The 72089-nt window shown below is 45.8% G+C and overlaps 1 protein-coding gene across 1 annotated transcript; it reads right to left on the minus strand.

The window, feature by feature from the left end:
- Positions 1–15328: 15328 nt before the first annotated feature.
- On the minus strand, positions 15329–52488 carry LOC309555063 (beta-1,3-galactosyltransferase 2-like). The gene is made up of 2 exons (XM_082256886.1): positions 52397–52488; positions 15329–16304 (listed from the first exon to the last, which is right to left on the minus strand). Exon 2 carries the CDS (start codon positions 16290–16292, stop codon positions 15342–15344), a length of 951 nt encoding a protein of 316 aa, XP_082113012.1. The 5' UTR covers positions 16293–16304; positions 52397–52488; the 3' UTR covers positions 15329–15341.
- Positions 52489–72089: the final 19601 nt, after the last annotated feature.

Here is a 72089-nt window from a genome sequence, read left to right on the forward strand (position 1 = left end):
GTGACAGGTGCACTTTAGGCTACGTTCACATGTGGGCGTAGCGGATCAGGGCAGAATCACTGTGATTCTGCCTGCATTCCGGAAATCATTGCAAATCGCGGGGCGCCTGTGCGTTGCCCGTGATTTGCAATAGCACCCCAAACGCTGTGCGATGTTGCCGCGATTTCCGCCTGCCGAATCGAGGTAACATCACGCAAACAACGCATGATGCCCCAAAGAGCTCTTGTACCTTTTTTGGGCGTCATGCGTTGTTTGCGTGATGTTACCGCGATTCGGCAGGCGGAAATTGCGGCAACATCGCACAGCGTTTGGGGGGCTATTGCAAATCACGGGCAACGCACAGGCGCCCCGCGATTTGCAATGATTTCCGGATCGCAGGCAGAATCGCGGTGATTCTGCCCGCGATCGCTACGCTCACATGTGAACGTTATGGGTGTCAATTTCTGGGCACTGATGAGGTGACTGTTGGGTGACAGGTGCAATTGGGGGGGGGGGGCTAAGGACTGTGTGGGGACCTTTGTTTTTGTGATTTTACATTGTGACATGTGTACAGAGCAGTAACTCACTGTTTCTGGCTCTGCTCTCCTCACACTGGAAACTGTGTGAGGGGAGAAGAACTAGTAACAGTGAGTTACTGCTCTGTGTTTACATTTTGTGATCGGCTGTGAATGGATTCACAGCCGATCACATAGTAAACAGTCACTGTCAGTGACTGTTTACTACTGCCGGTGACTAGCTGTATTCCTAGGGAACACAGAGCCACCGACATGACCGCGCTCCCGATCGCGCATGCGCGGTCTTCTTCCGGGCTCCTCTATTGTGATCGGCTGTGTCATTGGAACACAGCCGATCACGTGGGAAACAGCCACGCCCATTGGCTTTTTCCCCCCTGCCGGTGACGGGCTGTGTCCCAGGGACACGCCAACACTGGCAGTGCAGGGCGGTGCGCACACAATCGCGCGCCTGCCCTGCTTGAATGACGTCCGCCCAGAACAATGGCCGCACCGTCCCGCCGTCATTTGACGGTGGACGGGCGGCAAGTGGTTAAAATGCTCAAATGTCGTTTTAGGGTCTATTACAGTCTCTTTACTAAAGGGCCAGGTATCCTGTGGTTGCTTTAGGGGCAGTTAAGAGATCGGCTGCAGTCACACAGAAATCGCTTTGTCAATGTCCACAAAAGTCATTTAAAATGCTCCAATGTTGTTATAGGGTCTATTACAGTCTCTTTACTATAGGACCAGGTATCCTGTGGTTGCTTTAGGGGCAGTTAGAGATCGGCTGCAGTCACACAGAAATCGCTTTGTCAATGTCCACAAAAGTCATTTAAAATGCTCCAATGTCATTTTAGGGTCTATTACAGTCTCTTTACTATAGGGCCAGGTATCCTGTGGTTGCTTTAGGGGCAGTTAGAGATCGGCTGCAGTCACACACAAATTGCTCTATTAATGTCCACAAAAGTCATGTAAAGGGCTGCAAATTTTTTGGTATTGCTGTGCAGAGCACTAAAAAGGGTGGGGGGTAATCCACAGTATAATATACTTTGTAGAAAGCATATTATAGTGGATTAGTACTATTATTGTGCACTGTGCAGCATTGTGACAGGTGTGGTGGTGAGACTAAGCGTTTCTGCAGCAACACTACACACAGTGACAAAAGCACTTATAATGTATTATAACTGGTGTGATAGACCAATTGCCCCCCCCCCCCCCCCAATGCCACATATTGAAGTGGGGTGTGATCTGAGTAAACTTTTTCAAGTGTATTTGTGTCATGCAACAATATTGCCTAGTTTGCTGAGTGAAGTCTGGTACACACAGCGCCAAACTCACTGGCCAATTTTTTGAACTGGTGTGCTACACCAATGCCACATATTGAAGTGGGGTGTTATTTAACAGTATAATTTTCTAAGAGTGTATTTTAGTCCTGCAAAAATTTGGCCTCTCGCTGTGTAAACAGTGCTACACACAGTGACAACAGTTACTGGCCAATTATTTGTAGAACTGGCGGACTGACAGACTATTTTTTGGTGCCTTTTATGGCCGACACTTACTTCTGTTACCTGTGAATGCCTAATGTACCTTCAGCCACAGAATACTATGTACTTAGCTGTCAGGTAAACCCATGTGGGCTAATGTTTGGGGCCTGGAATGGGCGACACTTACTTCTGTATCCTGTGAATGCCTAATGTACCTTTAGCCACAGAATACTACATTCTTAGCTGTCAGGTAAACCCACGTGGGCTATTTTTTGGTGCCTTTTATGGCCGACACTTACTTCTGTTACCTGTGAATGCCTAATGTACCTTCAGCCACAGAATACTATGTTCTTAGCTGTCAGGTAAATGCATGTGGGTTCATTTTTGGGGTCCGGAATGGCTGACACTTACTTCTTTATGCTGTGAATGCCTATTTTTTCAGACTGGAAATGAAAAACAATGGGTCTGTAAAGGTTCTGCCAAATTGTGGAATGGATGCGGACCCATTTTACAGATGTGTGAATGGACCCTATATGTATTAGACAATGTATTTACTGGCTACTGTCAGTTCTGGCTGATGTAAAAAAAAAAAAATAAATAAAAAAATTTAGAGCACCTTTTTCAATTGTAATACTTCTGTTATGACATTGTCCATGTGCTGGGACTATTTGTGTCGCGGTTCGCGGACTTTTGAGAAAATTCACGGCTGGCGTTCGCGAACCGCCCCGGCCGATGTTCGTCCATCACTACAAGAATCGCATGAACTTGTCTTAGGACCACTTATCACTGGAGACATATATCTGCTTATATGGACACCTGATATCTTTGGGACTATGTACAGTACTCTTCTATCTGGCTAGTTTGCTTAACTCAGAGGAGCCGAGTTATATCAAGGCGGATGTCACCTTAGGTGGGCCATTGTACTTTTCTCTATACGCTTTTAATACGGACTTACATTTAATGGCTACCTTCTGAACTGTTTCCCTAATGTTATTAAACTGGTTAGTGTCTTAGCTGCCTTGGTGGTCGGCCATTGTTTTTGCGCTCCATGCCTAGTTTATTTGGTTGTATTAACAGAGATTTATGTTTTGTTTTTTGTAACCTGTGTTGTTTGTCTTTATGAAGAAAAAGAAGGAAAATAAAGAATATAAAAAAAAAAGAAAGCTACCTCAGTCAGTGAAGACTACAGGGAGCACTTTAAAGGACTTTTGAGCTGAGAGGAAGTGTCAGAAGTCAGATTCAAGTTCACATACAGAAAGTCAGTTTTCCAAGCGCCAGCGGGCGTTGATCGGCATTCTGCCAGCGTCAATGCAGCGCTTGCAGGCATTTTTCACAGATTGTCCCAAGTTGTACCTAGTTTAGCCAGAGGAGTATCCCACTCATTCCCTTCTCTAATCCCTATACAAAATAAACAAAACAAACAAAAGATCCCAGACTGTTCATTGCCTCAGATCTCACACTTGGGGAATCAGCTCAAAGAGGCTGTTGGTGTTAATGGTAACCCTGGCAGACCCATATCAGGCCAAATGCCTGGAAATCCTGCTACATACCTTTGGGGGTGTGCTGCTGTAAATACCCCATACCACCACTGTTTACATAATATTGTTAATACCACTGAGCACCCATCCACCTCTATAACCTTGGCTACTCTCCTAAAGCACCCACACTTCCAGCTATGGGACAAATGTGCAGGTCCCTTTTCAGCCCCACAAGGCAGTGCTCAGTGCCTTAGCAATCCATTACTGGGCCCAAGCATGTTTCTGACAATGTGCAATATGCACCAGGCTGGTGCTCAGAGTTAGCTCTGTATGATGTAGAAGAGGGGGAAGACAGAACAAGAAGAGCTATAGACTGTGTACATGCCCACTTAGGGACCGCTCTGCTCCAACAAGTGACTACAGTGGTCACAACCACTGGCACCCTGGGGACTCCCCCCATGGGTGCCAGTGTAAAACAGACTTGGGGCCCTCCTATTCTCCTTCCAACATTCACACATCTGACCCTTCATGCTATGCCATCCTTCAGTCATCTACAATGAGCCCTGCCACAGAGGAATCCTCATTGGTGGTCACCCCAGAACGTATTGACCTGCTTATTGCACATTCAAAGTTCTACGGCTTTGGCACACCTTGGTGACGATTCAGACCATATTTCTGTGTGGGCCAGCAACAGGACTCTCACCTTCTCTTTTTGTCTACCAGTGCCAGTCTGCTACAATGATCTGATTCCGGTCCGCTGTGGAGGAGACACAGCACGGCATGCAGCAAGGCGGGATTCCAGGAGCAGGCATCTCTACAGGTGCAGACCATGATCACCACCCACAGGCCAGCCCCACCTCCGCACATGACAAGATCAGCCGGGCCAATCGCAGGATGCCTATGTACGGCCCTGTTCAGCCAATCACAGGGTGCCCTCCGCCCATCTCTGAGCTCGGACAGCTGGGCAGGCTGAGAGAGTGGCCGTCGGCCTCGGAACGCAGCGTGAAAGTGTAAATAATTATGGATGCGACGGACTAACATTGTAGATTGGGAGCACAGGATGCGCGCCTCTACATGTTACCCCTGGGGCCCCCGTCCTGACAGCCAACGCTACGCCACTGCCCAGAGGTTCAGTGCAGAGACATCCTCAGCTTGTTGGAGGGGATGCGGAGCTCCTGGGACCTTTGCACATCTGTGGTGGGAGTGCACAAAGATTCACGTTTCTTTTTGGAAAGGGATTGTTAGGCTACTTCAGCAGATTACAGAAGACTGTATCCAGGTTGAACCTTGGAGTTGGCTGTTTCACCAAACAGAGAAAAAGGCAAGGATATATAAGAACACGTTCGTGCCTCAGCTCCTGAACACAGCTAAAAGCCTGATTCCGGCACTTTGGCGGTCGCTGGAAGTTCAGAATATGAGGGATTAGGCTGTAAGGGTGGATTGGGTGAGATCTATGGAGGAAACAATGTCTACAACCGAGGATATGTAAAGTTGCTGGGTGTTTGAGATTGAAATGGAGACAGTTGGGGAGCGTAACCACCGGGGCATGGATGATCAGGGTCAGGAATTACGATGTCTGAGAGAGAAGGAGCTTGGTAGAGTGTGTAGGTAGCAGAGGACACAACAGGAGGGAACTGGATATTTATTTGTCCTTTTTTTTCCCTGGGGGGGGTCTTCGGGATGCATGGTTCATGAATGTGTAACACACCAAGGACTCAGGAGTTCATAACGTACAGGGCTCGGGAGTGTGTATTGCGCAGTTGTGAGTGTGTATTACACAGGGTGCAGAAAAACAAATCAGCAAAGGGGATAATACTTACATTCAACGTGAAGCGTCACTTGTGCAACATACAGCCCTTTGTACAGAGTGCAGGGGTCAGGAATAAATATGTAACATAGAGGCCATCGTGCAGTGGTAAAGTGTATGTAAAATGGAGACCAGCATACAGAATGAAGATATCAGGAGTATGTAACGCAAATACCCCCCAGTTCTCCTTTCTGCACAAAAAACCTCAGCTCTCCTTTCTGCACAAATCCCCCCAGCTATCCTCTCTGCACAAATCCCCCCAGCTATCCTCTCTGCACAACTACACCCCAGTTATCCTCTCTGCACAAATTCCCCCAGCTCTCCTTTCTGCACAAATCCCTCCCCCAGCTCGCCTCTCTGCTAAAACCCCCCCTTTTCACAGTTCTCTCTGCACAAACCCCCCCCCCCCAGCTCCCCTCTCTGTTAAAATACCCCCTAGTTCTCCTCTCTGCACAAATCCCCCCAGCTCTCCTCTCTGCTAAACCCCCCCTTTTCACAGTTCTCTCTGCATGATCCCCCCCCAGCTCTCCTCTTTGCACAATCCCCCTCTCAGCTCTCTTCTCTGCACAAAACCCTCCAGCTCTCCTCTCGGGCACAACCCCCCCCCCCCCAGCTCTCCTCTCTGTACATATTGCACCCTACCCCTGCACAAATTCAGTCTGAAAGCTCTCCCCCTTTTCATTCACCAATTCCTCACCTCTTCCGCCGCCGGCACCACTCTCTATGGTATGCACAGGCATTTTTTTTTTTTGCGAATTCAGCATAGTACAGTGGGTCGAAGAGCTCCACCAACTGTAGCACAAAGCTGAGGAGGAGTTTCAGGGCTCCACGGTGACGGAGGTAGGGAAATCTGATAGGGTAGCGTATTCTGACAGAACAGGTGCTATAATGTCTAAGTAGTGGCAGCAAGCGGGACAGAAACTTCCTCCTGAATTACTGCAGAAGGCTGCAGTGCTGGGACCTGAAACACTCCCCAGGGCTCGAGCAGCAGCCCTGGGCGCCCAGCGTTAACACAAAGAAGCCAGTAGAGGAAGTGAGCTGTGCAGAGAACTTCATCAACTTCATCTAACTTCAGTGTTACATGACAAGGTTAGAGATAAGAGGGCTGCCAGAGGTTCCGGAACGCAGTACCACCCGAAAAAAAATCCCTGGGTAGTGCTACACACTTTTCATATTAGCGCATAGGGGTATTTTCTCTATCGCTCATTGACAGACGTAGTCCTCGGTGATACAGCACCTTCGGGTTATGTTGCCTCCACAGGAGCAGGACTAGACAGGAAATAAAAATGCTCTGGCCACACCCCAGGGGCGGTCCCCGAGGGTATATCCTCTCTCTCTCCGCCACAGCAAATCAGTTTTTTTCTGTCTAGTCAGGAGTAAGGACCTAGATACCTTGCTGGGATCTTCGGTCCTGGCAAGATTTTTTTCTTAAAAAGATTTTTTAGACAGCTTTTTTCTCCAGTGTTCCTGTGAGATCTTCAAGCAAGAAAGCTGAACTGGGCGACGGGCTGGATGTTGAGATCCGGTGGTCACCCCAGTTCAGCTTACGAGCGCGTGCAGGCCATAGTTCCGCGCTGGGTCGGCCGCGACATAGTCCCACTGGGGGACTGACCCCGCGAGTTAAACGTCTCGCTGAAACGTCAAGGACCATGAGTCACGGCGTCCGTATTGGTCGACAGCCCTCCCGCCCCGGTGGAGAGGGGTACTGTCAGGAGTTGGTGCCCGCCTGGTTCCGGTATGGTGAGTAGTATGTTCCCCCTTTTTCCCCTGACGGGTCTTGTGGTGAACGCGGGCCCCTCTCTGTATGGTAAGATAGAGTCCCCCTCTATCCTATAACATGGCACAGATCCCCCTACTTTGAGTGTGATTTTATGTGCAAAAAGCCAGGAGGCTTGGTTTGGGAGCTAACAATCTAATTGTATACATGTTAAAAAGATTGTAATCAGTGGCAGTCTGGGAATCTTACTATGATAATAATAAAGTACCTACCAGTCAGAAGCCACGGACATGTAGACTGCCTTCCTAGTCAAATCTCCAGCTATAGCAGGCCTTCCGAACGGCCATGCGGTCCGCCAGGGCCGGTACCGCCAACCACGCCAAATCCCCATGCAGAGAAGGTGTTGTGTGCTCTGCAGCACACCGCTATTCGGTACAGGCCGCCGCCATTTTTTTTGCTGGATCGCACGAGCCGCCATTTTGGCGTAGCCTCGTGTCTCCAGCATGGGGGCGGCCATGTTTGAGGTGATCCAAACACCTCGTGGAGCTAGGGGAGGCGCCGGAAGGCGTGCAGAGGGGCGGAGCCGCCTCCTTTCTTCCTGGGCAGCCAGCCAAAAGACTTCCTGTTTGTGAAGACAGCGCTGTAACCTGTTGCAGTTAAACTCTGAGCATCAAGTGGTGAGCCTGGGGGTCTATCTCTCTCTCTCGATCAATAGGGATCCCTAGCAGGTAACACTAAGGGGCTTTTGTGGCGCTGGGGGTCTGAAAAAAAAAAAAAAAAAAAAGTTTTTTTATTTAATTGAATTGTATTATCCGGGAAGTTACTGGAATAATCATGGACCCTGCCACACAAATTCCCCCACCTGTTTCCCTCGAGGGGGCCACGGGACCCGCCGGTGCACAGAGTATGGATGCATTTACAGCAGTTTTGGAGTCTTTGGTGGCTCGGGTGGAGGCAGCCTGTCAGGGACGGGGGTCAAGGAAGCGACCCCCGCCTACCCCTATATTATCTGACACCTCTGACTCAGATTCAGAGATGGTCACTGCAGCTGCAGGTCCCTCTGCAAGGGCTGTTACCTCAGGTAAAGCTCCCTCAGACAGTGAGGAGGACGTTCCTTCTCCCGCTATAATTCAGGAAGAAGCATTGGTGGACGCACTAGTTGTGGCAGTGCGGGAAACCTTAAGACTTGAGGTTTTACCGGCAGAGGCAACTGAAACAGAGATTCCCTTTGGTACTAACAAGCCCATCAAAAAGGTGAAGGTTTTTCCTGTACCCAAGTGTTTTGGTCATAAAATTAAAGGAGAATGGGAGCATTCTAAGCGTACCTTTACGATTTCCAAGCGTATTGCTAGACGCTATCCATTTGAGGAATCCTTCATTAAGAAATGGACGGTACCACCAGTAGTGGATCCACCTATTTCCAGGCTGAATAAAGCCACGGTTATCCCAGTGGAGGACACTTCGTCCTTTAAGGATCCGGTGGATCGGAAGATGGAAGCAGAGTCCCGCACTATCTTCTCTCTGATAGGGTCAGCATTTAGACCAGTAATTGTTATTGGTCTAGTTTCCCAGACACTTACGGAATGGGCGAGATTGGTACGCAAAGACCTTAGGGGAAAAGATATTCCCCACAAAACATCTGATTTGATGGAACAGATTATACAAGGGCTACAGTTTATCTGTGACGCAGCCTTGGACACTACTCCCCTATTAGGGCATGCATCTATGTCAGCGGTAATCCTCAGACGTGTGCTGTGGTTAAAATGCTGGTCAGCTGACCTAGGTTCCAAAAAGACCTTGACGAATCTCCCCTTTCAGGGGAATCGTCTATTTGGGGCCACCCTAGATGAAATTATTAAGGATGCCACTGGGGGCAAGAGCACTTTTTTGCCACAGGCTGCTAAAGCTAAGGGACCTCGCAACAAGCGAGGACCTTTCTTTACCGCCCATAAAGGGTACGTACGCCCGGCTGGAACAAGCGGGAAAGGCAAGACTCCTCCAGGAGGGTTCAAGAAAGGCTGGTCGGACAAACAGAGGACCGACTCAGCCAAACCCGAAGCAAAGGATTACACAGCCTGAAGGTGCGCCCCCACCCGGGTTGAGGATGGGGGGACGTTTTCACCGGTATTCAGGATATTAGATCGAGCATCGACTACCACTACCAGTGCGATTCTTCCCTTCCAACATTTAAGTACTACAGGGAGCGGTAGTCACCGTTCCCTGAATAGATCTTTTCCTTTACCTTTTCCTAAGATTAGTCTCTATTCTCCACAGGAATCGGATCTGGTTGACCAGACAGACCAAGAAGCCTCTAGCCGGGTGACTTCGGTCCCTGAGGTTCAACCAGAAAAGATCACCCTTCCTGATAGGAATCAGGTATCTGATAAATGTGTGGGAACAGAAAACGACCAGACTTTCTCGGATGGTCGGGGCCAGATAGCTCTAGGGACGCCTGGTTCAGATCCAGTCAGCGCCAGTGGTCCTAGAAATTCTAGGCTGGCCTCGTCAAGCCGGCCTGGCCGACTTGGACATGCTAGTCGCAGACGTCCCGTGGGAACTTCGTCTCAGGGAATGTCTGTGGTCTCAAGGACCAATTTACCATTGTGCTTTACAGTCGCTGGTTTTAATGGCCTGGCCATTGAGACCCAAGTACTGAAGGACAGAGGGTTGTCAGCTTCAGTCATTCCTACCCTTATTAAAGCAAGGAAAGCGACTTCCAGCAAGGTCTATTATCACACATGGAAGACTTATATTGCGTGGTGCGAATCTTTAGGATTTCCTCCACGTACCTATTCGGTGACTCGAATATTGGCTTTTTTGCAAAAAGGGGTTGAGCAGAAACTAGCCTTGAGCACCATCAAGGGTCAAGTTTCAGCATTAGCAATCTTCTTTCAGAAACCTTTAGCTACCAAGTCCTTGGTGCGGAATTTCATCCAGGGGGTGCGGCACCTGGCTCCACCAGTCCGCGCGCCCTTACTGCCCTGGGATCTTAATTTAGTTTTGTCGGTTCTACAGAAACCTCCCTTTGAAAACATCAGGGAGATTCCCTTGCTTACTTTATCCCAGAAGGTGGCCTTCTTGGTGGCTATCACTTCTGCTCGCAGGGTGTCAGAACTGGCTGCATTATCATGCCAGTCCCCATACCTAGTGATTCATAGGGATAAGGTAGTACTTCATCCTAAGCCATCCTTTCTTCCTAAGGTGGTTTCAGATTTTCATCTGAATGAAGATATCGTACTACCTTCCTTGTGTCCTCAGCCCAATCATCATCGGGAACATGCGTTGCATTCCTTGGATGTGGTTCGGGCAATCAGGGTATACCTGAAAGCTACGGAATCATTCCGTAAGACGGATTCACTTTTTGTGATCACGGATGGCCCCAGAAAGGGGTTGCCTGCATCTGCCGCGACCATTGCCAAATGGATTAGACAGACGGTGGTACAGGCTTATTCTATTAAGGGTCAGAGTCCTCCGTTCCCTGTTAGGGCGCATTCCACTCGAGCGCTCAGTACTTCCTGGGCCTTTCGCCATCAGGCGTCAGTGGTCCAGGTATGTAAGGCGGCCACCTGGTCGTCGGTACATACCTTTACAAAATTCTATAAAATTGATGTGATGGCATCGGCGGATGCCTCATTTGGCCGCAAGGTTTTGCAGGCCGCAATTTGAGGAGACCGGCGGTCTACCTCGAGGGTTTTTTTCTGTTTGAAAAATTTATTTTTGTTGAGTCTCATCATTAAGGATGAGCATTGTAAACTTCTAGTTGGCATCGGTTGGGCCTTCTAGATTGGGATTTGATTTCCATTTTCCCACCCCTCATTTGTGATACTGCTCTGGGACTTCCCGAAGGTGCTGTATCACCGAGGACTACGTCTGTCAATGAGCGATAGAGAAAAATGGATTTTTGTAAAATCTTACCGTAAAATCCTTTTCTCTTAGCTCATTGACAGACGTAGTCCCCGCCCCTCTGTTTTTGAGTTGGGTTGGGTTAAATTCTCTAAGCACTGCTTTTGTGACATAACTGATTTGCTGTGGCGGAGAGAGAGAGAATATACCCTCGGGGACCGCCCCTGGGGTGTGGCCAGAGCATTTTTATTTCCTGTCTAGTCCTGCTCCTGTGGAGGCAACATAACCCGAAGGTGCTGTATCACCGAGGACTACGTCTGTCAATGAGCTAAGAGAAAAGGATTTTATGGTAAGATTTTACAAAAATCCATTTATTACTACAGACTACCATATGTCAGACCAGTTTATCTACATGGATTATATACAGTATGCCGAAAATACATTTGCATTGACCTACATTAAACTGCTGTAGTGGTATATGGATCTCTATCTATGCATTTATGCAGTAAGGCTTGTAGATAGGTCCTTTGTAGGGCTTTATATGTATGACACTTGTTTCATGTATTTTTAATAGATCAATAGGAATTTGGGATATAAATTAACCATATGTGATCTAATTTGAAATTCCCATAATGGACTGCTGTACCTTTCCTGTGAGTATCTTCTTTTGCATGCCAGGCCCGGGCAGAGGACTAGAGCATTTAAAAATAAACTTTATTTGGCCCGCTGCAGTTATGTTCTTTCACAGATCTTCACAAAATTCCCTCAAAAGGAACAAAAGTCTATACATCTCCCAAAATTACACACAAATTGCATCAGCAAGCTACATTAAATCCAGATTGCAGGTAAGCAGGTTAATACAAGTTTCTCTCTCCATAACACTTCAGCCGAATACATTGTATAATATGGAGAAAAGACACTAAAAAGGTAATTTTCCTATATTGCCACTCATCCTCAGAAAAACTGTATATTCAACCTATCACTACACTTTAAATGGCAATAAAAAAATAAAAAATGGGGAGGGGATTGATGATACACATATGAAAATATTATCTATTAGAGCTTGGCCCAAATCAGCTAGTTTGTAAACCCTGTGCCAAGTACTACTGCTTCCAGCTATATAACATTTTCCAAGACTTCTGTAGACAAATTTTTATGAGCTTTGACATCAACCTTAAAGTGATATTATAGGTTCATATGGCCATATATGCAATCATGTTATACTTACAGTATATCACAAAAGTGAGTACACCCCTCACGTTTTTGTAAATATTTTATAATATCTTTTCATGTGACAACACTGAAGAAATGACACTTTGCTACAATGTAAAGTAGTGAGTGTACAGCTTGTATAACAGTGTAAATTTGATGTCCCCTTAAAATAACTCAACACACAGCCATTAATGTCTAAACCACTGGCAACAAACGTGAGTACACCCCTAAGTGAAAAGTGTCCAAATTGGGCCCAATTAGCCATTTTTCCTCCCCGGTGTCATGTGACTCATTAGTGTTACAAGGTCTCAGGTGTGAATGGGGAGCAGTTGTGATAAATTTGGTGTTATCGCTCTCGCTTTCTCATATTGGTCACTGGAAGTTCAACATGGCACCTCATGGCAAAAAACTCTCTGAGGATTTGAAAAAAATAATTGTTGCTCTACATAAAGATGACCTAGACTATATGAAGATTGCCAAGACCCTGAAACTGAGCTGCGGCACGGTGGCCAAGACCATACTGCGGTTTAACAGGATAGGTTCCACTCAGAACAGGCCTCGCCATGGTCGACCAATGAAGTTGAGTGCATGTGCTCAGTGCCATATCCAGAGGTTGTGTTTGGAAAATAGACGTATGAGTGCTGCCAATATTGTTGCAGAGGTTGAAGGGGTGGGGGGTCAGCCTGTGAGGGCTCAGGCCATACGCCACACACTGCATCAAATTGGTCTGCATGGCTGTCCTTCCAGAAGGAAGCCTCTTCTAAAGATGATATAGAAGAAAGCCCACAAACAGTTTGCTGAATACAAGCAGACTAAGGACATGGATTACTGGAACCATGTCCTGCGGTCTGATGAGACCAAGATAAACTTATTTGGTACAGATGGTGTCAAGCGTGTGTGGTGGCAACTAGGTGAGGAATATAAAGACAAGTGTGTCTTGCCTACAGTCAAGCATGATGGTGGGAGTGTCACTGTCTGGAGCTGCATACGTGCTGCTGGCACTGGGGAGCTACAGTTCATTGAGGGAACCATGAATGCCAACATGTACTGTGACATACTGAAGCAGAGGATTAGGCTCGGTTCACATATATGCGATGCGGGAAGGCTGCGAATTCGCAGCCTGTTCCCGCATCGCACACGCACCCCCAGCAGTTCACACTGCCATATGCGATACGCTGGGGGTGTCAATGTAATCTTAACGACACCCCCAGTTTGATCGCATATCGCAGTGCGATCGTGCAGTTCGCACAGGATCGGATCGCACAAGTGTGAACCGCTGTGCGATCCGATCCTGATGTGGCTGCAAAAATGCCTCCTGTGCGTGTTTGCTGCGGGAGCGATGCAAATTTAGCCAAACTCGCACCGCACAGCTGATCGCATGTAATGTCGGAGCAGTGCGCTCCGACATTACATGCGAACCCCGCACACGCACAAGTGTGAACCGGGGCTTATCCCCCTCCCTTCAGAGACTGGGCCGCAGGGCAGGACCCAGCATGATAACGACCCAAAACACAGCTTCAAGATGATCACTGCCTTGCTAAAGAAGCTGAGGGTAAAGGTGATGGACTGGCCAAGCATGTCTCCAGACCTAAACGATATTGAGCATCTGTGGGCCATCCTCAAATGGAAGGTGAAGGAGCACAAGGTCTCTAACATCCACCAGCTCCATGATGTTGTCATAGAGGAGTGGAAGAGAACTCCAGTGGCAACCTGTGAAGCTCTGGTGAACTCCATGTCCAAGAGGGTTAAGGCAGTGCTGGTAAATAATGGTGGTCACACTAAATATTGATACTTTGGGCCCAATTTGGACGTTTTCATTCAGGGGTATACTCACTTTTGTTGCCAGCGGTTTAGACATTAATGGCTGTGTGTTGAGTTATTTTGAGGGGACAGCAATTTTTCACTATTATACAAGCTGTACACTCACTACTTTACATTGTAGAGAAGTGTAATTTCTTCAGTGTTGTCACAATAAAAGATATAATAAAATATTTAAAAAAATGTGAGGGGTGTACTCATTTTTGGGAGATACTATACCTGCTCTGTGCAATGGTTTTGCACAGAGCGGCCAGATCCTCCTCTTCTGGGGTCTTCCCATAGCTCCTTCTCTTATCCGTGGGCCACCATAGGAAGCCGATTCCTATGGAGGCACATGTGTGGGTCTCGATCCCAAGCTGGGCTATGTGCGTCTATTGACAAACACAGTGTGGCTCAGCCCTGCCCCCTCCCATTGAGGAGGGAAAGAGCAGCACTGCTGCTCTCAGGCACAGCACTGGATTGTTTGGAGCTAAGTATTTAGGGGGGCTGGGGGGGAACTAATCACATAAGGTTTTTTACCTTAATGCTTTAAGGTAAAAACCACTTTAGCCTTTACAATCACTTTAAAGGAGCATTTAAAGCAGGACTTTACCCTCCAAGGCATGTTGCCTCCCATCCATCCCCTTTTGTTTTTTGTCTTTTTTTTTTGTTGGTAGAAAAGGCCTGGTCTGCCCCTCCCCCTTCACCCCACCATGATGCACGAAATTTTTCTAGGCGAATGACGTGCACTTTGCCCACATCTCCTCCTGGGATTTGTACATCTCATGTATAAGGAGGCATGGTTCTTCAATGGGAAAGGAGGATTGGATGGGGCCAGGCGACATGATATCAATGAAGCCATCAGCTTAACCTGGAAGAACTGACAGCTTAGCGAGGAGGTCACAGAATAAGATGGCGGCGCGGGAGCGACAGGGGTGCAGAGAAGAAGCGGATCTCAGCAGGACAACACTTGTTGGGTGGGCAAGTACCTTAAATGTGCAGCACCTGCAACCAGGTAAGTGGGGGTTAAAATAAAGGGGTATAGGGAGTGTAAAGTTCCGCTTTAAGGCATCATTAGGAGGGCTAAAGTGGTCCCTCAGTCAATATTATCATATATCATTGCAGAATGACTTAGACAGTTCGAATCTCGGCTGGTTGAGCAGGAACAGGCCAAGATTTGAACCCTGTGTGGGCAGGTCTAATGTACCAAGTTGATCAACTGCTATAGCCGCTAGCAAAAATCACTGTGTTCTCCTGGCGGGGAGGGAATTTCCGTGGTTGCAGCGTCTATGGTCTGCCTTAACAGTTATCTAGCACTTCCTAAGTACCATTGTAGCTTGTTGAATAAGGGGCTTTATCTCCATTAATAGACAAAGTTGAAGAGGCGTTTATCTTGAAAAGGGCCTTACTAACTGGTGAATTGTGACAATAGAGGTAAGCAGCATTTTCCTATATTTTCTATTTCACTTTCAGCCAAATCATAGGAGTTCAGATTGTTTTTTTACAACTCCATTAGGTCCCCTGCCTGTTGCAAGTCTCCAGAGAGCTGGTGAAATCAGGCCAGAGCTCCAGCAACTCTTGTGGCATAAAATGGTGGACTGTGACAATACTGGAAAACTGGCACCTGTCATATTTCATTTTTTCTCCTATGAACCAATTTCCTGCTGGTTTGGAGATTTTAATTCCAATGCTTTCCAAGCACATTCCTATAAAAACATCCTCAAATGGGAATATGTTGAGACTACTGGCTTTCTTGTATATCCTTGCTGCCAGGTCCCCAGAGAAGATGTAGCCAGTGCCAGAGCAATATGGTGGATAGACATTTTTGGAGTACTGTGACAATGGCATATACCACTTACTGCTTTTGTCTCTTTGGGGTAAAGCATTAAGCATCAGCAGTCCAGTATAGAAATTCACTTTGGCAGGACTAGAAGGCTGCAAGACCTTCTCCATTAGAAACCAAGGGTTTAAGAACACGTCAGAGTCGATTTTCATAACGTAGCTCACATTTGGGCATAGACGACTGACCCATTCAATGGCCATCAATGTCTTGAGAGTGAGATTGTTGTAGGAGTCAATAAAGTCTTGCTGTATTATGTCATGGAAATTGGATCCCTCCAATATGATGCTCTCCTGAATTTCTGGACTAGATGGTCTCCCTAAGAGAAAAAGTCTTGCTACATTAACACCATTGACTAAGGTCTCATTTGCCCACGTCCTCCTCAGGACATCTCTATTTAGGGTCTCATTTGGTATAGAAGAGATAACTAGCAGCAGGAATGGAGATCCACTTGCACATTTCTGGTCCTCTTCTATAAGGTAGGGGTACATAGGTTTGAGAGGGACATGCGTGGTGACAACTTTGAGTTTTTGACTAGTGTGGACATTGTAACTAATAATTATGATAATAAAGATGAGAACAAGGAAGATAGCTTTGATAACTTTCTTCAGCGATGGCCCCATCCAAATGCCTTCCTGTGTACAGAAATAGATATTTTAGTATGTATTTTTTTTTCTTACTACAAAATTGCACTATTTGTGAAACAACATAACACAGTACAGTCCCAATATAATTTTTGAAAAGCTACAATGTTTTCTGGTATAAAAATCACATTCACATACATACAGCATATGAAAAATAAAGTGAGCCTGTCAGTGTATAAACAAAAAAAATAAAAGAACTAACCTGTGGAAAAAACAGCTTTACTGTATACATACCTGTCTGTTGCTGTTTGCTAAACTTTACTTTATAGAAATGCTTTCACCACCGATCTAATTTGACTCCTTGTGCTGGTTGAATAGCGGGTCTCCCCACCGGCAGTGGTGGGTTCCTCCTGCTGACCCCTGGTCACTGCAAGATGTGAGATTTGTCAGTTCAAGAGGGTAGCGATCACAGGATGATCACATTTAGTATAAATAACAATATAACAAGGCAAGTGGGGAACATAAGAACCCTAAACTTCAGAAGGGCAAACTTTCCAAAATTGTACTCATTGATGGAAAGGGTAAACTGGGACCAAACCCTGGGATCCCTGACCACAGAGGAAAAATGGGAATGCTTTAGGAACATATTAGGCAAAGGCATCTTGCAGTGCATTCCTATGGGAAATAAATTTAGAAGAGACAAAGCCAAACCTGGCTGGCTAAACCGTAGCGTCAAAAAACTTATTAGGGGAAAAAAATTGGCCTTCAAGAAGTATAAATCAGAGGGCACAGTATCGGCTTTCGAGCAATACAAGGAGGCAAATAAGAAAAGTAAACAAGAAATCAAGATGGCTAAAATCAACTTTGAGAGACAAATAGCGGAGGATAGTAAAAAAAACCCAAAGAAATTCTTTAAATATATCAACAGCAAAAAAACTAGGGCAGAGCATATTGCACACATAATTAACAATGATGGGAGGATGGTTACAGAGGACACTGAAAAAGCAACCGTGCTGAATGCTTTTTTCTCGTCAGTCTTTACACAGGAAACGGAGGGGTACACTGACCATGACTGTTTGGTTAGTAGTAGGGTTGAGCGGACACCTAGATGTCCGTGTTCGACGGGTTCGGCCGAACTTTAAAAAAAAGTCCGGGTCCGTGTCCCGGACTTTTACCGAACTTTTCCCGGACACCGAACCCCATTGAAGTCAATGGGGACCCGAACTTTAAGGCACTAAAATGGCTCTAAAACACCAAAGGAAAGGGCTAGAGTGCTGCAAATGGCAGCAAAACGTAATTAAGAGCATGGCAAGTGCTCTGCAAACAAATGTGGATAGGGAAATAACTTAAAACAACAAAAAAAAACAGAAAAATAAAACAATGTTCTTCTTCATCTCTGAAGGACGAGGCCCATATGGAGTAGGAGGGAGGTTGAGGTGGTGGTGGATGTGGCGGTGACATAGGCGTGCGCACAGGGTGTGCTGGGTGTGCCTGGGCACACCCTAATCACCTAGGGCACATAGCATTGCCAGTGAGGAGATGGGAAAGATCTCCCTGGGACCTGCTCTGCTCTATTTCTCCTTGCCTACAGGTACATGGCCCCGATACATTACTCTCCCTGCTGGCAAACACATGCATGTGTATTTCAACTTTGGGGTGCACACCTTAATGCAATAGGCTGCGCACACCTATGGGCGGTGTAGGTGGAAGCGGCGGTGGAGGAGGACCAGGGCCGGATTAACAGCATCATGGGCTTGGTGCTGAGGATTTTGAAGGGCCTTAGGGCCGTGCCTTGCCATGCACCCAGAGGAGGAAGGGTGCAGCCATGCATGCCTAATTCAACATGGGATGCTGTCTCTGAAGCCCATAAACACATCCATGCATCGCCAACTGTCCCTCCTTGTCCGGCCTTCACGCTGTGTGGGGAGGTTCTGAGGGTGCTGCCTGGGGAAGCGAGCATAGAAGCCAGACTTCTGTGTTTACAAGTGACAGAAGAGCGGTAACAGTGAATATGGCCAACCCGGGGCCTATATAAAAGGTAGGGGCCTGGAGCTGCAGCTCCAATAGCCCCTACATTAATCTGGCCCTGAGGAGGAGGACGAGGTAGCCAACACTGCTTCTTTTCACAAATTTTAAATGAGGGTACACCCCAAAAGAGTGAGAAAGAGCAAAAATGGAACAATGGGTGGGTAAGGTCGGTATCCATTGCTATTCTGCATAAGGTACGGAAAAGTCCCGTGGGATCCATGCCTGGTTCATTTTAATGAACGTGAGCTTGTCCACATTGTCTCTGGACAGGCGGCTGCGCTTGTCTGTTATAACGCCCCCAGCCGTGCTAAATACCCGTTCAGATAATACACTGGCTGCAGGGCACGCCAGCACCTCCAAGGCGTAAAGGGCAAGCTCAGGCCATGTGCCCAATTTGGAGACCCAGAAGTTGAAGGGGGCAGACCCGTCATTCACTACATGTAGGCGTGTGCACACATACTGCTCCACCATGTTGGTAAAATGCTGCCTCCTGCTAAGACGTTCCATCTGAGCTGCTGGTGCTGCTGTTTGTTGTGGCGTGCTGACAAAGCTTTTCCACATTTCGGCCATGCTAACCCTGCCTTCTGAGGTGCTGGCGGTGCCCTGGTTGCGTTGGCGACCTCCTCCTCCTCCTCCTCTGCCTTGTGCTTCCACTGTGGCCCCGCTGTCAGATGGGAATGCCAGCAGCATGGCGTCTACCAGCGTGCGCTTGTACTCGCGCATCTTGCGATCGCGCTCCAGTGAGTGAATTAAGGACGGTACGTTGTCCTTGTAACGGGGATCCAGCAGCGTGGCCACCCAGTAATCAGCACAAGTTAGAATGTGGGCAACTCGGCGGTCGTTGTGGAGACACTGCAGCATGTAATCGCTCATGTGTGCCAGGCTGCCCAGAGGCAACGAAAGGCTGTCCTCTGTGGGAGGTGTATGGTCCGTGTCCTCTGTATCCCCCCAGCCACGCACCAGTGATGGCCATGAGCTGGCCTGGGTGCCACCCTGCTGTGAACATGGTTCCATCTCCTCCTCCAGCTCCTCCTCCTCCTCATCCTCCTCATCCTCCAGAACTGTGCCCCTGCTGGACAATTGCGTCCCTGGCGTTTGCGTGTGCAGGAACCCACCCTCGGAGCCCCTTGCGAATGACTGCCCTGAAAGCCTTGGAAATGTTACCTCTTCATCCTCCTCCTCCTCCTCATCCTGTGCCACATCCTCTTCCATCATCGCCCGAATTGTTTTTTCAAGGAGGCATAGAAGTGGGATAGTTAAGCTGAGAACGGCGTCATTGCCACTGGCCATGTTGGTGGAGTACTCAAAACAGCGCAACAAGGCACACAGGTCTCGCATGGAGGCCCAGTTATTGGTGGTGAAGTGGTGCTGTTCCGCAGAGCGACTCACGCGTGCGTGCTGCAGCTGAAACTCCACTATGGCCTGCTGCTGCTCGCACAGTCTTTCCAGCATGTGCAAGGTGGAGTTCCACCTTGTGGGCACGTCACATATGAGGCGGTGAGCGGGAAGGCCGAAGTTACGCTGCAGCGCTGCCAGGCGAGCAGCAGCAGGGTGAGAACGCCGAAAGTGCGCACAAACGGCCCGCACTTTCTGCAGCAGCTCTGACATATCGGGGTAGTTTTTAAGGAACCTCTGCACCACCAAATTCAGCACATGCGCCAGGCAAGGGATGTGCGTCAAACCGGCTAGGCCCAGAGCTGCTATGAGATTTCGCCCGTTATCGCACACCACCAGGCCGGGCTTGAGGCTCGCTGGCAGCAACCACTCATTTGTCTGCTGTTCCATGCTCCTCCACAACTCCTGCGCGGTGTGTGGTTTGTCCCCCAAACAGGCAAGTTGTAAAACTGCCTGCTGTCGTTTACCCCTGGCCGTGCTGAAGTTGGTGGTGAAGGTGTTACGCTGTCCGGATGAGGAGGCGGTAGAGGATGAGGAAGCGGAGTAGGAGGAGTTAGGAACAGGAGGCAAACTGAAGCGCCCTGCAATCCTCGGTGGTGGAAGGACATGCGCCAAATTGCTATCCGCCTCAGGCCCATCCGCCACTGCATTTACCCAGTGTGCCGTTAGGGAGATATAACGCCCCTGACCGTGCTTACTGGTCCACGTATCCGTAGTTAGGTGGACCTTGGCACAGATGGCGTTGCGCAGTGCACACCTGATTTTTTCCCCCACTTGGTTGTGCAGGGAAGGGATGGCTTGCCTGGAAAAGTAGTGGCGGCTGGGCACGACGTACTGTGGGACAGCCACCGACATAAGGTTTTTAAAACTGTGCGTCTCCACCAGACGGAATGACAGCATTTCAAAGGCCAATAATTTTGAAATGCTGGCATTCAGGGCCAGGGATCGCGGGTGGGTAGGGGGGTACTTCCTCTTCCTCTCAAGTGTTTGGGAGATGGAAAGCTGAACGCTTCCACGGGACATTGTGGAGATGGTTGTTGGTGACCCAGGTGGTGGTGTTGCTGACAGATCGTCTGTTTGCGGGGTGGCAGGTGCCGGTATCACTACAGATGTGGCTGGAGCGGCCGAGACTGCAGCAGAAGAGGAAGCAGGATGAGCCAGAGACGTTTCTTGGTTTTGAAGGTGTGTACTCCACTGCAGCTCGTGCTTTGCACTTAGATGCCTGATCATGCAGGTTGTGCTCAGGTTGAGAAGGTTCATGCCTCGCTTCAAGCTCTGATTGCACAGGGTGCAAACCACTCGTGTCCTGTCATCAGCACATTTTCTAAAGAACTTCCACGCTAGAGAACTCCTTTGAGCTGACTTTGGTGCGCTCGTTCCCTTGCTGCGTTGGGCAGTAGCGGGCGTAGTGTCTAGGGCACGGCCGCTCCGCTTCTGCACCCTGCTCCCTCTTCTGCTGTGCTGGTGGCTCTGTGCGACCACCGCCTCTTCCTCCAAACTACTCAGTTCACCTGCATGACGTTCATTCCATGTGGGGTCGAGGACCTCATCGTCCTCCACATCATCTTCCACCCAGTCTTCACCCCTGCCCTCCTTGTCGGTCTCCACAATGCTGAACGCCGCAGCAGTTGGCACCTGCGTTTCGTCATCATCGGAGACGTGCTGCGATGATCCTTGCATGTACTCATCTTGAGAAATAAGTGGTTGGGCATCGCTGCACTCAATCTCTTCCACTTCTGGGGCAGGGCTAGGTGGATGGCCCTGGGAAACCCTGCTGACAGAGTCCTCAAAAAGAATAAGAGACTGCTGTATGGCTTGGGGCTCAGACTGCTGGCCTGATTTGCAAGGGGGTGAGGTGAAAGACGGTTGGACATTGGCTGCAGGTGCCAACTCTGACCTTTCTGCAGTAGACTGGGTGGGAGACAATGTGAAGGAACTGGAGGCACTGTCAGCAGCAAACCAATCTACTATCGCCTCAACTTGTTCTGGCCTCATCACTTCTAGGGGCGTTTGATGCCCTACCAAATACTGATGCAGGTTCTGTCGCCTACTCACACTTGAGGAAGGTGTTTCACTTGTGCGTGTAGCTGGCACAGATCGACCATGTCCTCTCCTTGCAACAGGAGCTCTACCAGCAGCACCACGACCCAGGCCACGGCCCTTATTTGACGGTCTCCTCATATTTCTGTAATTTAAGATCTTGCCCTAGAAAGGTTTTTATTGAATAGCGGAATAGAAAATATGATCCAAAAAAAGTGTATGTATATCACACGTACACAACCACACTAGGCCCCAATTACTATTGTTTGTACCCCTAAAAGGCTAGATGAGGAGTAGGGGGAGTATGGAACAGGCAGCACCCTCAAACCTTCAGAAGTATGAGATGAACCCCAACAACTTGGAAAGGTGGATCTCTCTCACACGTACCGACACAGACTATCCCGCAATTCAATTGATCCTCAAAGGTTTTTATTGAATAGCGGAATAGGAAATATGATCAAAAAAAGTGTATGTATCTCGCACGTACACAACCACACTAGGCCCCAATTACTATTGTTTGTACCCCTAAAAGGCTAGATGAGGAGTAGGGGGGGTATGGAACAGGCAGCACCCTCAAACCTTCAGAAGTATGAGATGAACCCCAACAACTTGGAAAGGTGGATCTCTCTCACACGTACCGACACAGACTATCCCGCAATTCAATTGATCCTCAAAGGTTTTTATTGAATAGCGGAATAGGAAATATGATCAAAAAAAGTGTATGTATCTCGCACGTACACAACCACACTAGGCCCCAATTACTATTGTTTGTACCCCTAAAAGGCTAGATGAGGAGTAGGGGGGGTATGGAACAGGCAGCACCCTCAAACCTTCAGAAGTATGAGATGAACCCCAACAACTTGGAAAGGTGGATCTCTCTCACACGTACCGACACAGACTATCCCGCAATTCAATTGATCCTCAAAGGTTTTTATTGAATAGCGGAATAGGAAATATGATCAAAAAAAGTGTATGTATCTCGCACGTACACAACCACACTAGGCCCCAATTACTATTGTTTGTACCCCTAAAAGGCTAGATGAGGAGTAGGGGGGGTATGGAACAGGCAGCACCCTCAAACCTTCAGAAGTATGAGATGAACCCCAACAACTTGGAAAGGTGGATCTCTCTCACACGTACCGACACAGACTATCCCGCAATTCAATTGATCCTCAAAGGTTTTTATTGAATAGCGGAATAGGAAATATGATCAAAAAAAGTGTATGTATCTCGCACGTACACAACCACACTAGGCCCCAATTACTATTGTTTGTACCCCTAAAAGGCTAGATGAGGAGTAGGGGGGGTATGGAACAGGCAGCACCCTCAAACCTTCAGAAGTATGAGATGAACCCCAACAACTTGGAAAGGTGGATCTCTCTCACACGTACCGACACAGACTATCCCGCAATTCAATTGATCCTCAAAGGTTTTTATTGAATAGCGGAATAGGAAATATGATCAAAAAAAGTGTATGTATCTCGCACGTACACAACCACACTAGGCCCCAATTACTATTGTTTGTACCCCTAAAAGGCTAGATGAGGAGTAGGGGGGGTATGGAACAGGCAGCACCCTCAAACCTTCAGAAGTATGAGATGAACCCCAACAACTTGGAAAGGTGGATCTCTCTCACACGTACCGACACAGACTATCCCGCAATTCAATTGATCCTCAAAGGTTTTTATTGAATAGCGGAATAGGAAATATGATCAAAAAAAGTGTATGTATCTCGCACGTACACAACCACACTAGGCCCCAATTACTATTGTTTGTACCCCTAAAAGGCTAGATGAGGAGTAGGGGGGGTATGGAACAGGCAGCACCCTCAAACCTTCAGAAGTATGAGATGAACCTCAACAACTTGGAAAGGTGGATCTCTCTCACACGTACCGACACAGACTATCCCCCAATTTAACTGATCCCCAAAGGTTTTTGATTAAATAGCGGAATAGAAAATATGATCCCAAAAAAGTGTATGTATATCACACGTACACAACCACACTAGGCCCCAATTACTATTGTTTGTACCCCTAAAAGGCTAGGAGTAGGGGGAGTATGGAACAGGCAGCACCCTCAAACCTTCAGAAGTATGAGATGAACCTCAACAACTTGGAAAGGTGGATCTCTCTCACACGTACCAACACAGACTATCCCCCAATTTAACTGATCCCCAAAGGTTTTTGATTAAATAGCGGAATAGAAAATATGATCCCAAAAAAGTGTATGTATATCACACGTACACAACCACACTAGGCCCCAATTACTATTGTTTGTACCCCTAAAAGGCTAGGAGTAGGGGGAGTATGGAACAGGCAGCACCCTCAAACCTTCAGAAGTATGAGATGAACCCCAACAACTTGGAAAGGTGGATCTCTCTCACACGTACCAACACAGACTATCCCCCAATTTAACTGATCCCCAAAGGTTTTTGATTAAATAGCGGAATAGAAAATATGATCCCAAAAAAGTGTATGTATATCACACGTACACAACCACACTAGGCCCCAATTACTATTGTTTGTACCCCTAAAAGGCTAGGAGTAGGGGGAGTATGGAACAGGCAGCACCCTCAAACCTTCAGAAGTATGAGATGAACCCCAACAACTTGGAAAGGTGGATCTCTCTCACACGTACCAACACAGACTATCCCCCAATTTAACTGATCCCCAAAGGTTTTTGATTAAATAGCGGAATAGAAAATATGATCCCAAAAAAGTGTATGTATATCACACGTACACAACCACACTAGGCCCCAATTACTATTGTTTGTACCCCTAAAAGGCTAGGAGTAGGGGGAGTATGGAACAGGCAGCACCCTCAAACCTTCAGAAGTATGAGATGAACCTCAACAACTTGGAAAGGTGGATCTCTCTCACACGTACCAACACAGACTATCCCCCAATTTAACTGATCCCCAAAGGTTTTTGATTAAATAGCGGAATAGAAAATATGATCCCAAAAAAGTGTATGTATATCACACGTACACAACCACACTAGGCCCCAATTACTATTGTTTGTACCCCTAAAAGGCTAGGAGTAGGGGGAGTATGGAACAGGCAGCACCCTCAAACCTTCAGAAGTATGAGATGAACCCCAACAACTTGGAAAGGTGGATCTCTCTCACACGTACCAACACAGACTATCCCCCAATTTAACTGATCCCCAGAGGTTTTTGATTAAATAGCGGAATAGAAAATATGATCCCAAAAAAGTGTATGTATATCACACGTACACAACCACACTAGGCCCCAATTACTATTGTTTGTACCCCTAAAAGGCTAGGAGTAGGGGGAGTATGGAACAGGCAGCACCCTCAAACCTTCAGAAGTATGAGATGAACCCCAACAACTTGGAAAGGTGGATCTCTCTCACACGTACCAACACAGACTATCCCCCAATTTAACTGATCCCCAAAGGTTTTTGATTAAATAGCGGAATAGAAAATATGATCCCAAAAAAGTGTATGTATATCACACGTACACAACCACACTAGGCCCCAATTACTATTGTTTGTACCCCTAAAAGGCTAGGAGTAGGGGGAGTATGGAACAGGCAGCACCCTCAAACCTTCAGAAGTATGAGATGAACCCCAACAACTTGGAAAGGTGGATCTCTCTCACACGTACCAACACAGACTATCCCCCAATTTAACTGATCCCCAAAGGTTTTTGATTAAATAGCGGAATAGAAAATATGATCCCAAAAAAGTGTATGTATATCACACGTACACAACCACACTAGGCCCCAATTACTATTGTTTGTACCCCTAAAAGGCTAGGAGTAGGGGGAGTATGGAACAGGCAGCACCCTCAAACCTTCAGAAGTATGAGATGAACCTCAACAACTTGGAAAGGTGGATCTCTCTCACACGTACCAACACAGACTATCCCCCAATTTAACTGATCCCCAAAGGTTTTTGATTAAATAGCGGAATAGAAAATATGATCCCAAAAAAGTGTATGTATATCACACGTACACAACCACACTAGGCCCCAATTACTATTGTTTGTACCCCTAAAAGGCTAGGAGTAGGGGGAGTATGGAACAGGCAGCACCCTCAAACCTTCAGAAGTATGAGATGAACCTCAACAACTTGGAAAGGTGGATCTCTCTCACACGTACCAACACAGACTATCCCCCAATTTAACTGATCCCCAAAGGTTTTTGATTAAATAGCGGAATAGAAAATATGATCCCAAAAAAGTGTATGTATATCACACGTACACAACCACACTAGGCCCCAATTACTATTGTTTGTACCCCTAAAAGGCTAGGAGTAGGGGGAGTATGGAACAGGCAGCACCCTCAAACCTTCAGAAGTATGAGATGAACCCCAACAACTTGGAAAGGTGGATCTCTCTCACACGTACCAACACAGACTATCCCCCAATTTAACTGATCCCCAAAGGTTTTTGATTAAATAGCGGAATAGAAAATATGATCCCAAAAAAGTGTATGTATATCACACGTACACAACCACACTAGGCCCCAATTACTATTGTTTGTACCCCTAAAAGGCTAGGAGTAGGGGGAGTATGGAACAGGCAGCACCCTCAAACCTTCAGAAGTATGAGATGAACCTCAACAACTTGGAAAGGTGGATCTCTCTCACACGTACCAACACAGACTATCCCCCAATTTAACTGATCCCCAAAGGTTTTTGATTAAATAGCGGAATAGAAAATATGATCCCAAAAAAGTGTATGTATATCACACGTACACAACCACACTAGGCCCCAATTACTATTGTTTGTACCCCTAAAAGGCTAGGAGTAGGGGGAGTATGGAACAGGCAGCACCCTCAAACCTTCAGAAGTATGAGATGAACCTCAACAACTTGGAAAGGTGGATCTCTCTCACACGTACCAACACAGACTATCCCCCAATTTAACTGATCCCCAAAGGTTTTTGATTAAATAGCGGAATAGAAAATATGATCCCAAAAAAGTGTATGTATATCACACGTACACAACCACACTAGGCCCCAATTACTATTGTTTGTACCCCTAAAAGGCTAGGAGTAGGGGGAGTATGGAACAGGCAGCACCCTCAAACCTTCAGAAGTATGAGATGAACCCCAACAACTTGGAAAGGTGGATCTCTCTCACACGTACCAACACAGACTATCCCCCAATTTAACTGATCCCCAAAGGTTTTTGATTAAATAGCGGAATAGAAAATATGATCCCAAAAAAGTGTATGTATATCACACGTACACAACCACACTAGGCCCCAATTACTATTGTTTGTACCCCTAAAAGGCTAGGAGTAGGGGGAGTATGGAACAGGCAGCACCCTCAAACCTTCAGAAGTATGAGATGAACCCCAACAACTTGGAAAGGTGGATCTCTCTCACACGTACCAACACAGACTATCCCCCAATTTAACTGATCCCCAAAGGTTTTTGATTAAATAGCGGAATAGAAAATATGATCCCAAAAAAGTGTATGTATATCACACGTACACAACCACACTAGGCCCCAATTACTATTGTTTGTACCCCTAAAAGGCTAGGAGTAGGGGGAGTATGGAACAGGCAGCACCCTCAAACCTTCAGAAGTATGAGATGAACCCCAACAACTTGGAAAGGTGGATCTCTCTCACACGTACCAACACAGACTATCCCCCAATTTAACTGATCCCCAAAGGTTTTTGATTAAATAGCGGAATAGAAAATATGATCCCAAAAAAGTGTATGTATATCACACGTACACAACCACACTAGGCCCCAATTACTATTGTTTGTACCCCTAAAAGGCTAGGAGTAGGGGGAGTATGGAACAGGCAGCACCCTCAAACCTTCAGAAGTATGAGATGAACCTCAACAACTTGGAAAGGTGGATCTCTCTCACACGTACCAACACAGACTATCCCCCAATTTAACTGATCCCCAAAGGTTTTTGATTAAATAGCGGAATAGAAAATATGATCCCAAAAAAGTGTATGTATATCACACGTACACAACCACACTAGGCCCCAATTACTATTGTTTGTACCCCTAAAAGGCTAGGAGTAGGGGGAGTATGGAACAGGCAGCACCCTCAAACCTTCAGAAGTATGAGATGAACCCCAACAACTTGGAAAGGTGGATCTCTCTCACACGTACCAACACAGACTATCCCCCAATTTAACTGATCCCCAAAGGTTTTTGATTAAATAGCGGAATAGAAAATATGATCCCAAAAAAGTGTATGTATATCACACGTACACAACCACACTAGGCCCCAATTACTATTGTTTGTACCCCTAAAAGGCTAGGAGTAGGGGGAGTATGGAACAGGCAGCACCCTCAAACCTTCAGAAGTATGAGATGAACCCCAACAACTTGGAAAGGTGGATCTCTCTCACACGTACCAACACAGACTATCCCCCAATTTAACTGATCCCCAAAGGTTTTTGATTAAATAGCGGAATAGAAAATATGATCCCAAAAAAGTGTATGTATATCACACGTACACAACCACACTAGGCCCCAATTACTATTGTTTGTACCCCTAAAAGGCTAGGAGTAGGGGGAGTATGGAACAGGCAGCACCCTCAAACCTTCAGAAGTATGAGATGAACCCCAACAACTTGGAAAGGTGGATCTCTCTCACACGTACCAACACAGACTATCCCCCAATTTAACTGATCCCCAAAGGTTTTTGATTAAATAGCGGAATAGAAAATATGATCCCAAAAAAGTGTATGTATATCACACGTACACAACCACACTAGGCCCCAATTACTATTGTTTGTACCCCTAAAAGGCTAGATGAGGAGTAGGGGGAGTATGGAACAGGCAGCACCCTCAAACCTTCAGTATGAGATTGTGTTCACTGTACCCCACAAAGATTGAGTTCACTGCACCCCACAATGATTGTGTTCACTGCACCCCACAAAGATTGTGTTCACTGCACCTCACAAAGATTGTGTTCACTGTACCCCCCAAAGATTGTGTTCACTGCACCCCACAAAGATTCTGTTCACTGTACCCCACAAAGATTGTGTTCACTGCACCCCAAAAAGATTGTGTTCACTGCACCCCAAAAAGGATGTTGTTCACTGCACCCCAAAAAGGATGTTGTTCACTCCACCCCAAAAAGATTGTGTTCACTGCACCCCACAAAGATTGTGTTCACTGCACCCCAAAAAGATTGTGTTCACTGCACCCCAAAAATGATTTTGTTCACTGCACCCCAAAAAGGATTTTGTTCACTGCACCCCAAAAAGGATGTTGTTCACTCCACCCCAAAAAGATTGTGTTCACTGCACCCCAAAAAGATTGTGTTCACTGCACCCCACAAAGGATTTTGTTCACTGCACCCCAAAAAGATTGTGTTCACTGCACCCCAAAAAGGATGTTGTTCACTGCACCCCAAAAAGGATTTTGTTCACTGCACCCCAAAAAGATTGTGTTCACTGCACCCCACAAAGGATTTTGTTCACTGCACCCCACAAAGATTGTGTTCACTGCACACCAAAAAGGATTGTGTTCACTGCACCCCAAAAAGATTTTGTTCACTGCACCCCAAAAAGATTGTGTTCACTGCAGCCCAAAAAGATTGTGTTCACTGCAGCCCAAAAAGATTGTGTTCACTGCAGCCCAAAAAGATTGTGTTCACTGCAGCCCAAAAAGATTGTGTTCACTGCAGCTCACACACAGAAAAATGGATGTGGATCACTGACACCTGCCTATCTCCAATCCCACACCACACAGCAATATCGATTGTAGTTTGTAGAACACAGTTTCCCTAAAATTCAGCAGACTCTGTCCCTAACAGGATTGAGAAGAGATCGTAGATCAGGATTGAGTGCAGACCCCACCCCCCACACAGCAATATCGATTGTAGTTTGTAGAAGACACTGACCCTATATAATTCAGCAGACTCTATCCCTAAAATGCCTACAACTCGCCCTGCCTAAACACTCCGACCTGTCCCTCAATTCTATCCGGACACAAATGGTTTTTTCCTGCCTATCTTTCCCTAATCAGCAGCCAGCACGTTGATGTGTGCTCTGTCCCTGAATCTAAGCAGCATAATGACGCCGCTGCGGCTGCCTCGAACTTATAAAGACTTGGTCACATGCTTCAGACGGCCAATCACAGCTACTGAGACATTTGCAGGCATGGCTGGGATGGCTTAAGGCACACCAGTTAAACGATTGTTGATTGGCTGTTGAAAGCCCGCCATGAAAAGAGCGCCAAAGCATGCAAAACCCGGAAATAAAACGACCGAACACGGATTTTTACCCGAACATACAGTAAAGTGTCCGTGTCCGTGTTCGGGTACAAAAAATCCAATTATTCGGTACGAACACGAATAATACAGTCCGTGTTCGCTCAACACTAGTTAGTAGTAATACACAGGACTTGCCACTATGGCTAACAGAGGGTGAAATCAGGGAAAGGCTGGATAAACTCAACACAAACAAATCACCAGGCCCGGATGGCGTACATCCGAGAGTACTCAAGGAACTCAGTAAGGTTATATCCAGACCACTGTTCCTGATCTTTGCTGACAGTATTAGGACAGGAGATGTACCAGGGGATTGGAAAAAAGCTAACGTGATTCCGATATTCAAAAAGGGCCAGAGGCATATCCCGGGAAATTATAGGCCTGTCAGTTTGACATCAATAGTATGTAAACTTCTGGAGGGGATGATAAGGGACTATATAGTAGAGTTTGCTAAAGACAACAACATCATCAGCAGTAATCAGCACGGGTTTACAAATGGGCGTTCTTGTCAAACCAATCTATTAACATTTTACGAGGAGGTGAGCTGTGAGCTAGATAGGGGGAGACCAGTGGATGTGGTGTACTTGGATTTCGCTAAGGCGTTTGATACAGTTCCCCACAAGCGCTTAATTTATAAAATAAGATCTGCAGGTATCGACAGCAGGGTTTGCTCTTGGATACGGAATTGGCTTAAAGGGCGTGTCCAAAGAGTGGTAATAAACAGCGCATACTCAGACTGGTCTGACGTAGTAAGCGGGGTGCCCCAGGGCTCAGTCCTGGGACCAACCTTGTTCAATTTATTCATAAACAACATTGAGGTCGGGATCAGTAGTTCGATATCAGTTTTTGCAGATGACACAAAATTGGCCAGAGCAATAACTGCACAGCATGAAGCAGATATCCTACAGAATGACCTGGACAAAATTACAGAGTGGGCAACGACATGGCAAATGAGGTTTAACGTGGAGAAGTGTAAGGTTTTGCACTTGGGGACTAAAAACATAAAAGCACAATACACGTTAGGAGGGGAACCCTTGGGGGAATCAAAAATGGAGAAGGATCTGGGAGTCTTGGTTGATGATAGATTAGGCAACAGCATGCAATGTCAAGCGGCAGCTGCCAAAGCCAGCAGAATATTGGCATGCATAAAGAAAGGGATGTATTCCAGAGATAAGACTATAATCCTTCCACTTTATAAAACTCTGGTCCGACCGCATCTGGAGTATTCTGTCCAGTTCTGGTCGCCAGTCCTCAGGAGGGATGTGTTGGAGCTGGAGAGAGTCCAGAGAAGGGCAACTAAACTAATTAGGGGATTGGAGGACCTTGACTATGAAGAGCGTCTACAATCGCTCGATTTATTCTCCCTGGAGAAGAGACGTCTGAGGGGGGACATGATAGCAATTTATAAATATCTTAATGGGGATCCCAGCTTAGAAAAAAAGCTGTTCATTCGAAGGGATTGCATGAGGACTCGAGGGCATACAATGTGATTAGAGGAGAAGCGTTTTAACCTCAGGCAACGTGGGGGGTTCTTTACTGTTAGGGCTACAAGATTGTGGAATTCTCTACCACAAGAGGTGGTTTCTGCGGGTAGTATGGTGGCTTTCAAAAGACTCTTAGACTTACATCTCAAGGATCAGAACATTCAGGGGTATGTGAGATGATTACAGCCACACACACCTACACAGGTTGAACTGGATGGACTATTGTCTTTATTCAACCTCACCTACTATGTAACTATGTAACTATGTAACTACAAACCTGGAACTGTGGAATCAGATCACACCAGGTGCTCTTTTACATTGTGAAGTTTTAGCAAACAGGTTTGTGCAGTGCACTTCTGTCTCATTTAGATAGCGTAAATAGACTGCTGGACATTAGGCCTGTGTGGAATTAATAGGTTAGTCTCTTTGCTTATGTGCTGGATGCAGTCTTGTCTAACTCCAAATTCTCCTGGTTTGGATTTTCCATTGAATTGTTTGTATTCATCTTAAAGCGGAGTTCCGGTCACGAAAATGTTTTTTCAATAAAAATACTCCCGGGACAGTCCGGGCTAGTACATTCCACAATGGATAGCCTCTTTACTATCCCTGGTCGCACTTACCTTTTAGAAGAAATACTTACCTTGAAAATTTCTTCTCCAGCGCTGCCATCTTGGATGTGGGCAGCTGAAGCCAGCGCGTCCTCTTCTGCGTCCTCTTCCGTGTCCTCTTCTCCCAGAATGCGCCTGCACCAGCCCCGCTCATCACTTCCGGTGCAGGCGCGTCATCCCTCCACAGCTTCTGGGCATGCCCAGAAGCTGTTTAGCAGGAAATGAGCGCCCGCACCGGAAGTGACGAGCAGGGCCGGTGCAGGGGCATTGATTCCTGGGAGCGATGACGTTTAGCTCCCAGGAATCAATGCAAAGAGGAAGTGACGGTGCGGGCCGCAGCCACAGAGGGAGGAAGTGGAAGAAAGGTGAGTATATTTTTCTTCAATAACAAGGTAAGTAAACAAAAAAAAAAAATCGTAACTATCCATTTCTTTTTCAGGTGACCAAAAGCAAGCGGATGGCCCAAAATCGATTATGTAGATTTTGTGGCCGGAACTCCGCTTTAACTGTACCTATACTGATTTTCAGCCTACCACTATTGTCTCTCATTCCTCTGTTTGCCTATCTAAACTTGAAATCTATTTACAGTGCCTTGAAAAAGTATTCATACCCCTTGAAATTTTCCACATTTTTTTATGTTACAACCAAACACATGAATGTATTTTATTGGGATTTTATGTGATAGACCAACACAAAGTGGCACATAATTGTGAAGTGGAAGGAAAATGATAAATGTTTTTCAGAACTTTTTACAAATAAATAAACAATGTCGCAGTCCCGCAAAAAATCGCAGATCGCTGTCATTGCTAGTAAAAAAAAAAAAAAACAATAAAAATGACATAAATCTTTCCCGTAGTTAGTAAACGTGATAACTTTTTTGCAAACCAATCAAAATACACTTATTTTTTTACCAAAAATATGTAGCAGAAAACAAATTGGCCTAAAATGTTAAAAAATTTTGATCTTAACATTTTTTTTTGGGAATGTTATATAGCAGAATGTGAAAAATATTGTTTTTTTTTTCAAAATTGTCGCTCTTTTTTTGATTATAGCGCAAAAAAAAAAAAGTTGCCCAGGTGATCAAACACCACCAAAAGAAAGCTCTATTTGTGGGAAAAAAAGGACATCAATTTTATTTGGGTACAGCGTCGCACAACCGCGCAATTATCTGTTAAAATAACACAGTGCCGAATCGCAAAATAGGGCCTGGTAATGAAGGGGGTCAAATCTTCCGGTCTTAAAATGGTTAAACCCTTCCATTGTAACTCTGGCTATATGATTGTTGTTCTGTTGGAAGGTAAACCTCTTCCCCATTCTCAAGTCTTTAGCAGACTCTAACAGGTTTTCTTCTAAGATTGCCCTATATTTGGCTCAATCCATCCAGGGCGGTCTTACTGCATGAGCACGCTGGGCAGTTGCCTGGGGGCCCCACCTGCCCAGCAACCCAGCCCCAGCCCCAGCCAAGCATTAGCAGACATCCCAATTCTCCCGTGATGTGCGGGAGTCTTCCATATGCGGCTTATGACTCAATGACACCCGCAAGTGCCGCATGATATCCCAGCTGTCTGTGTCAGCTGAGCTGTCAGAATGGAGCCAATGCTTTCTGTATAGTTCCGGCTCCGACCTGACAGTCACAGGCAGAGTGATATCAAATGCACTCCACCTATTAGGAGACCGAGAGATACAGGAAGCGTCGGCTCTGCATGCTTCCTCCAGCGCGGCGCCACTCCTCCCACTCGCTATATTGATGTCATGTGTCTCGAGCCAGCATTTCCCGCCAGCAGTACCCACCAGCAGTACCAGCCAGCTGTACCCACCAGCAGTACCAGCCAGCAGTAACCACCAGCAGTAACCACCAGAAGTACCCACCAGCAGTAACCACCAGCGCTAACCACTAGCAGTACCAGCCAGCTGTACTCACCAGCAGTAAACGCCAACAGTACCCACCAGCAGTAACCACGAGCAGTACCAGCATGTGCAGTGTTTCTGACTCCTACCACCATAACCACTTCAAATCCCTGAAGTGGTCATTAGGGATGAGCTTCGAGTCGAGGCTAAGTTTGACCCGAACAACGGTTATTCGATTGTTCGTCAAATGACGAACAAAATGTGCTTCTTCGTGGGAAATTCGAGATTTCCAAAATGCACTGCCCGCGTGCCGCGAGTGCAGCACGTTATGTGATTGGCCAAAGCATGCACCCTGACCTCATGCTTTGGACAGTCAAATGATCTCTGCTATGATTGGACTAAAGGCAGGCTGCCTTTAGCCAATCATGGCTCAGGGGCCAAGTACACACCCCACACTACATAAAGGCTGCGCGCACAGCCGCAGCGTGTAGTGTGATTGTGCAGGCGAGGAGACGGAGAGGGACGCGTGTGAGGCAGGGAGAGAGTAGCTTTTTTTGGAGTTTGATCGCCAGACAGTGCAGCCAGAGAGACATTCCTAGCAGTGTAGGGAGGGCCAGATACGTGTTTCAGGCAGGGAGAGAATCATTTATTTGCAGTTTGTTAGACAGTGCAGTGCCAGTGATTCATACCTAGCAGGGAGGGAGAGAGATTTCTGATCTATAGGGTTATCGATTACATCACATCAGTGAGAGTATTGGTACTAATCGCTCACTTGCGTACGTCTATATCAACACAGCTCACCTATAGGGCTATCGATTACATCACATCAGTGAGAGTATAGGTAATAATCGATCACTTGCGTACATCTATAAGCAACACAGGTCACCTTTAGGGCTATCGATTACATCACATCAGTGAGAGTATTGGTAATAATCGGTCACTTGCGTACATCTATAAGCAACACAGGTCACCTATAGAGGTATCGATTACATCACATCAGTGAGAGTATTGGTAACAATCGGTCACTTGCGTACATCTATAGGCAACACAGGTCACCTATAGGGCTATCGATTACATCACATCAGTGAGAGTATTGGAAATAATCACTCACTTGCGTACATCTATAAGCAACACAGTTCACCTAAAGGGCTATCGATTACATCACATCAGGTCATTGAGTATCTATTGGTCTGTTGCGTATACCCTATATTGATCTGTATCAACATCATGTCCGAAAGGCCGACAAGGAGAGGCCAACGCAAACAGGCCATGAAAAGAGGGCAAGCAGCCTCTGTGTCCATTGTGAAAAGTGGTGGTCACAGTCGACATAGTCCATCCTCTGCAGGTGGGGCACGCCCATCCTTTATTTCTTTTTCCCCTCCAGGAGAATATCCACGTCAGACAATTACCCTACTCTTTACACCATATTTACCTTCTGCCATGAATATAATGTACTTTACAGAGGTATGTGAGAAGTATTTCCCTCTCTGTTAAACAACTCCAATTTGCTCCATATTATGCATATCTGAGCTTTTACTCACTTCCCCTCACTCTATCATTATTTCAGTGATATTTTGGGATTCGTTTGAGTGACATTATTACCTCCAAGTTATTTGGACCAGTGACGGATCACTGCGGTGCCCTCGATCCGGTCAGCTTCCACCAACATTGGTCTATCCTGTTGCTATCTTTCCAATGAATATTGTTCTTGCAGCCCCTGACACCCTCTCATCGGTTGACACCGATTTTAATCGACAGCCCAGTTGCCCCTACTAAGAAGTTCCCCTTGTGGTAGGTATCAACCTTCAAAAATCTATAAAGAGTGTTATATTCTCTTTAAATGCACATTCTATACTGTTTAATCTTTGATGTCATAAGATTCATGAATTTGACTATATTGATATGCAATTTGTTATACTCGTTATAAATACATATTATATACTGTTTAATCTTTGTATGTCATAAGATTCATGAATTTGACAATACTAATATACAACTTATACTCACAAATAGGTTGACATTGTGTACTGAACTCTGGTTGACCCCTGATGTAACCCAAAACGCGTAGGGTCTTGTCCGGTTCATCCTACCAATGACACCCAAGGGTCTTCTGTACGGATACTGGTCTGTCAACACTTGCAAGGTTTTTTAATTGTGTGTCTATCCTTTTTTAGACATATACGTTGTATAATTTTTGTGTTTTGTGTAATAAAATTGTTTTGTACCCATACAATTCTCGTATTCTTGTTCAGTGTGCATGTGGCATATAAAGTCCCACACCATTGGGGGATTTTCCTTTTCCTACTAATCGGGATGATGGCCACTCACACTGGGTATTGAGTGATAGGTTCTACCTAATCTATCCTTTATTTCTAGTGCTGCCGTGCTATTCAGTCACAACATGTGGAAGAGTTGGTGGAGTGGATCCATAAGCCGTCCTCGTCCTCTGACATCCACGCTCACAGTAGTTTGCCTTCCACCACAGCTGCCAAAGTGGCCCTTTCCACAGGCTCCTTCTCCACAGCTACTCCTTCTGTCGCCCCAGCATCATGCATGGAGGAGTCATCTGAACTATCCAATCATAGTGTCAGTGACATGCTGCTGGAGGATGCACAGAAATTTGAAAGCTGTGATGTTCATTCCCAGGTTAATGAAGGGAATAACATGAGCCTAGAGAGAGGGGGTGACAATGACAAACAAGAAACCAGCAGTCATGTTGCCACAGCAGAAGCATATTGCCAAGTTTAATCCAGTGACGAGGAGGGAGGGAATGATGAGGTCACTGAATGTACTTGGGTGTCTGACAGGATAGAGGAGGAGGGGGAGGATGAGGAGGATGCACAACTCCAACGAGGCAGGATGTGCTCCAGGGGCCGCCATAGCAGTAGCCAACCTATCGCGTCACAGCACAGAGCTCCACAGGTGCAGGGTTCTGCAAACTCCCCGCGGACTCCCTAAAGTTCATTAGTGTGGGCTTTTTTCAGCACATGTGCAGTAGACCGCAGCATTGCTGTTTGCAACATCTTTCTAAAGTGGATCAAGCATGGCCAGAACACCAGCCGCTTGGACACCACGTGCTTGACAAGGCATATGACGACCTGCCATGCAGTTCGTTGGCAATAGCACCTGAAAGAGGCACCAGAACAAAACAAGCATACATCACCTTGCTCCTCATCTGTGATCTCTAACCCTACTATACCTCATGCCTTCTCAAATACCAGCATTGGGAGGGATGATGATATAGCAATGAGTGGCACAGAGACTTGCACCCAATCTGCTAGCAGTACACCACCGCTTGATTTGAGCAGCAGGAAAATTTCACTACCCCGGTTTTTGAACCATAGAAAGAAATACTGTCCCAGCCATCCACATGCTCAGTGTCTTAATGCTAGCTTGGCCAAACTACTAGCATTACAGTTGCTGTCTTTTCATCTGGTAGACTCAGCTCCCTTTCGAAAATTTGTGGAATGTGCTGCACCACAGTGGCAAGTCCCAAAAAGGCATTTCTTTTCGCGTAAGGCCATTCAGGCTCTCTACCATCATGTGGAAGGTAGTGTTTTGGCCTCGTTGGACAAAGCGGTCAGCAAGAAGGTGCACATTACTGCTGACTCTTGGTCCAGCAGGCATTGACAGGGACTTTCAATTTCTTTCACGGCACACTGGGTAACTCTGCTGGCAGCTGGGAAGGATGCAGGACAGGGTTCGGTGTTGCAGCTTGTTTTGCCACCACGCCTCCAAAAAGCTGGTGCTGGTTCTGCCACATCTGGCTACTCCACCACCTCCTCCTCCTCCTTCTCCATGTCCTCTTCTGCTCAATTGTCCTCTGAAGCAGCAGTGCTCCCTAAGCATTCAAGGGGCTATGCAAGCAGTCAGGCTAAAAGATGCCATGATGTGCTTCAGTTGGTCTGTCTAGGGCAGTGATGGCGAACCTTTTTGAGCCCGAGTGCCCAAACTGCGACACAAAACAAACTTATTTTTTTCAAAGTGCCAACACTGCAATTAGTAACAGCCACAGATAATGGCCGCAATGGCCTCTCACCAATCCCAGCAACACTTCCTCCGAACAGATGTCTACTCTCTCGGTTACCCGTGGCAAGGCCCGCAACTGGTACTGCAGGGGCGGTATCCTCGTATCCTCTCTGTCCCCTGGCTCACAGTATGCTGCTCCAGTCTCTCTCCCTTGCGGCAATGACTCCTCTCGCTCTCTCTCTCTCTCTCTCTCTCTCTCTCTCTCTGGGTGGTGATGTTGAGCTGGACACTAAAATGGACCCATAGTCTTCCGGGACTAAATGTCCCATGGTGCACTTGCCAATCTCCTCATTGGTGCTTGGCTGCAGCCAATGGGGAGGCAGGGGGAATCAGAGCGTGTGGCTATCTCTGCAAGCGCCGCTCTATCCCTGTCCAGCGCTGGGTGACAGAAGAAGGGGGAGAGCTGGGAAATACACTGACAGTCCACGCTCACTTCTCCCCTTGTCAAAGCGCCACTGAACTTTTCACTCCGGCAGCTTCGGCATGCGGGGGAGCTGGGCTAGACATTAAAATGGACCCATAGTCTTCCGGGACTACATGTCCCATGATGCATTTGTCAACCTCCCCATTGGTGCTTGGCTGCAGCCAATGGGGAGGCAGGATCAATCACAGTGGGCGGCGATCTCTGCAAGTGCTGCTCTGTCCCTGTCCAGCGCAGCCTAAAGGACGCGAGCGGAGGAAATACACTGACAGCCAATGCTCGCTTCTCCCCTTGTCACAGCGCCTCCGCCATGCACGGAGGGAGGATTAGAGAGCCCAGGCATCAGCGGCGGCAGTTTCCGAGTATAGCTGGCGTGCCCACAGAGAGGGCTCTGCGTGCCAGCTGTGGCACGCGTGCCATAGGTTCGCCATCACTGGTCTAGGGGATAGGAGTCACACCGGTGCAGAGATTCTGTAGGGGCAGGCTCAGAGATGGTTGACGCCATAACAGCTTGAGTCAGGAATGGTTGTATGCGACAATGGCACCAACCTTCTCTCTGCTCTCCGACAGGGACACTTGACACATGTTCTATGCTTGGCACATGTTATGAATCTGGTGGTGCAGCGTTTCTTGAGCAGATACCCAGGCTTCCAACATCTCCTAGGCAGGCCAGAAAAGTCTGTGGCCATTTCCACCATTCGTTCAATGCCAGTGCTCGCTTATCTGACATTGAAGGGGAATTCAACCTGCCCACCAACCGCCTTATTTGTGACATGCCCACCAGGTGGAAATCAATGTTGGCAATGCTGCAGCGGCTGCACACGCAGCAGAGGGCCATCAATGAGTACCTTTGTGAGTATGGTACAAGGAGAGGGTAAGGGGAGCTTGGCTTTTTTTCACCACGCCAGTGGCTTTTGATTAAGGATGCATGCATTGTCCCGTCACCATTTGAGGAGGCCACAAGGATGGTGAGCCGGGACAATGCATGCATCAGTGACACTATCCCGCTAGTCTACCTGCTGGAGCACACGCTGCGTGGAATCATGGACAGGGCACTTCAGGCAGAACAGCAGGAGGAAGAGGAGGACTTCCTTTCCTCACAAGGCCCCCTTTATGCAGATAACATTCCTGCAGGGTCACAAAACACACAGGAGGAAGAGGAGGAGGAGGAGGATTTCAGCAACATCGGTGTAGAGGATAGCATACAGCAGTCTTCAAGGGATGGTTTTGATTCCCCAGAAACCCCAGGAGTTGTACGTGGTTGGGGAGAGGTTGCTCCTGCTGACAATGTCATCTTTAGTGACCCAGAGGACTCAGAAGCTCATGCCTCCTCCAACTTACGTTGCATCGGCTCTCTGATTCTGCAAAGCCTACAAAAGGACCCGAGGATTCGTGCTATCAAGGAGAGGGATATTTACTGGTTGGCAACCCTTCTTGATCCACCTTACAAGGGTAAAGTTGCAGAGATCATCCTGTCTTCACAGAGGGAGCAGAGGATGAAACATCTTGAGATGGCCTTGAAAAAAAAATTGTGTACCACCTTTCCAGACACTGGGAGGTCAACATTCTCTGGACGTGTTTCTGAGGCATCGTTCAGCCAAAGGAGTAGTGGTGGAGAAGGCAGCCGGCTGACCGGTGCCTTTAAACAGTTCTTTTGTCCTCAGCAGCCCCCAGGGCTGTTAGGTTTAATCAACCATCGGCAGCGTCTCTATCATATGGTGCATGATTATCTAGGTGCAAGAGCAGACTTGGAGACCTTTCCAGCTGAGCATCCACTGGCTTACTGGGTCTTGAGGATGGACTACTGGCCAGAACTTGCTCAATATGCAATGGAGCTACTGGCCTGTCCTGCTTCCAGCGTGCTTTCCAAACGGACGTTCAGTGCTGCTGGAGGTTTTGTGAAGGACAAAAGAGTGCGTCTGTCCACAGACTCGGTTGACCAGCTGACTTTTATCAAAATTAACCAATCCTGGATCAACAAGAGCTATCAGGCCACTGATGCTGATGCAACTGATTGAATTTGCTAGGGGTCTGCCATCCCTTGAAGACTGCATATGCTGCCTATCCTATTCCTCTACCTTGATTCTTCTAGCTTCCAACAATGTTTTTAGTTTAGGTCACTACCAACCCCCAAGGCCTAATTTTTCTGCACTTGTATGACAGGTGCATACAATTTAAATGTCATATGTCATTTTTAACAGCAGGCCCTGTCCCTGTGCACTGCTAACTGTGAGGGGTTACGGTGTTTAGGCACCACCAACAACCAAGGCCCAATTTTTCTGCACCTGTATGACAAGTACATTTGATTTGAAATTTGTATGTATATTTGTACATTGCTTTAGAAATGTTAGTATTGCTGCAGCAGGCTACATACATCGCAGAGATGCACTACTTTACAGGCACATTCAGGGGACCCCCCAGGCATGATATTTAAAGGAATTTTAAATTTTTATGGTTTTACTTTAAGCATTATTAAAATCACTGCTCCTATAAAAAAAACATTTTTTGCATTGATTCATGTCTCCTAGTTTCATTTTTATAGTTTCACTTTAAGCCTCATTAAAAGCAGTAAATCACTGCTCCTTTAAAAACGATAATTTTTCATTGCTACATGTTCCCCAGGTCATAACCCGGACCCCCATACACTCTTTTGGGGCAATAACTTGCATTTAAGCCTTCAAAATGAGTCCGTTTGATTTTCGAGGTTTGAGTCCCATAGACTTCAATTGGGTTTGTTTGTTCAAACAAACTTTTCCACTGTTTGCGGTGTTCTGGTGTGAACCGAACCGGGGGGTGTTCAGCTCATCACTAGTGGTCATGATGGTGCGCATGCGCGGCGCGGGACGGATGGCGGCTTGAACTTGCTGCTCCACTCACTCTGGCCGTGATCCCGGCTACAGGGGCCATATACCACCGCCGAAACTCCTTCAAAGATCACCCCCTGGCAGCCACAGTTCCTGTGCATGTCTTCCTGCAAGAGGAAAAAACGCAAGACTCCTCAGAAGTCCCTCACTCACTACCTCCTAAGAGCCCGGGAGAAGTTTAACATGGAGCAAGATGGCGCCACCCCTCCTCCTCCTCCTGTGCATGTCGGCAGCAACATACAGACCTCAGCTCCTAAGACTTCCTTGACCCCTGCAAACTGTGAGTACCCTGCTCCCCTCACAAAACAAGACCTTGATAATAGCCTGGAAATTATGTGCACTAAGCTGATGGCAAAGTTCCAGGCTGAGCTCCACAAGACAGAGACCACCCTTACACAGGAGATCTCTGCCCTTGGAGGAAGAACAGACAGGCTGGAGGCAAAGCATGATGAGTTGTCCCTAGCTTACAGAGAGCTGAGCAGAGATCATGAGGTGTTAAGCTCAGAATTTAACCAGCTGCAGGCACATGTGGAGGATTTGGACAATCGCAACAGGCGTAATAATTTGAGGTTAAGGGGGATCCCTGAAACCTATACCGATCTCATACCCACAGTAAATCGCCTGTTTAAATCGCTTTTGCCTGAAGTAATGGAGTCCCAGTTCTCTTGTGATAGAATCCACCGTGCCCTCCGTCCAAAACCCCCTGCTGATAAACCACCAAGGGATATTATCTTATGTATGAAGGACTTCCTGACCAAGGAGGAAATCCTCAGGGCTGCGAGGAACACCCCAAATATCCTTATCGACGGCAATAAAATTCAGATTTTCCCGGATATCTCACAGGCTACACTGGAGAGAAGACGCAATCTAAAAGAAATCACGACAATCCTACAAGTTGCACGTATACGTTATAAATGGGGTTTCCCGTTTAAGCTTGTAATCCCTCACAATGGTTCCACGTACGTGGCTACTAATATCCCAGAGGGTCGTGAAGTCCTTATTAAGCTAGGACTGATGGATCCCTCTTCTAACCCCTCACCCCCCCCTGCTCCTAGACCTTCACCGCTTTGGCAAACCCCGGCTTCTAGAAGAGGAAACAGAAGACCACGTAATGACAGGATCTGAGGCTTTCTGCTATTTTTCACATCATCTGATTCTTAGGAATCAAGAATTTTGCGGAATTATACTTGGAGATTCCTCAAAAAAACATTAAGCATGAGATTTATCTGACGTACTTTCTTTATTTTATTCCCTCATATTTTCTCTTTTCTTCCCCGTCCTCTTTTCCCCATTTCCTTTTAATTTTTTCCCATGCAGTACCAATATACTCCACAGCACTATTCACTGTTCAGTGGACAAAGGGAGACACCTAATGGTCAAATCCTGAACTGCAAGGAACCCTCATCTGAAGATCATTAACTCCAATCAATCTTTGCTCCTAACATCTATCAAGATCTTTTGGTGTTCTCATCCTAATCCGCAAGTTATTTTTTCAATTTTTTTTCCTTCTTTTTTTTAATACTCCTTATATTTTTCCACACGATCTTGAATTCATATGAAGGAAATATAATTGTTATGGATTTATATACTACCAAAATGTATGCTTTTTGATCCTTTTCCCTCCTTCCCTCCCCCTCCCCCCCTCCCTTCCACACCCGCATCCCTCCCCCCCAACCCTCTTATTCTCCCTATCTTTGTTGGATTTTTCTCGATGATGTTCCCTTTAGGTTCTTTTAGAACCACCTATAACCAGACATTGCACTAATTTTGTTCCCTTCTCTTCGCGAAGGGATCCTTCAAGAGGCCTAAATGAGGTCCCGTGCTTGTACATGTTGTACCCACTCAGTCGACCGGTGGCCACTGGTGGTCGCGGGGAGGTCAAGCCCTTTCTGATTCCCAGTTATGGGCCGATTCTCCTTCTGCTCTGCTGCTGGCTCTCGGTCGCCTGTTTAGAAGGAGTTTATCCTTCATTTATGTTACTCTTTTATCAGTACCTTAACGGTTTACTGATCCATGGTTTATCTTACTTGTTAAACTTTGACCTTTATAGTTTTGCTTTTTTGAGTTTTTCATATTTATTAACGTATATCCACAGACATTTCAATACCTACAGTTATCCAGAATGCCTTTTATTAACATGTGCTTGGGTTAACCTTTTCCGGACACAGGATGTCCCTGAGTTACACAACCTAGACCTTCATCCCCCGGGTCCGCCCTCACTTACTCCACGGCCCTTCCAAATTTTGAACTCCACGGATGGGTTCTTAGACACCTCGATCACCCTAAAACCCCACCATAGCAAATTCCACTTTCTCGCCTCAAAATGACCATTAGAATAGTCTCACATAACGTGCAGGGATTTAATTCCCCTAATAAACGCAGGAAAGCTTTTCACCAGTTCAAGCGTTTGGACGCCAAAATCCTGTTGCTCCAAGAGACGCATTTTGCTGAACACAATCACCCCAAATACTTCCATAAGACATATAACCAGGCCTTTTATACCACACACTCCTCTAAAAGTAGAGGTGTAGCAATATTCGTTCATAATTCTTTCCCGCTGGATGTCCAAGAAGTATATAGAGACACAGAAAGTCGCTTTATAATAATTAAGGGACGCATTATGGGAAAGGAATTAACAATAGCTAATATATATGCCCCTAATGGAGCCACAGTTAAATTTTTCTCTGATTTTTTTAACATATTGGAAAAACATCACTCTTCCCACATTATCCTAGGCGGTGACTTCAATATGGTCTCTCATCCCACCATGGATAGAAGCAACCCAAACTCGACTTCCAAGACGTTCCCCAGATCCTTGGAGCGTAGACTCAATAACTTACAGTTAGTAGATACATGGAGGTGTCTTAATATGGGCTCCAAAGAGTTTACGTTCTACTCTAACCCGCACAATTCTTCAGCTAGGATTGACTACATTTATTGCTCACAAGTGGTCTTAGCCAATTCGATCTCTGCTAGCATTGTTCCATGCGTGTGGTCGGACCACCATATGGTGCTATATGACACATCAGGAATAGGTCTCTCTCCTACTCCCTTCTCATGGAGACTTAATGACTCCCTATTAGCCAATCCGATAGACTCTCAGGAACTCTCCGATTCCATATCCGAATTTTTTAGATTAAACCCTACTGTGGACACCTCAATCCCAAACACATGGGTCACTCACAAGGCCTATATAAGAGGTAAATTAATCTCGTTAGCAGTTAGAAAAAACCGTGCACGTACCGCTAAGATTCAAGATCTCACCAAGGAATTACAATTATTGTATAGAAATCATATTACATTACATGATCAATCCACCAGGCTATTAATTGACCAAAAGAGAATAGAATTAAATAACATTCTCTCAGATAATGCAGAGAAATCCCTCAGACACTCAAGATCCAAATTCCTACTATATGGTAACACCGCTTCCACAATGCTGGCAAGGAAATTGAACCAGACGTTAAAACCTCCACACGTATATAAATTAAATACATCATCAGGAATGACCACTTCTCATCCCAAGGAGGTTTTGAGCATTTTTGAAAAATTTTATTCTACACTACTTTCCTCCCCCTCTGACGCCACACCAATACACTCTCAAATCTGGTTTGATGAAATCCCTATCCCATCACTCTCTCCCTTGGATATAGAGCAGTTAAATGCCCCCATTACAGAAACTGAAGTAACTAATATGATTAAATCCCTTCGTAATTCATCTGCACCGGGCCCAGATGGCTTCAGTGCTTCATACTATAAAAAGTTTACTCCTATTCTATCCCCTAAACTTACAATACTCTTTAATCACATACTTAAGGGCAACGACTTCCCAGAAGAAATGTCCCCAGCAAACATGACTCTTCTCCCCAAACCGAACAAGGATCTTTCTAGCCCCCAAAACTTTAGGCCAATTTCGATTATTAATAACGACCTTAAATTATTCAGTAAAATCCTCGCTTCTAGATTATCCCAAACTATCCCAAAACTCATCTCATCATCGCAGTCAGGATTTATCCCCAACCGTCAAATTACGGATAACATTCGACTTGCATGCAACATTATACAAGACGCAAATTTATCTAAAAAACAATTGGTACTATTAGGACTGGACATACACAAAGCTTTTGACAGTGTCACTTGGAGCTATCTTGGAAAATTACTACCCAGATTCGGCTTCTCTAACGAGTTTCTAAATGGCTTTTCTGCTCTATATAAAAATCCTAAAACGAGAATTAAGATCCCGGGCTGTAACTCATCTTTCTTCCCTTTGGGCAGGGGCACAAGACAGGGCTGCCCCTTATCACCACTTCTATTTGCCCTTGCCATCGAACCGCTCTCGATTGCGATTAAAAGACATACTGGAATTTCAGGATATAGAAAGAACTCCGAGACATTCAAACTAAACTTATATGCTGATGACGCTCTCATGTACATACCAGACCCTTTCACCACATTACCCAATCTATTGAATACTTTAGAAAGCTTTGCAGGAATCTCAGGTCTTAGCATCAATTTATCCAAATCGGTAGCCCTAACAATTAACTTCTCAGAGTCCGACACCCTACATCTGAAGACCCTTTTCCCGTTTGTCTGGGCCTCCGAGAAGATTTCATATCTGGGAATACAACTTAATAAACATTACAATTCTATTTTTCAATCCAACTATCCTCCGTTGCTTGCCAAGATACGAGGTATGCTCCAAATGTGGTCCTCATACCAGCTATCTTTTCTAGGTAAGATCACAGCGATCAAAATGACCATTCTTCCTAAATTTATATACCTGTTCCGTGCGCTTCCCATTTACCTTACCAAAGCATACATCGCCAAGTTACAATCTATAATCAATAAATTCGTTTGGGGCAACAAAAAACCCAGGTATGCAGCGAGCATACTATATCATCACCAACGTACTGGAGGTCTGGGCCTTCCTAATATATGGTTTTACTATATTAGTAGTAGATTGGCCCAAATGGCCCATTGGCACGATCGTCCCTCAGATCTACCTTGGATTAACTTTGAGGAAAACTCAGTCGCCCCATACCACTTAGCAGGGCTACTATGGGACCACATAGTCCCTATACGCAAAATCTCCTCCCGTAATAAAATCGTTTCTGACGCTCTCAGGATGTGGAGACTTGTCATCAAAAAATGGTCCTTCGCATCTCATCCCCCTCTCGGCACCTCCTTTTTGGGAAACCCCAGATTTTCTGAAGCATTTATTACCCCTGAGAGATTCGCATGGTGGTCCGGAAATAATTTGACTTCATTACTAGACTTATATGATGGTGGGACTTTCCTCTCTTTTGAGTCGTTACTACACACCAAAAATATCCCACTATCGGAAAAGCTCAATTATGACCTTATCAAAAACTTCTTTGAATCACACTACCCTAAGCCTTCAGGATCTCCTCTCAGCACATATGAACATATTTGTCTAAAAGATCTCTCAAGTAGGGGACATATCTCTACAATATATTCCTCACTTAACAATTGTGATCCAGATACAAAACTTGGTTACATGGTTAAATGGGAGTCGGAACTACAGACTGCTATATCAATAGCCGACTGGCGAGACATGTGGATAAATATGTGTAAGACAACCAAATCCCTAGGAGTGAGGGAAACGGCTATTAAAATATTCACGAGATGGTATTATACCCCCAAAAAATTGAATAAATTCTACCCCGAGATCTCCCCAAATTGTTTCAGAGGTTGTAATGAAGTGGGCTCTCTGATACATAATTTCTGGGAATGCCCCAAAATTAAAAATGTCTGGCAGGAAGTATTCAATCTAATAGAGAGAGTTACAGGATGTAAATTTCCACTCTTGCACCTGCAATGTCTACTTTTCAAAAATATTCCAGAAATCACCACAGACCTCACACGCCTAACACATACCATTTGCATCGCAATGTTATGGGTTATCTCCAAACACTGGAAAGAAACTTTCATACCCTTTGATCAGGTCATCAGTAGAATAGAAGATATAAGACTAATGGAACAATACCATCACACCATCACAAACACTAAGATCAAATTTGATCAAAAATGGACTCCTTGGTACATATACAAATGTTCCCTAACCACATGAATATCACATCAACTTAACCAATCAACATATGTTGTCTGTACAATTACTTGATATCTCTGTTTTCCACCACACCTTGCCCATGGTTTATGTTAGTTGGACGCCTCTCACTGAGGCGAAAGAGGTAATCTACATATTGACGATTTCCCACGTATTCTGTTAACTTGCTCACTCTACTCTTGGATATTTTATCATTCTTACAACGCTATATTGCCATCAAGAACGGATATACATTTTATATTTTGTTTAATTATTGTTTCTTTTTTATCGCTTGTATGTTTTTTTTCACATGCCTATTACTTAAAATATTTTATTGATGAAACACCTTTATGTAAATTTTACATTTACTATACTGTTTGTGTTGAATATATTTTTCAATAAAAGTTTATAATCAAAAAAAAATCACTAGTGGTCATGGTGGTTAGAGTGTTCTCAGAAGAAGTAAACCTCTGTATACTGATTCCATTTTATTTGATCATCCTCTAGTTGTGTTAAATTGGTGGGGGGAGTGCGGAGTGCCACCTCCCTGAAATTAGTTTTTGTAGGTTGGGATGTCTGCGTTAGTCCCGACTCCTGTGTGCATCCAGCAGCCAAACTTAGCAAGTGGCAAGCACCTGTTGGCCCTGCGCTGCTGTCAGGTCACTTGGGCCAAGGAGGGGGAGCCCACAACTGCAAGAATGCCGGTCTGCCTCCACGGAAACAGGCACACACAGGACAGGTGTGTGTGTGTGTGTGTGTGTGTGTGTGTGTGTGTGTGTGTGTGTGTGTGTGTGTGTGTGTGTGTGTGTGTGTGTGTGTGTGTGTGTGTGTGTGTGTGTGTGTGTGTGTGTGTGTGTGTGTGTGTGTGTGTGTGTGTGTGTGTGTGTGTGTGTGTGTGTGTGTGTGTGTGTGTGTGTGTGTGTGTGTGTGTGTGTGTGTGTGTGTGTGTGTGTGTGTGTGTGTGTGTGTGTGTGTGTGTGTGTGTGTGTGTGTGTGTGTGTGTGTGTGTGTGTGTGTGTGTGTGTGTGTGTGTGTGTGTGTGTGTGTGTGTGTGTGTGTGTGTGTGTGTGTGTGTGTGTGTGTGTGTGTGTGTGTGTGTGTGTGTGTGTGTGTGTGTGTGTGTGTGTGTGTGTGTGTGTGTGTGTGTGTTTTCACCGGACCCAGCCACCGAACTTGGAAGCTGTCATTAGCCTGGCACTGCTGTCAGGCTAATCGGGCCATGGAGAGGTGCCCACAGCAGCAGGAGTGCTTGCCTGCTTCAAAGGTCTGCCGGGAGACAGGCACACACCAGGACAGCCGCAGCGCAAGCCACAAGGGTGGGGGCACAGCTGTAGAAGCCTAAAGTGGAAGCCAGCAAGACAGAAACAGTAAGTACTAACTTTTTTTTTATGCGCAGAAATTAATATTGTCTTTGTATGTTCAGAAAGCCAAAACATCTGTAGGGCACTTTCATTTTGTATACAATTGATGCCCAAATTAATAAGGATATCAGTGCATTTTTTTCTCTAGTGGGTGATTGTGTAGGCAGGGCCCCAGTGCACTGCATTGCCCAGTGGTATATAATGCTCTGAAGATGGCACTGAATCCATCTTCCCATCAACCCTGACCTGCTTCCCTTTCCCTGCTGAAATTTCAAGTGGTATGAATACTTTTTCCAAGGCACTGTATATGTGCCTGTCCTTTCCATCAGCCTGCTGACACTGCCACTGTTCGCCATTTGCTCTATTCTTCTAAAATTGTACACTGCTCTAGTATATTAAATAAAATAGGTGAAAAAATATATATAAATTACAATAACATATATACATTTCACAGTAGCGCATTTTCCAAATCATATGCAAAACTCGTGCCAAAAAAAATAAAAATCAGTGTCCATAAAAAATATAAAATGTCCACAAAAAATGTATATGTATGTATATATATATATATATATATACAGTGCTTTGCGAAAGTATTTGGCCCCCTTGAACTTTTCGACCTTTTGCCACATTTCAGGCTTCAAACATAAAGATATAAAACTGTAATTTTATGTGAAGAATCAACAACAAGTGGGACACAATCATAAAGTGGAACGAAATTTATTGGATATTTCAAACTTTTTTAACAAATAAAAAACTGAAAAATTGGCGTGCAAAATTATTCAGCCCCCTTAAGTTAATACTTTGTAGCATCACCTTTTGCTGCGATTACAGCTGTAAGTCGCTTGGGGTATGTCTCTATCAGTTTTGCACATCGAGAGACTGAAATTTTTGCCCATTCCTCCTTGCAAAACAGCTCGAGCTCAGTGAGGTTGGATGGAGAGCGTTTGTGAACAGCAGTTTTCAGTTCTTTCCACAGATTCTCGATTGGATTCAGGTCTGGACTTTGACTTGGCCATTCTAACACCTGGATATGTTTATTTGTGAACCATTCCATTGTAGATTTTGCTTTATGTTTTGGATCATTGTCTTGTTGGAAGACAAATCTCCATCCCAGTCTCAGGTCTTTTGCAGACTCCATCAGGTTTTCTTCCAGAATGGTCCTGTTTTTGGCTCCATCCATCTTCCCATCAATTTTAACCATCTTCCCTGTCCCTGCTGAAGAAAAGCAGGCCCAAACCATGATGCTGCCACCACCATGTTTGACAGTGGGGATGGTGTGTTCAGGGTGATGAGCTGTGTTGCTTTTACGCCAAACATAATGTTTTGCATTGTTGCCAAAAAGTTTGATTTTGGTTTCATCTGACCAGAGCACCTTCTTCCACATGTTTGGTGCGTCTCCCAGGTGGCTTGTGGCAAACTTTAAACAACACTTTTTATGGATATCTTTAAGAAATGGCTTTCTTCTTGCCACTCTTCCATAAAGGCCAGGTTTGTGCAGTATCCGACTGATTGTTGTCCTATGGACAGAGTCTCCCACCTCAGCTGTAGATCTCTGCAGTTCATCCAGAGTGATCATGGGCCTCTTAGCTGCATCTCTGATCAGTCTTCTCCTTGTATGAGCTGAAAGTTTAGAGGGACAGCCAGGTCTTCGTAGATTTGCAGTGGTCTGATACTCCTTCCATTTCAATATTATCGCTTGCACAGTGCTCCTTGGAATGTTTAAAGCTTGGGAAATCTTTTTGTATCCAAATCCGGCTTTAAACTTCTCCACAACAGTATCTCGGACCTGCCTGGTGTGTTCCTTGTTCTTCATGATGCTCTCTGCTCTTTAAACTGACCTCTGAGACTATCACAGTGCAGGTGCATTTATACGGAGACTTGATTACATACAGGTGGATTCTATTTATCTTCATTAGTCATTTAGGTCAACATTGGATCATTCAGAGATCCTCACTGAACTTCTGGAGAGAGTTTGCTGCACTGAAAGTAAAGGGGCTGAATAGTTTTGAATGCCCAATTTTTCAGTTTTTTATTTATTAACAAAGTTTGAAATATCCAATAAATTTCGTTCCACTTCATGATTGTGTCCCACTTGTTGTTGATTCTTCACAAAAAATTACAGTTTTACATCTTTATGTTTGAAGCCTGAAATGTGGCAAAAGGTCGCAAAGTTCAAGGGGGCCGAATACTTTCGCAAGGCACTGTGTATATATATATATATATATATATATATATAACACTCTAGTGCAGAAAATAAAGTTTAACCAAATGTGATGAAGTAGGTGTCAAAAACATCCTTTACACACCAAATATCCTCCACCAAGGTGATAAGTGCCAATTTCACTCCCTTAAGAATGAAGCTCACTAGATGTAATTGCCATTCATTCTCATGTCTGGCGATCTTGCTTTTGGTATTATATTGAAGAGCCTCTAAAGGATGCCAACCTTCATCCAGATAGTGACATCACTCTCCACATTTAGAGATAAAAGCTGAGACAGAGCCTCCAATAGTGTACAACACCTTAAGGTGACCTTTTATTTAAAAGTAATGCACCTACATCATAAAATCACTAAAATCGCCTTTGTATTTGACAGTCTCAATCATGTCGGGTGCCACAGTTCTGCGATCTTACCATCCCTTTGTCACACGCCCAGGGTCCCCGTCTCGGCGTAAGAGTATAGTTGCTGTATCACCATGCCCCCCAAAATAATACATTTATTTATTTATTTGTTTTGTTTTCTCTAGTATATTGCCTGTTAGTCGACTGCTCCCCCTGGTGACACAGTGATCCACCAAATTCCATGACACACAACAATGCTAAATAATATACTTACCTGATACGATGACATGGTTTGCTCACCAGCAAGACGAAGCAATGGAGAAATGTTGCCTTGCTAGTCTGACCTATGAGCAAGCGGCACTACAGTAGCTAGAGAATGATTCCTTGGCTCTCCTAGCAATTCTCTTACTTCCTATTCTCTTACTCTCTTACTTAGGATCCCTTATGTGACATGAGCCTTAGAGAGCAACTGCAGTCTGCTAAAATAATTTGTAATAAAAACATATTTGCCATTCTGAAGCTTCCCTAAAACCACTTTGCATATTATTTTATATATATATTTATATATATATACACAGTATATATATATACTGTGATTCTGTACTTGCCAAATATGCTTTAGAAATCTTCCTTCACTAAGTCTGGCTGCAGCCATTTTAACTGTGGGCAGCTGAAGCTGCTGACTGTTCACTTCCTGGACACACACACACACACACACACACACACACACACACCTTGCCTGCACATTTCTCCTCTCTCTCGAATACTCATGGATCTCTGCAGTCTCCTGTTATCTCCACCCTCATTCAGCCCCCTCCAGCTTTGCAGCTCTCATTAGCTCTCCTATGAGTCACCCCTTCTACCTTGCTGGCAAACTCTCACAAGAGTGAGAGAAATAGCTGTAGATTATGTTTTTAGCCTAAGCAAATGGCCAGACAAGAGAGAGGACGTGGGCTGTATAAGGTATTTACTGGCAGAAAAAAAAGGTTTTACTGTCCAAAGTTAAAAGAACAAGGGCAGAGGGTTTAATAGATGGAAAGATGAAAAAAGTACCGAAGGTCCGCTTGAAAGTAGCTCACTAATTTTTCCCAACAGCTTCAGAGAAAACCATTACCACTGAGAGTTTAAAAATGTACAGTATAAAAGAGAACTTTATAGATGAGAAACACTAAAATACAGAATAATATTAGTTTTAATGCTTTCCGTTTCACTTACACATTGTCCTCAAAATCTTGTCGTCAAAATCTTCAAACACCGTAACTTGTAACTGAAGAATTTCCTTTACTGTATCTTTTAATGACTTTTGACTCCTATACATATGTAGCACTGCCCCCTAGGGAGCTGCTGAGAATTGCATTTTCTGGATTGAACAATGAACAAATCAGGGGGTTTGTTTTTGTGTGTTTTATTTTAGAACTGGGATGGGAGAAGGGATGAGTGGGATACTCCAACTATGAACTATGCAACTAGCTGTAGTGTGTGCGGCAAAGCCGATTCTTTACCTTGCCACTGAACTGAAGATAAGAATATGATCCTGTGATCATTTCTCTTCAGGGTCCTAACTTGGCACCCCCTTTCTCCCTTGCTGTGTGTGCTAGCTCCTGTCCACTGACCCTCACCGGTGCGGTCCCCTTCCTGGGCAGACCACTGGCAAGCTTCCCAGTACTCATGGACACTGTTTTTCCCAAGGTTGCTCTGCCTTCAGCTCTGATTGTCAGCATCCACTGGACCTCCTGGCTCAGCACGACACTTCCGATCCATTAGGCCAACCACCTGTGACCACCTTCAAAACTAGCAGGAGGAGAGACAGCTGTCACCCTCCTTCTGGGACCTGGCTTCCCGCCCAAAGACACCCTGTCACATGTGCCCGTGGCTTTTATAACATATCCCAGGATGCAGCACTGTTACTGGCTGGGTTTCCTCCACTGTCCAACAGGCTCCCCTATTGGATACAGTGGGGACACTCTCTCAGACTAGATAAATCACACATGCTACAGGCAAAACTAACAGTCAGGCTCCCCTGATAAGCAGATGGAGCTGCTAAGCTTTTATTCACCTAGCACCTACCTAGGAGGGTGCTACACATAAATATGAAATTGAAGACAAAATTTTTTCTCTCAATCGGTCATGGCTGTCAAAGTACTGGTGGAATTGTGGCATCAGCTGAAAATCCTTCTAACATGGCAGATGGTTGTTCTGACAAGCTTGTGGAACTACAGAAGCCAGCCAGAGGAACAGAGTGCACTCCTGGCCCTACTCACTCTTGTTACCTCTAACTTTCTCTTTTAGTAATGAATACAGACATGTGAGACAAAACCGCAGGTCTGAAATAGAAATTTACAGGAAAAGAGATGCAGAAAGAGAAGTACAGTATGTATGGCTAAGCTGAAAGAAAAGTTTAATTTTTTTTGTACTTTTGTATATGCACTTGTGACATAACTGTGGATATACAGTTTCTCACAAAAGTGAGTACACCCCCTCACATTTTTGTAAATATTTTATTATATCTTTTCATGTGACAACACTGAAGAAATGACACTTTGCTACAATGTAAAGTAGTCAGAGTACAGCTTGTATAACAGTGTAAATTTGCTGTCCCCTCAAAATAACTCAACACATAGCCAATAATGTCTAAACCGCTGGCAACAAAAGTGAGTACACCCCTAAATAAAAAGGTCCAAATTGGTCCCAGTTAGCCATTTACCATCCCCGGTGTCATGTGACTCGTTAGGGTCGCATGGTCTCAGGTGTGAATGGGGAGCGGGTGTGTTAAATTTGGTGTTATTGCTCTCATTCTCTCATACTAGTCACTGGAAGTTCAACATGCCACCACATGGCAAAGAACTCTCTGAGGATCTGAAAAAAAGAATTTTTGCTCTACATAAAAATGGCTTAGGCTATAAGAGGATTGCCAAGACCCTGAAACTGAGCTGCAATATGGTGGCCAAGACCATACAGTGGTTTAACAGGACAGGTTCAACTCAGAACAGGCCTCGCCATGGTCGACCAAAGAAGTTTATTGCACATGCTCAGCCTCATATCCAGGGGCTGTCTTTGGGAAATAGACGTATGAGTGCTGCCAGCATTGCTGCAGAGGTTGAAGGGGTGGGGGATCAGCCTGTCAGTGCTCAGACCATACGCTGCACACTGCATCAAATCGGTGTGCATGGCTGTCATCCCAGAAGGAAGCATCTTCTAAAGATGATGCACAAGAAAGCCCGCAAACAGTTTGCTGAAGACAAGCAGACTAAGGACATGAATTACTGGAACCATGTCCTGTGGTCTGATGAGACCAAGATAAACTTATTTGGTTCAGATAGTGTCAAGCGTGTGTGGCGGCAACCAGGTGAGGAGTACAAAATCAAGTGTGTCTTGCCTACAGTTAAGCATGGTGGTGGGAGTGTCATGGTCTGCGGCTGCATGAGCGCTGCCAGCACTGGGGAGCTACAGTTCATTGAGGGAACCATGAATGCCAGCATGTACTGTGCCATACTGAAGCAGAACATGATCCCCTCCCTTCAGAGACTGGGCCACGGGGCAGTATTCCAACATGATAACGACCCCAAAAAGCTGAGGGTAAAGATGATGGACTGGCCAAGCATGTCTCCAGACCTAAACCCTACTGAGCATCTGTGCGGCATCCTCAAACGGAAGGTGGAAGAGCGTATGGTCTCTAACATCCACCAGCTCCATGTCATCAACATCCACCAGCTCCGATGTCGTCATGGAGGAGTGGAAGAGGACTCTAGTGGCAACCTGTGAAGCTCTGGTGAACTCCATGCCCAAGAGGGTTAAGGCAGTGCTGGAAAATAATGGTGGCCACACGAAATATTGACACTTTGGGTCCAATTTGGACTTTTCACTTAAGTGTGTACTCACTTTTGTTGCCAGCAGTTTAGACATTAATGGCTGTGTGCTGGATTATTTTGAGGGGACAGCAAATTTACAATGTTTTACAACCTGTACACTCCAGTGGCGGCTGGTGAAGTTTTAAGATGGGGGGGCGCAAGACCCTGCCCTTCCATTTTGACCCCTCCCATTTCTCAGAAGCCCCACCCCTTACAGACTCCACCCATTTTGTCCCCTGTATTTCGCTTGCGTGAACCAATTCTCCCAATATATCACATATTAAGGGGTCCATCAGTACTAGTATATCCCATAATAGGGAACAGGGGCCCTATTATGGGATATACTGTGAGAGACATCCTATTATGGGATACATGGACTGAGAGTGGCACAAACCCCACAGTACAGACCCCCCCAGCACAAACCTCACAGTACAGACCCCCCCAGCACAAACCCCTCAGACACAAACCCCGGACAAACAACTCAAGCACAAACCCCACAGTACAGGCCCCTAGCACAAACCCCACAGTACATGCCCCCTTCAATATAGTGACCGGTATAAATGCCCCCTTTCAATGTAGTGACCAGCATACATGTCCCCAATGCAGTGACCAGTATACATGTCCCCAATGCAGAGCTATGCGTGCGTGCCTCCAATGCAGTGACCACCAGTGTACATGTCCCCAATGCAGAGATATGCGTGCATGCCTCCAATGGAGTGACCACCAGCGTACATGTCCCCAATGCAGAGCTATGCGTGCGTGCCTCCAGTGCAGCCAGTGACCACCAGTATACATGTCTCCCAATGCAGAGCTATGCGTGCGTGCCTCCAGTGGAGCCAGTGACCACCAGTATACATGTCCCCCAATGCAGAGCTATGCGTGCGTGCCTTCAGTGCAGCCAGTGACCACCAGTATACGTCCCCCAATGCAGAGCTATGCGTGCGTGCCTCCAATGCAGCCAGTGACCACCAGTATAAGTCCCCCAATACCGAGCTATGCGTGCGTGCCTCCAATGCAGCCAGTGACCACCAGTAAACGTCCCCCAATGCAGAGCTATGCGTGCGTGCCTCCAATGCAGCCAGTGACCACCAGTATACGTCCCCCAATGCCGAGCTATGCGTGCGTGCCTCCAATGCAGCCAGTGACCACCAATATACGTCCCCCAATGCAGAGCTATGCGTGCGTGCCTCCAATGCAGCCAGTGACCACCAGTATACGTCCCCCAATGCAGAGCTAGGCGTGCGTGCCTCCAGTGCAGCCAGTGACCACCAGTATACGTCCCCCAAAGCAGAGCTATGCGTGCGTGCCTCCAGTGCAGCCAGTGACCACCAGTATACGTCCCCCAATGCAGAGCTATGCGTGCGTGCCTCCAGTGCAGCCAGTGACCACCAGTATACGTCCCCCAATGCAGAGCTGTGCCTGCGTGCCTCCAGTGCAGCCAGTGACCACCAGTATACGTCCCCCAATGCAGAGCTATGCGTGCGTGCCTCCAATGCAGTCAGTGACCACCAGTATACGCCCCCCAATGCCGAGCTATGCGTGCGTGCCTCCAATGCAGCCAGGGACCACCAGTATACGTCCCCCAATGCAGAGCTATGCGTGCGTGCCTCCAGTGCAGCCAGTGACCACCAGTATACATGTCCCCCAATGCAGAGCTATGCGTGCGTGCCTCCAGTGCAGCCAGCGACCACCAGTATACGCCCCCAATGCAGAGCTATGCATGCGTGCCTCCAATGCAGCCAGTGACCACCAGTATACGTCCCCCAATGCCGAGCTATGCGTGCGTGGCTCCAGTGCAGCCAGTGACCACCAGTATACGTCCCCCAATGCAGAGCTATGCGTGCGTGCCTCCAGTGCAGCCAGTGACCACCAGTATACGTCCCCCAATGCAGAGCTATGCGTGCGTGCCTCCAGTGCAGCCAGTGACCACCAGTATACGTCCCCCAATGCAGAGCTGTGCCTGCGTGCCTCCAGTGCAGCCAGTGACCACCAGTATACGTCCCCCAATGCCGAGCTATGCGTGCGTGCCTCCAATGCAGCCAGTGACCACCAGTATACGTCCCCCAATGCAGAGCTATGCGTGCGTGCCTCCAGTGCAGTCAGTGACCACCAGTATACGTTCCCCAATGCAGAGCTATGCGTGCGTGCCTCCAGTGCAGCCAGTGACCACCAGTATACGTCCCCCAATGCAGAGCTATGCGTGCGTGCCTCCAATGCAGCCAGTGACCACCAGTATACGTCCCCCAATGCCGAGCTATGTGTGCGTGCCTCCAATGCAGCCAGTGACCACCAGTATACGTCCCCAATGCAGAGCTATGCGTGCGTGCCTCCAATGCAGCCAGTGACCACCAGTATACGTCCCCCAATGCAGAGCTATGCGTGCGTGCCTCCAATGCAGCCAGTGACCACCAGTGTACATGTCCCCAATGCAGAGCTATGCGTGCGTGCCTCCAGTGCAGCCAGTGACCACCAGTATACGTCCCCCAATTCAGAGCTATGCGTGCGTGCCCGACAGAGCAGTGCACTTACCTGGAGGCTGGAGCCCTGTGAGTCACGGCGGCTTCTTCCTCTCCTCTTTTCCGGTCTCCTCTCTGCTCCGCTCTCTGCAATGCCGGTCCACGCGACGTCAGCGGGGTCAGCATGGGGCCATGGGATGTCCTGGATGATGATTGGTCCAGGCTGTAGACTGGACCAATCACAGCCAGGATATCAGGAAAGTGGGGGTGCCCAAGCGCAATGACTTGCGCCCAGGTTACGCCCCCAGAAGGCAGCCAATCGGCGCCTCTTCTGGGTCGTAAACCCCACCCCCCCATAGCCACCACATAGGCCGGTGTAGCGGCGAACACAATTTTTTTTTCAAAACTTTATTTGTTCGTTTTGTAATTTTTTTTTCAAAACTTTATTTGTTCGTTTTGTAATTTTTTTTCTTTTTTTTAGGGGTAGGGGAGGCGGCACCCTGGCGCCCCCTATGCAGGGGCCGCCACTGGTACACTCACTACTTTACATTGTAGCAAAGTGTAATTTCTTCTGTGTAGTCACATGAAAAGATATAATAAAATATTTACAAAAATGTGAGGGGTGTACTCACTTTTGTGAGATACTTTATAAGTGATGTACACGCCTATTCTGGGGACTTAGCAAATAGGCATGAGCCGGGCTAAGCCCCCTTCACTAGTGAATGAATAAAAGCTTGTTTCCTGTAAAGTTCGAGTCAAAAAAATTCCATTCCCTGAGTTTCATTGTCTATTTCCTGCAACATTTCCTTGGTGCATTGGCCAGAAAAACCCAGGTGGAATTTTATAGACTGGTGGCTGTTCCACCGTGGCTCATTGGGGATTGGTCCGGAGCCAAACCTTTGGATCAAGCCTATGTCTCAGGCTCCGCTGGACGAATTGTCTGGGAGACTACGCTGTATCTTGGTTGCCTGCTCGGAAACCACCTCGATGACTTCTTAAATCCGGGCTCAGGAACCAACCAAACTGTTGGAGCTCCACTTCAGGACCAGGTGAGATCTTTGTCTTTTGGTTTGGGATAATAGTCAGTCAGGACCTTTCAACGATATTCGAGGGAAGGGGAGCCTGATCTCCTCCCGAGGAAACGCCAAGAATGAGGATGATAGAGTATCATGGGCGGACCACAGCCAGTTAGTTATCCCGGGTGGCAAAGAACAGTGTGAATGGTGTGCATGAGACGTTGCCTGGCAACAAAATGATAGTGGACCCTGTGTAGATGCAGTTCTCAATCGGGCGACCGCATTGAGTCATTGATAAGGGGAAGCGATTGTTGTGAATTACCTTTTTGTGTCGAGAGTCTTGGACCCTTTACCAGATTCTCAAAACCTTACCCTACCCTGTGTCTGTCTTGACGTCTCTCTAGGGCTACAAAATGGGTGGGAACCAGTCAGTCCTATCCCCCTTAGAGTGAATGATCAAAATTTTCAGGAAGGGATTCTGTAAAGCAGGGGTGTCCAACCTTTTGGCTTCTCTGGGCCACAATGAGTGTAGAGAAATTTTCTCGGGCCGCATATAAAATATATACTCTAGTTAAGGTATATAAGTAATAAAATGCCGCCGCGCCCTCCCCGTGCCGCCGCGCCCCCCTCACTAATTTAACACAACTAGAGGATGATCAAATGAAATGGAATCAGTATACAGAGGTTTACTTCTTCTGAGTGATAATAAAGGAACACTCTAACCACCATGACCACTTCAGTGATTTGGAGTGGTCATGGTGGTGGGAGTCAAAAACACTGCACATGCTCGCCTCCCCCCCTCCCTCCCCTCCGAGGCAGCCTCTGCCTACAGTTGAAAGCTGCTGTGGCCGTGCCCCCGACTCGACTTCCTTCCTCCACAGCAAAAAAAAAAAAATTGTCAGGCAGTGGGCCACATTGGCTGCGGTTCTGTGCCGCATACGGCCCTTGGGCCACAGGTTGGACATGCCTGCTGTAAAGGTTTTAAACTAACACGAAGTCCTAAAAAAAAAAAATAGAAACACTGTGATAAAAGGCTGACCCCTGCAGGGAGCACAAGACCCAGAGACTGTTGGCCAACTGTTATCACTGACAAACACATGACTAAATCCTATACATAGACTGTTGAGAAAAAAAGGGTAATTTAGGATGTCCCAAACTGGATACAAAGAGTAAAAAAAAAAAAAAAAAGAAGGAAAGTGAGGAACAGTGTAGAACTATGATTATGACAGGTACAGCCAGCAAATAAGAGTACTGTACATTTATATATGTCCATCTTGAGGCTGAAGAGCAGCCTTCCCCATACATAGAGGGACATAGAACAGGCAGGTATGAGCAGAAAATAAGCCCCGATGCCCCACCCGCAGACTGGGGAAATCCAATTTAAGTCATTATGCTACCGAGGAAGGTGACCATACTCTGCCAATGCCAAACCTCAGTGCATATTCTACCATATGTACTCCAGGGGTGACACTGTTAGTATAAATAGGATACATTTATATTTAAATGAGATAATAGTAGCAAAACACTGGGCACACAGATCAAGAGTTCATTTCCACCCCAAAAGGATCCCGGTGCTAGCATCTGAACTCTAGACAACATCCCCATTTTACCACTGACCTTCTGAATTGGAGAAAGCCACATAAAAGAAACCTACCAACCTTAGCAAAACTTCAGGGACCTTCTAGCAGCCCAGTGGGAGCCCGGAACAATTTTATGAGAGATGCAGTGAGACTATTTCGGCTGCATGTTGTATATACTGCATTAGACACGAGAGGCTGATGACAATCTGAAACTATCAGTCAGTCTGCTAGAGACATGAAAAGGAAATTGAAGACAGGAAGAACAAATTAACCCTTATAGCTACCATAAGGAGAAGGCTAAGTATCCAGAAAAAAAAAAAAAAGGCTCAATGTGCCAAGAGACTGTAATATACATGGGATTCAGAATGTCACAAGGCCAGAGACAGTTGGGAAAGGGCAGGGAAAAAGCTGTTTGCCAGATCCCTACCCCAACCTGGGAGCAGCAGGATTCTGTCAGATTTGGATACCGGACCTTGCCACCAAGGCTAGACCCCTCTATGAATCCACTAAGGGGGGAGCCATTCCTATGGGAAAAACATCAAGACCAAGCCTTCCAAGACATTAAGGTCTCCTTAATGCAGGTGCCTGCTTTAGGCCTCCCAGACAGCCAAAAACCCTTCTATTTGTATGCCAGTGAAAAGCGGGGAATAACAGTGGGAGTCCTGACACAGTGCCTGGGATCATGGCAACGCCCCATGGCGTACATTTCAAAACAACTGGACACAGTAGCACAGGGTTGGCCACCTTGTTTGCGGGCTATTGCAGCCACGGCCCTCTTGACGACAGAAGCTGACAAGTTATCACTAGGCCAGGAAACTTATGTTTGGGTCCCACACCAGGTACAGGCACTAATGGATTACAAAGAAATCCCTGGTTCACTAACAGCCGAATGGTTAAATACCAGGCCATGCTGTGTGAAAATCCTCAAATCCATTTAGAGACTGCTAATACTCTAAACCCAGCCACTCTGCTTCCTAACTCACCAGAACCTCTGGTACATGACTGCCTTCAGGTTGTGGATGAAGTTGATGCAAGCCAGCCAGACCTGAAAGACAGCCTGTTGGAAAAGCCAGACGTTGAATACTTCACTGATGGCAGCAGTTTTGTAAAAGATGGGATCCGCTGTGCTGGCTATGCATTGGTTATACAGGAGACAGTGAAAGAGGCAGGAGCCTTACCACAGGGAGCCTCTGAACAAAAAGCGTAAATAACTGCGCTAACCAGGGCATTACAACTTGCTGCTGGACTAAGACTGAATGTTTATGTGGACTCTAAATATGCCTTCCTGACTCTCCATGCTCATGGCGCTCCGTATAAAGAAGGCGGGCTTGTTACATCTGTAGGGAAGAGAATCAAGTTTGGGACAGAAATACTGGAGCTCTTGGAAGCAGTATGGGCCCCCTCTGAAGTTGCAGTGATCCACTGTAGTGGCCATCAAAAGGGAGACTCCCAGATAGCTAGAGGCAACAGGACTGCGGACCAAGTGGCAAGGGATGCAGCATTCCAGCAGCCATCACAACAGATAATGGTCCCCTTGTTCCCAGTACCACTCTCTGAATGGGATCCAATATACACAACGGCAGAACAAGAGTGGATAGAGACTGAACCTGGAAAGTACAGGGAGGACAAGTGGTACCAGTTGCAGGATGGAAGAATTGTAATCCCAGCTTCAGTGGCAACTGAATTAGTGACAGAATTCCACAGGGAAACACATATAGGCAATACTGCCATGGAAAAGGCCCTAGAAAGACATTTTTATATTCCCCAGCTACCTACACTGACCCAGGCTGTGGCCAGCAGATGCATAGAATGTGCCCGAAACAATCCCAGACAAGGGCCTGTACAAATTTCCAGAGTACAAGCTGTAGGAGCCTCACCGATGGAGGAATTTCTAGTTGACTTCACTGTGATGCCTCCCTCCGGAGGATACAAGTATTTGCTGGTGGCCGTCTGCACTTATTTGTGCTGGGTAGAGGCCTAGTCAAATGCAGGGGAGGTGTAATGTTCTGGTACCTTTGGTACCCTAATTCCACTTTCCTAAGTGTATGCGCCCCACCATTCTCTTTTGGTAAGGTGCGCATACACCTTTAAGACCGATGCTGTCATCACTGAGCGCCGCTGGAGCGGCTATTTCAACCTCCGGCGGTCTCACTCACATGTTCGTTCAACGCCGCATAATCTGCCTTGAAGCTCTCATGCTTGCAAGCATACCTCGCTATCGGAACCACGCTGCTGATCCCTGTATCCCGTTTCCGGATCATCCGCTCTTGCCGAACCTCTCCTCTACTACATTGCTACTAGTGATAAGTACCCCACAGGGGAAACCTCTATAACCTTCATACTAAGGCTTACACTATCTAGCTCTGCATACTAAGGACTATTACTACATCTGCATTAACTAAGATTGCTAGCTCTTGAGCCTAATACCATCTGCTCTTGCACTGGGTTGGTCTATCCTGTATGTTCACCTGCTACTCTATCATCTGCTACCATACATGATTGCTAAACCTATCTGCATCCCATCTGCTACTATCTTACTTTCAAGAACATTCCTTTCAAGTGTCTGTCATCTACCATCTCTACCCAACCTGTCTCTTCAGCCTATCATCACTATATTACTATACATATAAGTCACTCTAGGAACATCTTATTGAGTGTGTGTATTTACTTGCTGAATTGAGACTATCCACACATGAGGAGTCTTGGGAGTTGGGATTGGTGTCTCAGCGTTTCTCTACATGACTACTGAAGTGGAATATTTCTGCAGCTGTAAATCCACATTATACATAAAACGCAGGAGCGTTACAGATTGAACGAACCTCAAATGGATTCAGCAGAAATAACCACTCAGGTGACACAATTAAAACAGCAAGTAACTGCGTTAATACACGCACTTGCTGAATTAAGAGAAGAAAATCAGGCTCTGACGCAGCAGGTAACCAGACTGACACAACTTACCACTGCTCAGTCCCCTGAACCCAAAATAAATCCTCCTTTGGTATTTACAGGCGATCGCAAAAAATTTCGCGAATTTAAAAACGCATGTGAGTTACTTTTCTTGCTAAAACCCCGTACCTACCTTACTGATCACATTAAGGTTTGTACTATTATTTCTTACCTAACAGGCGATCCTCGGGCCTGGGCAGACTCTCTTTTTGAGAAAAACGATCAGCTTCTCAAATCCTATACCTTATTTCTAGCAGAACTTACTAGCCTATATGATGATCCCAATAGGCAGAGTACTGCCGATCTTCAATTAAGGTCCTTGAAACAAGGTAGGAGACCTGTGGAAGACTTTGTCGCAGAATTCAAGAGATGGACCCTTGATTCAGAATGGAATGATGCATCTCTGAAAACTCAATTTAGGCTTGGCCTATCAGAGGCCGTTAAAGACGAGCTCGCCCGAGCGGATCTGCCAAAAACCCTGGATGCATTGATACAACTCAGTATCACCATAGATAGAAGACTACGAGAAAGAAAGGCTGAAAAAATGGGAATGCCATTATCCAGTTCTTCTCGGATTTCGGCCGATGACCCCACTCCTATGGAGGTAGGAACCATACGCCCACCTCTATCAACTATGGAAAGAGCCAGAAGACGATCTGGTAATCTCTGCTTGTACTGTGCATCCCCGGATCACAAGATAAATGTCTGTCCCCTAGTCTACAAAAAGAAGGGTGAGTGTTCACATGTCCTCCTAGGGGGATTGACAACTTCAATTACTAACCCTTACCTTTTTGTTTGCTTAACATTACAGTGGGACCAGAACAGGATTACTACTAAGGCCATGATTGACACAGGATCTTGTGGAAATTATATTGACATACGTTTTGCTGCTTTAAATAAAGTCCCTATTATTTCTAAACCTAAACCTGTCTCAGTGAGTCTTATTAACGGTGTTCCTTTATCCTCTGGTCCGATCACTGATCAGACACAGGCACTCCTAGTCACTACTAACGGGTCTCATATGGAGACCACTACCTTCAATCTAATACCTTCACCCCACTTTCCCATTGTTTTGGGACTTCCCTGGTTACACACACATCAACCAACCATAGATTGGAAGGAACGGACCCTGGCCTTCCTCTCTTGCTATTGCGAGGGTACGTGTAACCTCCCGTCTTCCGGGAAGATCCTGTCTGTGGTGACAGATGAGATTGCACCACTATGTTATCAGGATCTCTCTGAGGTTTTTCTTTAAAAAAATGCTCAAGCACTACCTCCCCATCGAGACTATGATTGTAGTATTGATCTACTCCCAAATAGCAAATTGCCGTTCGGTCATGTTTATCCTCTTTCACAGGATGAACTTTCCCATCTCAAAGAATATTTGGATGAGAATTTGAAAAAAGGTTTTATTAGACCTTCCACTTCTTCCACAGCAGCAGGACTCTTTTTTGTCCGCAATAAGGACTCAAGTCTCAGGCCTATCATCGACTATAGGCAATTGAATGCTATTACAATAAAAGATCGCTATCCTCTACCACTTATCCCTGAACTCATTGAGCAGGTGCGTGGAGCTACCTATTTTTCAAAATTGGACCTGAAAGGGGCATACAATCTCATTCGAATCCGTGATGGACATGAGTGGAAGACTGCATTCAGAACCAGATACGGATTGTTCGAATATCTTGTAATGCCATTCGGGCTATGCAACGCCCCTGCAGCCTTTCAACGATTTATAAACGATATTTTCAGAGACTTACTAGATGTCTGTGTTGTGGTATATCTGGACGATATACTTATATATTCACGATCCTTGTCTGAACACATAAGACATGTAAGACTAGTATTATCGAGATTGCTTGCACACAGCCTATACGTGAAACTGAAAAAATGCTTGTTTCATAAAGAAGAGGTACTGTTTCTAGGCTACATCATATCCAAAACAGGAATCAAGATGGACATGAGTAAGATATCCTGCATTCAGGATTGGCCTACACCAACCACCCGCAAGGCGCTACAGCGATTCCTTGGATTTTCTAATTTCTACAGGAAATTCATCAGGAACTTCTCTGCCATTGTGAGACCCCTCACACAGCTCACTAGCATTAAGAGACCATTCAAATGGTCAGATGAAGCAAATAAAGCTTTTCACCTGTTAAAGACAAGGTTTACTTCTGCTCCCATACTACGCCATCCAGACCCATCCCTCCAATACATTCTGGAAGTAGATGCGTCAAACATGGCAGTAGGAGCAATACTCTCCCAACGACCAACTAACACTTCACCACTCCATCCAGTCGCCTTCTTTTCTAAATCCTTAAGCAGTCCAGAGGTAAATTACCCCGTGGGTGAAAAGGAACTGCTTGCTATAAAATTGGCTCTGGAGAATTGGCGACATCTACTCGAAGGCACCCGATTACCAATACTTATATACACGGACCATAAAAATCTTCAATATCTTCAGACTAACAAAACTCTCTCTCACCGACAGGTACGATGGTCACTATTCTTTCTAAGGTTTAACTTCCTAGTGACCTACACACCTGCAGATAAGAACAAAAAGGCGGATGCACTATCACGACTAACTGAAGAAAACTACTTCGAAATCCCTTCCGTTCCTATAATACCTCACAAGCGTATTATTGGAGTTGTCCGTTCTTTGAAGGAAGAGGTTTTGCATGGTATAAGTTTGGATTCACCCCCACCACAACTAAATACCGATGCAGAAGGCTTCCTCTACTACAACGACAAACTTACCACCTACCATGCGCACCAAGATCTTGGAATTATCGCATGATGTGCCTATGGCAGGACACTTGGGTATGACAAAGACTCTTAATCTGATTACCAGACAATTCTGGTGGCCTGACATGAAAACATCTATACAAAAATTCGTCTCTTCATGCAATGTCTGTGCCAGGTCCAAAATTGACACTACGAGACCATCCGGTCTACTATGCAGTCATACAAGCATACCTCGCTATCGGAAACCACGCTGCTGATCCCTGTATCCCGTTACCGGATCATCCGCTCTTGCCAAACCTCTCCTCTACTACATTGCTACTAGTGATAAGTACCCCACAGGGGAAACCTCTATAACCTTCATACTAAAGCTTACACTATCTAGCTCTGCATACTAAGGACTATTACTACATCTGCATTAACTAAGATTTCTAGCTCTTGAGCCTAATACCATCTGCTCTTGCACTGGGTTGGTCTATCCTGTATGTTCACCTGCTACTCTATCATCTGCTACCATACATGATTGCTAAACCTATCTGCATCCCATCTGCTACTATCTTACTTTCAAGAACATTCATTTCAAGTGTCTGTCATCTACCATCTCTACCCAGCCTGTCTCTTCAGCCTATCATCACTATATTACTATACATATAAGTCACTCTAGGAACATCTTATTGAGTGTGTGTATTTACTTGCTGAATTGAGACTATCCACACATGAGGAGTCTTGGGAGTTGGGATTGGTGTCTCAGCGTTTCTCTACATGACTACTGAAGTGGAATATTTCTGCAGCTGTAAATCCACATTATACATAAAACGCAGGAGCGTTACAGATTGAACGAACCTCAAATGGATTCAGCAGAAATAACCACTCAGGTGACACAATTAAAACAGCAAGTAACTGCGTTAATACACGCACTTGCTGAATTAAGAGAAGAAAATCAGGCTCTGACGCAGCAGGTAACCAGACTGACACAACTTACCACTGCTCAGTCCCCTGAACCCAAAATAAATCCTCCTTTGGTATTTACAGGCGATCGCAAAAAATTTCGCGAATTTAAAAACGCATGTGAGTTACTTTTCTTGCTAAAACCCCGTACCTACCTTACTGATCACATTAAGGTTTGTACTATTATTTCTTACCTAACAGGCGATCCTCGGGCCTGGGCAGACTCTCTTTTTGAGAAAAACGATCAGCTTCTCAAATCCTATACCTTATTTCTAGCAGAACTTACTAGCCTATATGATGATCCCAATAGGCAGAGTACTGCCGATCTTCAATTAAGGTCCTTGAAACAAGGTAGGAGACCTGTGGAAGACTTTGTCGCAGAATTCAAGAGATGGACCCTTGATTCAGAATGGAATGATGCATCTCTGAAAACTCAATTTAGGCTTGGCCTATCAGAGGCCGTTAAAGACGAGCTCGCCCGAGCGGATCTGCCAAAAACCCTGGATGCATTGATACAACTCAGTATCACCATAGATAGAAGACTACGAGAAAGAAAGGCTGAAAAAATGGGAATGCCATTATCCAGTTCTTCTCGGATTTCGGCCGATGACCCCACTCCTATGGAGGTAGGAACCATACGCCCACCTCTATCAACTATGGAAAGAGCCAGAAGACGATCTGGTAATCTCTGCTTGTACTGTGCATCCCCGGATCACAAGATAAATGTCTGTCCCCTAGTCTACAAAAAGAAGGGTGAGTGTTCACATGTCCTCCTAGGGGGATTGACAACTTCAATTACTAACCCTTACCTTTTTGTTTGCTTAACATTACAGTGGGACCAGAACAGGATTACTACTAAGGCCATGATTGACACAGGATCTTGTGGAAATTATATTGACATACGTTTTGCTGCTTTAAATAAAGTCCCTATTATTTCTAAACCTAAACCTGTCTCAGTGAGTCTTATTAACGGTGTTCCTTTATCCTCTGGTCCGATCACTGATCAGACACAGGCACTCCTAGTCACTACTAACGGGTCTCATATGGAGACCACTACCTTCAATCTAATACCTTCACCCCACTTTCCCATTGTTTTGGGACTTCCCTGGTTACACACACATCAACCAACCATAGATTGGAAGGAACGGACCCTGGCCTTCCTCTCTTGCTATTGCGAGGGTACGTGTAACCTCCCGTCTTCCGGGAAGATCCTGTCTGTGGTGACAGATGAGATTGCACCACTATGTTATCAGGATCTCTCTGAGGTTTTTCTTTAAAAAAATGCTCAAGCACTACCTCCCCATCGAGACTATGATTGTAGTATTGATCTACTCCCAAATAGCAAATTGCCGTTCGGTCATGTTTATCCTCTTTCACAGGATGAACTTTCCCATCTCAAAGAATATTTGGATGAGAATTTGAAAAAAGGTTTTATTAGACCTTCCACTTCTTCCACAGCAGCAGGACTCTTTTTTGTCCGCAATAAGGACTCAAGTCTCAGGCCTATCATCGACTATAGGCAATTGAATGCTATTACAATAAAAGATCGCTATCCTCTACCACTTATCCCTGAACTCATTGAGCAGGTGCGTGGAGCTACCTATTTTTCAAAATTGGACCCGAAAGGGGCATACAATCTCATTCGAATCCGTGATGGACACGAGTGGAAGACTGCATTCAGAACCAGATACGGATTGTTCGAATATCTTGTAATGCCATTCGGGCTATGCAACGCCCCTGCAGCCTTTCAACGATTTATAAACAATATTTTCAGAGACTTACTAGATGTCTGTGTTGTGGTATATCTGGACGATATACTTATATATTCACGATCCTTGTCTGAACACATAAGACATGTAAGACTAGTATTATCGAGATTGCTTGCACACAGCCTATACGTGAAACTGAAAAAATGCTTGTTTCATAAAGAAGAGGTACTGTTTCTAGGCTACATCATATCCAAAACAGGAATCAAGATGGACATGAGTAAGATATCCTGCATTCAGGATTGGCCTACACCAACCACCCGCAAGGCGCTACAGCGATTCCTTGGATTTTCTAAATTCTACAGGAAATTCATCAGGAACTTCTCTGCCATTGTGAGACCCCTCACACAGCTCACTAGCATTAAGAGACCATTCAAATGGTCAGATGAAGCAAATAAAGCTTTTCACCTGTTAAAGACAAGGTTTACTTCTGCTCCCATACTACGCCATCCAGACCCATCCCTCCAATACATTCTGGAAGTAGATGCGTCAAACATGGCAGTAGGAGCAATACTCTCCCAACGACCAACTAACACTTCACCACTCCATCCAGTCGCCTTCTTTTCTAAATCCTTAAGCAGTCCAGAGGTAAATTACCCCGTGGGTGAAAAGGAACTGCTTGCTATAAAATTGGCTCTGGAGAATTGGCGACATCTACTCGAAGGCACCCGATTACCAATACTTATATACACGGACCATAAAAATCTTCAATATCTTCAGACTAACAAAACTCTCTCTCACCGACAGGTACGATGGTCACTATTCTTTCTAAGGTTTAACTTCCTAGTGACCTACACACCTGCAGATAAGAACAAAAAGGCGGATGCACTATCACGACTAACTGAAGAAAACTACTTTGAAATCCCTTCCGTTCCTATAATACCTCACAAGCGTATTATTGGAGTTGTCCGTTCTTTGAAGGAAGAGGTTTTGCATGGTATAAGTTTGGATTCACCCCCACCACAACTAAATACCGATGCAGAAGGCTTCCTCTACTACAACGACAAACTTTACATACCACCTACCATGCACACCAAGATCTTGGAATTATCGCATGATGTGCCTATGGCAGGACATTTGGGTATGACAAAGACTCTTAATCTGATTACCAGACAATTCTGGTGGCCTGACATGAAAACATCTATACAAAAATTCGTCTCTTCATGCAATGTCTGTGCCAGGTCCAAAATTGACACTACGAGACCATCCGGTCTACTATGCAGTCATACAAGCATACCTCGCTATCGGAAACCACGCTGCTGATCCCTGTATCCCGTTACCGGATCATCCGCTCTTGCCAAACCTCTCCTCTACTACATTGCTACTAGTGATAAGTACCCCACAGGGGAAACCTCTATAACCTTCATACTAAAGCTTACACTATCTAGCTCTGCATACTAAGGACTATTACTACATCTGCATTAACTAAGATTTCTAGCTCTTGAGCCTAATACCATCTGCTCTTGCACTGGGTTGGTCTATCCTGTATGTTCACCTGCTACTCTATCATCTGCTACCATACATGATTGCTAAACCTATCTGCATCCCATCTGCTACTATCTTACTTTCAAGAACATTCATTTCAAGTGTCTGTCATCTACCATCTCTACCCAGCCTGTCTCTTCAGCCTATCATCACTATATTACTATACATATAAGTCACTCTAGGAACATCTTATTGAGTGTGTGTATTTACTTGCTGAATTGAGACTATCCACACATGAGGAGTCTTGGGAGTTGGGATTGGTGTCTCAGCGTTTCTCTACATGACTACTGAAGTGGAATATTTCTGCAGCTGTAAATCCACATTATACATAAAACGCAGGAGCGTTACAGATTGAACGAACCTCAAATGGATTCAGCAGAAATAACCACTCAGGTGACACAATTAAAACAGCAAGTAACTGCGTTAATACACGCACTTGCTGAATTAACAGAAGAAAATCAGGCTCTGACGCAGCAGGTAACCAGACTGACACAACTTACCACTGCTCAGTCCCCTGAACCCAAAATAAATCCTCCTTTGGTATTTACAGGCGATCGCAAAAAATTTCGCGAATTTAAAAACGCATGTGAGTTACTTTTCTTGCTAAAACCCCGTACCTACCTTACTGATCACATTAAGGTTTGTACTATTATTTCTTACCTAACAGGCGATCCTCGGGCCTGGGCAGACTCTCTTTTTGAGAAAAACGATCAGCTTCTCAAATCCTATACCTTATTTCTAGCAGAACTTACTAGCCTATATGATGATCCCAATAGGCAGAGTACTGCCGATCTTCAATTAAGGTCCTTGAAACAAGGTAGGAGACCTGTGGAAGACTTTGTCGCAGAATTCAAGAGATGGACCCTTGATTCAGAATGGAATGATGCATCTCTGAAAACTCAATTTAGGCTTGGCCTATCAGAGGCCGTTAAAGACGAGCTCGCCCGAGCGGATCTGCCAAAAACCCTGGATGCATTGATACAACTCAGTATCACCATAGATAGAAGACTACGAGAAAGAAAGGCTGAAAAAATGGGAATGCCATTATCCAGTTCTTCTCGGATTTCGGCCGATGACCCCACTCCTATGGAGGTAGGAACCATACGCCCACCTCTATCAACTATGGAAAGAGCCAGAAGACGATCTGGTAATCTCTGCTTGTACTGTGCATCCCCGGATCACAAGATAAATGTCTGTCCCCTAGTCTACAAAAAGAAGGGTGAGTGTTCACATGTCCTCCTAGGGGGATTGACAACTTCAATTACTAACCCTTACCTTTTTGTTTGCTTAACATTACAGTGGGACCAGAACAGGATTACTACTAAGGCCATGATTGACACAGGATCTTGTGGAAATTATATTGACATACGTTTTGCTGCTTTAAATAAAGTCCCTATTATTTCTAAACCTAAACCTGTCTCAGTGAGTCTTATTAACGGTGTTCCTTTATCCTCTGGTCCGATCACTGATCAGACACAGGCACTCCTAGTCACTACTAACGGGTCTCATATGGAGACCACTACCTTCAATCTAATACCTTCACCCCACTTTCCCATTGTTTTGGGACTTCCCTGGTTACACACACATCAACCAACCATAGATTGGAAGGAACGGACCCTGGCCTTCCTCTCTTGCTATTGCGAGGGTACGTGTAACCTCCCGTCTTCCGGGAAGATCCTGTCTGTGGTGACAGATGAGATTGCACCACTATGTTATCAGGATCTCTCTGAGGTTTTTCTTTAAAAAAATGCTCAAGCACTACCTCCCCATCGAGACTATGATTGTAGTATTGATCTACTCCCAAATAGCAAATTGCCGTTCGGTCATGTTTATCCTCTTTCACAGGATGAACTTTCCCATCTCAAAGAATATTTGGATGAGAATTTGAAAAAAGGTTTTATTAGACCTTCCACTTCTTCCACAGCAGCAGGACTCTTTTTTGTCCGCAATAAGGACTCAAGTCTCAGGCCTATCATCGACTATAGGCAATTGAATGCTATTACAATAAAAGATCGCTATCCTCTACCACTTATCCCTGAACTCATTGAGCAGGTGCGTGGAGCTACCTATTTTTCAAAATTGGACCCGAAAGGGGCATACAATCTCATTCGAATCCGTGAT

The sequence above is a fragment of the Pelophylax lessonae genome, assembly GCF_965119305.1.
Source record: "Pelophylax lessonae genome assembly, chromosome: 4".
Lineage (NCBI taxonomy): Eukaryota > Metazoa > Chordata > Amphibia > Anura > Ranidae > Pelophylax > Pelophylax lessonae.

What these genes read in the sequence shown, in the direction of transcription:
- LOC309555063 (XM_082256886.1), bottom strand. Translation starts at nt 16,292, where the DNA reads ATGGGGCCATCGCTGAAGAAAGTTATCAAAGCTATCTTCCTTGTTCTC.